Source organism: Anoplopoma fimbria, chromosome 4 (assembly GCF_027596085.1).
Source record: "Anoplopoma fimbria isolate UVic2021 breed Golden Eagle Sablefish chromosome 4, Afim_UVic_2022, whole genome shotgun sequence".
NCBI lineage: Eukaryota > Metazoa > Chordata > Actinopteri > Perciformes > Anoplopomatidae > Anoplopoma > Anoplopoma fimbria.
In genome coordinates, this window is record NC_072452.1 from 5,164,429 (window position 1) to 5,236,517 (window position 72,089).

At 43.7% G+C, this 72,089-nt stretch overlaps 1 protein-coding gene across 1 annotated transcript; it reads right to left on the reverse strand.

Moving 5' to 3' along the window:
- Positions 1-6,793: 6,793 nt before the first annotated feature.
- On the reverse strand, positions 6,794-56,365 carry LOC129090027 (storkhead-box protein 2-like). The gene is made up of 5 exons (XM_054597497.1): positions 56,320-56,365; positions 19,481-19,633; positions 11,096-11,632; positions 9,246-11,040; positions 6,794-7,320 (listed from the first exon to the last, which is right to left on the reverse strand). Exons 1-5 carry the CDS (start codon positions 56,351-56,353, stop codon positions 7,116-7,118), a joined length of 2,724 nt encoding a protein of 907 aa, XP_054453472.1. The 5' UTR covers positions 56,354-56,365; the 3' UTR covers positions 6,794-7,115.
- Between the last annotated feature and the right edge of the window lie 15,724 nt (positions 56,366-72,089).

Consider the following 72,089-nt stretch of genomic DNA (forward strand, 5'->3'; position numbering starts at 1 on the left):
CTACCCTGGAGTCTTTGTGCTTTCTCGCTTCGCAGGCTTCTATAAATCGTGGCTGTACCTGGACTGTGGTCGTGCCTCCTGCTACGGCCCTGCTGACACCGACTGCTACCACCATTATTATTACTAGTCACATTACTATTACTATTACCTGTACCATTAAGCATTTTAGCTTTACTTCCACCCTGAAGCCCTTTTTGCTTTCTCGCTCTGCAGGTTTCCATGAATCGTTGTGGTACCTGGACCGTAGTCGTGCCTCCTGCTGTGAGCCGGCTGACACCCACTGCTACTTCCATTATTATTATTAGTCACATTACTATTACTATTCCCTATATCATTATTATAATTCTACTATAGTCATTGCTGCATTATTATAAGTAGTCTTAATTTCTCGCTTCGTTACTCCGCTTACTACTGTGATTATATGAATCATTTATGTCATATACATTGAATGTGTTGTATCTGTTATGCTGTTCATTCTGTACACATGACATCTATTGCATTCTGTCCATCCTGGAGAAGGATCCCTCCTCTGTCGTTCTCCCAGAGGTTTCTTCCTTTTTTCTCCCTGTTAAAGGTTTTTTTTAGGGGAGTTTTTCCTGTGCCGATGTGAGGGAAGGACAGAGGATGTGAGGGTCTAAGGACAGAGGATGTGAGGGTCTAAGGACAGAGGATGTAAGGGTCTAAGGACAGAGGATGTGAGGGTCTAAGGACAGAGGATGTGAGGGTTTAAGGACAGAGGAGGTGAGGGTCTAAGGACAGAGGATGTGAGGGTCTAAGGACAGAGGATGTGAGGGTCTAAGGACAGAGGATGTGAGGGTCTAAGGACAGAGGATGTGAGGGTCTAAGGACAGAGGATGTGAGGGTCTAAGGACAGAGGATGTGAGGGTCTAAGGACAGAGGATGTGAGGGTCTAAGGACAGAGGATGTCTCATGTGTACAGATTGTAAAGCCCTCTGAGGCAAATTTGTAATTTGTGATTCTGGGCTATACAAAATAAACTGAATTGAATTGAACCTGCAGTGAAATCACACCCTAATAAGCAAGACGTTGTGATTGGCAGAAAAATGCTTATTTCAGTCAAATCCAGACCTGCAGTGAATTTGTTTCAGGCTGGGAATTGGGAGGGTCTTTGCTTACTTCTGGCCTCAGACGTCGAGGTTCCCAATGTTATTGTTCACAAGACGCCAAACTTTCAGAGTTTATGTTGAATGAGTCTCACATTACCTCCACTGAAGTTTTTTTTTTTTTTTTTTTAAAGTTCATTCCACGTCTATCTTCCTTTGTTGTAAAGCACTTTGTGCGGCAGTTCTTATATGAAAGGTGCTATACAAATATAGTTTATCATTATTGTGCTCATCATCACACTTTGTGACCCCAGTTGAATATAAAGCAAACACACACATTGTCCTGCAGTGGTGAGTGGTCAGAAAACAGATGATCACATGAAAACACACAGAACAGTGGCGTAACCAAACATTGTTATTTTATTATCTTAAAAAGTAACACAATCCCAATCGGGTATCACATACACTACAACAACGGTAACACCAGTACTACACATCAAAGGGACTTTCAGATATTATAGACATTTAAAAAAATCCCTCTTTTTATTGTTTAAATTATTTGACTAGGCATGACAGATAAACATCATTTACAGGTATGACATACCGTCACCATTAGAAACAATGTTATTGTTGAACCTCCATTTTTATAAACCACCGCCGATGTTAAGGGAAGACATTTCATGGACTGTCAGTGTAGAAAAGGGATGGAAGGTTACAGGACTGTGGCTGGAGGAGACGAGGGGGCTGATGGAGGGCCACTGGGCCGGACAGTAGCGGGGCGGGGTGGGGCAGTGCAATCGTCAGACATGAAGGATGGAACCCATGACCTCCACCATGCAGGGGACCACAGTCATTTGACTGGGGGGACAGGGACAAGAACCCCACTGAGGCTGTGGAACAGGAGCAAACCCCAGAGTTGTGGGGACAATAGAGATTAAACCTCAACTCCAGTATAGTGGCAAACCCAAGATTAGTGGTACAACAGGGACTGGAACCACTGGATTTGTAGGAACAGGGGAACCCTGTAAATGGTAAAGGTGGAACAGAGACTAGAACTTCACTGACAGAATCTGGAATCATCCCTCTCTGTCTCTGTGTGTTTCTGTAGTCATAGAATAGGGGATATGGCCAAACTATGTCAGAACAGCTGGCACTACTCTGTCGAGGTAGAACTGGGACTAGAATCCTACCGACATTAAGCAGGAAAAGTTTAAAGCACTCCTGTTGTTGGCTTTGTATTTTATTATAATATAATAATATAGTAATATTCAGTTTACTCCAGAATAAGTTCATAGAGGGACTAAAACCCTTCAGTAGTATTAGAACGCTGCTGACTTTGTAGACTACTGGCTACAATCCTAGACTATAAATGTCTTTCTATTGTGGAACAGAGATCAGAATCATAAAGTATTGATAGATTATTGACTATATCTGTAGAACACAAGCATCAGTCCATTAGGTAGAGAATATAAAGCAGGACCCTGGTGCAGAGGGTAACTGAACCCTTTACTTGTAGTGGTAAGACGTGAGGTTGTACTCCTGTGTAGTGGTAAGATTCAGAGTAAGGCCGAATGTTAAAGGGATGAAGAGGATTTTTAATGGAAGAGGTGTTTGTTCCATTTGTTCTGAGCACATGGCGGTAAAGAGTTCAAGTTCCAGTCTACCATTTCAGGGGTCCTGGTTCTCACAAACACAGTGTGTTCGCAGTGAGGGTTCTCGTCCTTGTTCCAACACAAATGACTCCCACTGGTCGGTCACGGTGCCCACAGAGCACAGACCAACAGTAGAGTCAGCTGTGACAGGTGCTGCTGGGCAGAGGGAACAGAGCCCCTCACATTGAGCCAGCACGATGAGATCTATGAAAAGAATGATGGTCCTACCATACAGCGGGCAAACCAGCTTGAGGTGAGAGTGACCAAGTATCCTGACACACAGCGTTCTTTAACTAAAAGCAGCTACACTTGTATCTTTTACTGAGGCACACTTAAAGGGCCAGTACGCTTCAAATGAAGTGCTTGTCAACAAACTCTACAGAATTTTTTTTTCACTCTCCAGTGTGAAAATGGAGAGCACCCTTCAGAACAGTTGGTCTCTAGCATTCTGAGCCCCTCAAGGCTAATATAAACGTTACACATACCTATGAGGGTCCATGTGACGAACATTTCATCTGCAGCATCTCAAGTCTGAGGGCGGTCATGCAACAAAACGCATGCGGTGAGGAAATGGAACCACGGTGGTGTGCATATCCTCACTGAATGGGACGCTCACTTCTTTGCCCCTCGTCACGGAGCTTCCATAGCTGTATGTCAGGATATTGTGTCACACGCCTGGTTGGGGAGAAGGCCAACTCTATTTGGGGTTTAAGTCCCTTACTGGGATCAGGGAAGAGGTTCACTCTGCACAGGAAGTCATGTACCACTAGAGGCCGTGAGGAGGAGGAGGAGGAGGAGGAGTGAGTTTGGGATGGGGGGGGTTGGCAGCTGAACCCCAATATCATGTATCATGTACCATTAGAAGAACCTTGTTAGTGAAGAAAGGGAAACAATAGGGAGTCCAGCACTTTGATGTGTAGTGTGTTAGTGTGTATATATGTGTGTATATGTGTGTGTGTGTGTGTGTGTGTGTGTGTGTGTGTGTGTGTGTGTGTGTGTGTGTGTGTGTGTGTGTGTGCAGACATTCACAGGCTAGAGGCTGATGACAGTGAGATAGTAGAAAGGACGGGCTGTGTTTTTGCTGCTGTGGAGGTAGTTGTAGAGGAGCCTATTGAACGACGACACTGGGATGACTGACAGCTCCCTGAGCCTATAGAGGGATGGGAAATGATTGGCCTATAGGACTGCAGGTTGGGTTTTTTTTCAAGATGGGTAAATCCAGCTCAGCTCAGGTCTTTGTTACAGTGAGGCCGACGCTTTTTGAGAGTGGTCTTACTTCCCGTGTCCCTGTGCCGTAGTCAGCGGTCGCCCCGTCCGTCTGTCCCGTCACCGTGTAATCACAGTCCTGACAGTCACCCACATGCTTCAGAGAGGGGACTCAATGGTCATCGCCAAAAGTATGCAGGTGAAACCTTTTACACAACTGTAAGCATCCATTTACTATATTCCAACTCTCTCATCACCCTTTTTATTATGACTATTATCACGGCCGTCACTGACCATAATACATCGTAGCACCAGGAGTGAGAGTGGCTCAGGGATTTGATTCAAACAGTTTGAAGAAGAACTCAAGTAGCCATGAACCTGACACAAATGTAAAGTCATGGTAAAGTTAGTGTGTGACTAAAGAAAATACTGAAAGCAAAAAACAAAGTCTCGTCCCTGCTTGTTGTGTTTAATACTGGTCCGAATGAGTTGTCTCAATCGCCTCATGTCTCACATTCTCCGTTGGACGCTCAGCCACCTCAAGCGCCAGTGCAGCTGCTCCTAATGAACGTGCACCTGGGCTGGCCTTTCACCAGCGGCAGCGTCTACTTTAGCTGATGCCAGCATTTCAATCTAAAACTCACAACCATCCACTGAAAACACACAGTGGTGTTTGGTTACAGGAAGTCAGCTAACAGCTTAGCAGTGAAACTCAACAGGGATGTGACTGTAGCCCCTCATGTCCACAGGAAGCAGCTGCTTCATGTCCTCAAGCAGCCCGCCTCCACACATTCATGTCGTTTGTCTCCACTGCACTGAAATAAAGGCGCTTCGTTTCTAATGCTGTTCAGCCGACATTTCCTACACATTTATCTATCCATCTTTCTGTTTCTGTGTCATGAAGGTTTATTGAGGTCCTGCTGTGACGTTTCCATGTAGCGCTGAGTGCCATACTGTCGGGCAGAAGCAAGGCCACAGCTTCATAAACAACGATGGTAATTCATAACCCCTCTACAGGTGAGTCATCAAATGGAACTGGTGTCCACCGTCTGACCACCTGAGGTTAAGAAAAGGGAATCGCGTGAGCGCTGTGGCTGTTCTATCTCTGCTCAGGTGTGCATGTGTTAGCTCACTGGTGACAGTCTGCAGAGGTGATCAAAATATATATTCATATAAATCATATGAATATAACAAGCGCCTACTGACGTCTGGACCATTCGTCCATGTCCGTATGTGTTTAGGTTCGGAGCACAATGAGCCTCTTCTCTTTCCTGCATAGCTAACGTGGCTAACGTTTCAACGGACGGCCATCGTGCTGCGGGCCTCATGTGAACACAGCAAGACGACAAAGTGAGCTGCTCAGCATAACCTACTTACATAAGGAACAATAAACTGATTCCCATGAATAGGACCAAAGTAACTAGATGAGTAGCCTACTTCTCCTTAATGTCAACGGTGATCTTATAGAAGTATGAAAGTTGTAGTTTATAAAATCATCTCCACAGAGCCTTGTGAACTCTGTGCTCCAAGTTTAACCATAACAATGGCCCCGTCATATGCAGCATCTCCTCCACCAGCCTGCTACCCATCACTAACATCCGTAAATCCCAGCTATGTCTATCAAAAGGAATGTTTAGTATTGTGACGGCCATAGTGGACATGTAATTATGTCATGTGAAATTAGCTACCTCAGCAGTCAGCATGAATACATTAACATGCAACAGCATGTGACTTCATCGGCAGGACCTCAATAGCTCACATCTAAACACCACTGTGAAGTGACTCTAAACACACAAGTAAACTACTTCTGCTATATGTACATAAAGACAAAGTCAATAACAAAATGCAGCATGTCATTAAATATTAATTTCATGTCAACTGTCAATAAATATAGGCATTTATACACTGTATATATATATATATATATATATAAACTCACTTATAATGTGTCAGGTTTGTGTATACTGTCACCTCTCTGATTTCTTTAATATTTCTCTCAAATAGTATTGTTTTCTGTCTGGTTGCTGCTGTGGTGTGAAGGTCCCCTCAGGAATCAATAATGTCTCATCTTGTGGCCTTAAGAGCAGTTCTGTGTTTTCTTAATTTGCACTGTTTTTGAGCTCTCAGGGCCACCGTACTCATCTTATCTGTTACGGCCTGTTGTGGGGAAAAGGAGCAGCCATGACGGAGCTGAAGCATGAGTTGCTTCCGATGGACATGAGGGGGTTAACGTTAAATGAGAGACAAGTGGAGGAAGATCCAGTGAAAACAGTGTTATCACAAGTCTCATCCCTGGAGCTGCACATCTAGCTGTCCACATATCTGACAGCAGCTGGAGGAGAGACTGGCCAAAAGGGTTCAGCCGGTTCAAAATGGGCATCATGGCATCCAACAGACACAAGAACTGCTCAGCTTCATTCTACAGAGAGTGCTCTAGTTAAACAGTCCTGGTTACAGGTTACTCGTTTTCACCGTCTAACCCCCTCACTTTAATGATGTGTGAATTTAGAGAAGAGCTAACGGAGACGAGTGAGTGGGAGCTGGATCGGTGACAATGTGTGTACCATCAGTAACAGCAGTCAGCAGAGCAGGCGCCTCTTCAGTGTGTAATACCAGCAGACACCGCTAGAGGGAGATGCGCTGATCTGGAGCAGCTGGAATGAGAGTGGAAATAACATGACCTGAGATTACAGATTATACAGACATAACCCACACACACACACACACACACACACACACACACACACACACACACACACACAAGCACACACACGCACACTAGAACCCACGTGATAGTGAAACAACACAACAGCAGTGTGTAAACTAGAGGCTGTAGAATGACATGGTCAGAGTCTGCCCAGTGGCCTGGTGTGTATATGTCTGTCTCTCTCTGTGTGTGTGTGTGTGTGTGTGTGTGTGTGTGTGTGTGTGTGTGTGTGTGTGTGTGTGTGTGTGTGTGTGTGTGTGTGTGTGTGTGAGCGACAGAGAGCCGTTTCCTGGTGGTCTTAATGTCTCTGTTTGTCTGTGTGTGTGTATGTGTGTGTGTTAATAGCTATAGTTCCACAGTGGGCCTGTGGCAGCTCCACTGATGTCAGTCTAAAGATGTAACAGTCCTTGGGGGCGGGACTTGTATTTTCAGGCCCCTCCCCGTTGGCTCCCGGCGCTCCGCCCAGCCCTTACAGTAGTTCTGCCCCTAGACGCTGGTGATTGACGCAAGGCAAGCGCTGGGCTTCTGGAGTTTCTCCGGCTGGGTGCCGGCAGGTTCTGGGATGGCGCGGAAGGAGAAGGGGGCGGCGGTGGCGGTGGTGATGCCGAGGTGGCCGGGGCTCAGTGCCAGGTTCTGCCGACGGTTGCTCTCCACTATGGAAGAGGTGTTCGACGCTAGGCTCTCCCTCGTTCTGCAGGAGGACAGGAACACAAAATGAGAAATGAGAAAACATCAACATCAAATGAGCTTGAGGCTCCCGCTGCTGTTGAGACAAACGAGAGGAAACAGACAACAGGACCACAGGCGCTGTATGACACATACTCACATCACAAAGGATAAGGATGACTTTGAGAGGATAAAGTCATCAATTCAAGCAAAAACGTAGAAATGAATACCCAAACAACCATACATCTAGTTCCATGATGTATGAGTCAATGTTAACAGCAGCTGGAGGGCATCTGTGGACCTGGTTTTCACTGAGACCAGGGCTCAGTCATGAGGATGTGAAGGGCAGCTAGTATCTACCTGCCCCACAGTCTGCTGTGCATTCTCTTATGTTATTAAACCGACTGATGGACACAGTCTCTAGATGAGACAGAGTTTAGAGAAGTGGCTGTAAACTGCTCCTCATCAGAGGTAGAAAAAACTGAAACCACTTTCTGATAAAGCGTTAATCTCCCCCAATAGTTAATGTTGTCTTCACCCCCGGTGATGAAGAGCAGCTCAAAGCTGCTTCCCCAAACTCTTCAGTGGGAAGGATCCTGAGGGGGAGGGACAGAGCATGCCGTCTCTAAGCGAGGGGGACGCAGAGACCCCGAGCTACCGGTCAGAGGACAGACCCCACACTGCAGTCTCCACAAGCCTATGGACGATCAGGAAACGCTAAAACATGCTAACTATTCTGACTGTATTCTTGAAGTACTTTATTCTAGAAATATCTCATTATGTTATGACCTAAGGAGATTTTTGGCCCTAATACTCTGATTATCAGGAGTGTGTCCTGGTCCTAGTTCAGTTTGACCACAGAGGGTCTCTCCTGATCACACAGCAGCAGTAGTGTAAGTTAATACACTTTAACATCCAGGATCAGAGACAACGTTCTTTATTCTGCACATGCTCTCTAAACACTTGTGTTGGATTAAAAAAATAGAATACATATCCAATGACGTCTTTACATTTTTGTATTTGTAAGATTGATATTAAGATTGATATTAGTGGCTTTTGTATTGGTATCAACAATCAAAGCTGCATCAATATGTAATTTCAGGGCTGACAACAATAACCACTTTTTTACCGTGATGTCAGCAGCTGCAGAGAAAAACTATATTATTAATATGGTTTGTTAAAGAAAATGGTAGGCTTGGGTTCAGATACCTGGTTTCATTTTTGGATCCAGAATCACTTATCTGACGTGTCATGTCTTAATTAGCAACGTCTGAACCTCAGAAGACTTCTTTTTTTCATGCCTCGATGCAATGACACAAAATGACAGTAATTCCAAAGTGTTCCAAGTTTACAGGTCACCTTACAGTTTACTATTGAGTGTGTGTTGGTCGAGAATGGTGAATAAGTGAATGCTTTTCAAACACAGCCTTGGAGTCTAAAGAAAGTATGAAGTCTCCTTTTAGACAAACCCTCATTGCAAGTTCTACTTTTTTGAGACCATAAAAGCTCAGTAAACCTGAAGGATCCAAAGAGCATGTGTGTGTGATCAACACAAAGACCCAGCAGTGCTTCTACTCCATGCTGTTTGTAATCAAAAAAGGAATTCTGATTCAATAAATGAATTCAAATTCAATAAAAACCCATTGAATGCTAACTAAGTTATAGGTGTGACATCCTATTTTAGATGGACTCACCCAGATACTGTCTGATGAAAAACTACTGACAATACTTTTTTTCACAACAGCACAATGAAGGACATGATTTATTCTTGCATTTGTCCCCTGCAGTCTCCTCTACTCTGGTCGGGTTAAAAACAACCAGCTTGTCTCTAAACTAAAGAGAAATGAATGAAACCGATTAGCTAACAATCCAACAATGCAAGCCTCCGCCTTAGAAAAATGGAAAATGAGAGTTGTGGTATGCATGCAGTACGTTAATACATGTTCTCACCGTGGTGAGTTGAATCCACTGTCAACAGTGACAGAGCTGGAGTCCATACTGTCAAGTCTAGCAGAGTGGGCTGACTGCTGGTTCTGACCGGGCTCTGGAAGGTTCTCTTTAGCACCAGGGAAGGTGAGGGTTCTTTCAAACCTCCTCTGTAGATCCCTCTCCTTCTCACGCTCCAACAGCCACTGCATGGTCCCTGCTCCACCTCCTCCCCTCACGGCAACACCTCCTCCGGCCTTTTCGTCCTCTCCTCGACTTTTGTTCCCTCCCTCCTCGAGTTCTTCGTCGTCCGAGACGTTGTAGTAGTCAAAGGAGGCCTCTGTGGCACCGGTAGTGGGTTCAATACCCTGTGGGGGAACGGACGGTGTGGCCACCAGAGGTTTGGGAGCATCGAAGGCCTCCTGGGAATCAAGTGCATCACAGGACGAGGACAGAGTGGAGGAGGCGAGGGCCTGGGGTTTTCTCAGGGAGCTGTAGCCGGGCAGAGGGAGGCTGGGAGGAGGTTTGAATAGTGTGTCTTTACTAAAGATCTCCTTACGTTTCTCCTGACCAGAGGAGGCACTGTGGGGAGGTCTTCCATTAGGAAGTGGGGGGTCAGGGACAGATAGGGCTATTGGAGGCAGGCTGCCACCCTTAGGTCCCACCTTTGACAAGTCCTCCTTACTTTCTAGAGGATGGGGTGTCTGTCTGTCCATTTGCCTGTCAGCGCTGCCTAGTTTTAATCCATCATGGCTACTTTTGCCTAGAGTTCCCAGAGGGTTAGCGGCTGTGAGAGCAGCCTCAGAGGAGCCAGCGCATTGGAAGTAATCATCAGGAGGGACGGCGCTGGGAAGTGGTTTGGGTGAGTATGCCGGCAGGCTGTCCCTGCTCTTACTCTTCTCTAAACTCCTGCCGCCATCCAACCCCAGAGAATCCACAGGCAGTTTGGCTGAAGGGGGAGTGGCGCGAGAGTAGTGAGAGGAGATCTGATTGGCTCGCAGGGTGCCATCGTCAGTATAGTAACGGCTCCGGTCGTCGTAATAATCAGGCGGTCCAATCATCCCGGCTCCAAGTGGTCCTTTGGAATTGTCCATGGACCTGGAGCGTTCCTTCGCCTTGTCGCTGCGCTCATGCCTGGACTTCCTCTCCTGGGTGTGGGAGTGTGAGCGGTGGACTTTGGAGTGGTGGGCTGACGGGCCATGGCTTGGCTCGGGGAAAGGCATTTCTGTGCGCCGCTTGGCAAGCTCTCCAGACACGTCCCACTCTGGTGTGACAGGCAGGTGGGAGGAGTCGAGGATGTTGGGGTTGCTATGTGCCAGGTGAAGGCGGGCCCGTTGGCGCTCCACGGCCAGGGCATGTTCCCTTGGCGACCGAGCCAGTGAGGACGAGTAGGCTCTGTAGTCCCTGTCGGCCAGCTCCAGGTGGGAGCCGTCACCAGGCTCGCCGCGGGGCGCTCTCGTCTTGCTATGGGAGCGGCTGAGTTTGGTTTGAGACTGCTTCCTGTGTCTACCCCCGCTTCTCCTGCTCCTGGAGCTCTGATTGGCTGACGACGCTTTACTCCTCTGCGCACGCTCCTCTTCTAGGCGCTTCATGACCGCTGTGTGCCGGGCGAGGTTCTCCACAGTGAGGTCAGGGTTGATTCGGCGGATGATCTCCATCTCCACATTGCGTGGCAGCTGGCTGGGCACCTCCTCGTCGCGGAGCGGCCACTCCTCGGGGGGGAACTGTGCAGAGAAGGTGGCCAGCTGTTTGGTCTTGTCCTTCTTAAAACTCAGACGGAACAGCTTCAAACCAAATTTCCGACTTCCTGTGCCACTTCCTCCACCCGCTTGTTTCTCTATCTCCCCAGTTCCCCCTCCTCCCCCCTCCCCCACCCCGGTGTTTGGTGAGCGTGTCCGTCTTGAAGGGGAACCCAAGGGTGCTGCGACTCTTTTCTGTGTTGCCTGCCGCTTGCTGAGGAGGTGTTTGTGGGGAGTGCGGTGACGAGTACGCCTCCCGGTGGTCCTTAGGAGATCGCCGCTGCAGGGTGGTGTGGTGGCTAGGGGGGTCGTCTCCACGGTAACTGTTGTTGTAAAAAGAATCACCTCCTCCACTGTGGTTTTGGCTGGACTTTGGGTGTGTTCGATCGCGCACGGCTCCAGAGGTGGACGGGGTGATGGTACCAGAAAGAGGGGAGGTGCACTGCGTCTGCTGATGCTGCTGTTGGTTCGGATGTTGCTGCTGTTGGTGTCGGTCGGCAGAACGTTCGTCTAAGTGGTACCACTTGGAGCTGGTTCGGATTAGGCTCGGAGTGATGAAGTAGGTCTGAGGGGTTACAATAAAATATCCTTCTGGTGTTGGGTAGATCTTCCGCTCACGGACCAGCATGCTCAGTGTGTGGTGCAGAACCTCCTCCGTTGGTGTGGGAACACCTGAACAAAATCAGAGACAAGAAGTAGTTACAGCAGATGTATTTCACACAGGTCCACATTAGATTCTCTTTTCATTAGGTTTCACTCCAAGGAATCACACTTTCTACGAAAAACAGTAACAGTAAAGAAACTATTCATCTTGCCCACATCAAGAGCCCCTTCAGGTCCTTCTTGGGTCTTTTTTAATCCCTTTTGTAGAACAAAAGTGTGGGAAAATGTTAAGGTGTTATATCATACTCATAAATGTATGAACTGCAGTTGCAGAAAACTCACTGCAGTTTGTAAAAACATTCAGATCCAGCCTCGACAGTAAGCGTTGCCAGGTTGCCACTGGTAACCATTTTAGGAAATTGGCAAACAATACATGGTCGTTGTTTACCAACAGTGGAAACCACTTTTTAACATATAGAAATCGGGGACAAACAGAAAAATAAATAAATCATTTATATTTGCTGCATTAGTGATATATAAATATTACTGTTGCAGTCAGAACCGAAACCAGATAACGCTGCACGTTACCCGCTGCATGTGTGTTGGCGGCATGTTTTCTTTCGTGCACATTATATGGACAGGAAATGATACTGAAAAGCATGTACCACGTACACATGACATATACGTGTCACATTTTCACTATCAAGAAGAATAAATATTGAAACAGGCCACCTGGGCAACTGGATGAAAAGTAACTGTTTTTTAAAGGTCTGATTAGAGCATCCATCTCTCCACAGACATTATTACGTAAAGGCCTCATTATGCTTCAAACATTGTGTGTGTTTCTAACTTTCTAACATTTTATGCAGTGATTGACCAGCTGTGTGGAGGTATGGAAGTATGCAGGATTATAACTTCTCCCTCAGCTCTCCCTTTTCATTCTTCACACCTTTTCATAAATACTCAACTTTTTAGTGACGTTTCCTCTATTCAGCTCCCCTTAATAATGACTATGAGAGATATCACTCCTCTGCCCAGTTATACTACAGCTCTACCTCACTAAAAGTATTTACCAGTTGGCATGTCAACCCACACATTTTAATTCCATATGCATTCAAAAAAACTCAATCCTTCTTCACCTGTGATGTAAAAAAAACCCTCTGATTTTCTTTTTAAGAATAAAAGAGAAAGCTGACATGGTCTGCTGAGACGGATGGAGCTACCCATGAAATGACTTTGAATGTTATCCAGTGAGGAACAAGGAATGGAACTGTAGTTGTGTCTTAAACTTTTCATTCATGTAGGAATGCTTTTTGTATGGGGGGACAGGAGGACTTGTCTGGGTGGGGAGGATGTGGGTTCAAGTGCAGCATGGACCACTCAGGGCGGAGTGTGGACTGGAAGCTTGAGAGCTCTGCACTGCCAAGGTGCCCTAGAGCAAGGCACTGAAACCCTGCTACATCACTCTAACATCCAACTGCATGTCCATGGGTCCTGTGTGTGTGTGTGTGTGTGTGTGTGTGTGTGTGTGTGTGTGTGTGTGTGTGTGTGTGTGTGTGTGTGTGTGTGTGTGTGTGTGTGTGAACATGACGGAGATGGACAGAAGCCGTCTTAGTGATGAAGTCATTTAAAGTGAAAATACAGCTTATCTTTTATTTGTTTGGTTTTCAGAGATGATGCTGGGCACTTCTTCACTCTCCTGCTCCCCGCTCTACCGTATGCATAGGATGTTTAAATCATTTAGGTTGTGTTGAATAAATAATCATCAAGTTCACAGAGGGCTGGTGTTGCTCCTCCTCCTCCTCTTTTTAAAGAGGCAAAATCTAAACAAGAGTAATTGTTTGAAATAAACCATTACACAATCTCAGTATCATTTATAATTATTAAATGTGATTTTTTGATTTTCTTTGGGGGAAAAATCCATTATTGATGACCTGATTAAAATGCTTCAATGGTGACACCTGCAGGGAAGGAAAGAAAGTGTTGGTGAGGGGCAGAGGAGGAAGGGCTCCTGCTGTCCTCCATCTTCAATCAATTTAAGTGATAGATTATTAACAGGGTCCAAATTTTGTTTCTTCAGACTCCAGTAGAACAATTAAGCACAAAACAGCATATAGTTTGACTGCTATGTGCGTCCATTGAAATGTAAAAAACACACTCACACACACAGACACAAGCTTCAACTGCTCATGTGTGATTTCTAAGCAGAGCCACTGTCAGCCTTCCTCCTCCTTTACAGTGGACGCCTTCATTTAGGTTACAAATGTCCAGACAGCCGCCCGCTTCAACCCTCCCATCTATTCTCTCTCTCTCATGCATCCTCTCTGCTTCTTTTCTTGTGTTCTCTCCTTCTTTCTCTTTCCTCCATTAACCCCGTCTATCTCTCCCTCTCTCTCTTCTCAGTCTCTCCTGCTCTCTCTCCCCCTCTGTCAGTCTCAAGGTATTACTGCCAGTTACATCATAGCCGCCTTTCAGCCCAGCCAGAATGATGCAACTCCATGCAGACAGACAGACTGTACACACACACAGACACACACACACACACACACACACACACACACACACACACACACACACACACACACACACACACACACACACACACACACACACACACAGAGACACAAACACACACACACAGAGACACACACACACACACACACACACACACACACACACACACACACACACACACACACACACACACACACACACACACACACACACACACACACACACACAGAGACACAAACACACACACACAGAGACACACACACACACACAGACACACACAACACACACACACACACACACACACACACACACACAGACACACACACACAGACACAAACACAGAGACACAGACACACACACAAACACACACACACACACACACACACACACACACACACACACACACACACACACACACACACACACACACACACACAGAGTGTCTGTCCATCCCCTTTCCTCTCCATCTTGTTGATAAGAAGGCCGAGCAGAGAGGAGGAGGTGGGTACAGAAGAGGTCTGTGTCTGAAAGCTGCTGCTCTGGATTCAGGACGGACTAATCTCCACATCGACACGCTCACACTTCCACAATGTAATAAACATCCAAATGTATGGTTCTACATATCACATTGCATCAGGGGAGAACTTGTACCAGGGCGTCTTCTACTGGTGATGAGAACAGTGCCGATGAGGGTTTCTTAGAGTTCCAGGTCCAGACTGGTTGGTACCTGAGAGCAGTTGGTGCACTGCACAGCTATAGATGTTATCTGCCAGTGAAGCTGAAAGTGAGTGCACCTGAAATGTTGTTCAAAATCTCTCATCTCAACTGTACGGCGGGTCAAAGTGGAAGCAGGAAGTGGGCGTGTGAACTGTGAGGGATGATTATAAAAGTCACTTCAGAGAATATTTATTCCGTTCTCATTGATTTTCTTATAAGTTTGATAAATGTCTGACCTCTTGTGCTGAGCCCTCTTCCCTCCATCCCAACATAGACGTTTTTACATATTCCCCTCATTTGAGCAACTTAATGACTGATTTGGTATTCCCTAGAGCTCACTGAGATACTTTCAGGTCAGCAACTTTGTACGGAGGCAAGCCTCTGGTTTCCCATCCATCCCCCCTCTGAGGATTCGACCTGGGAGGCTATGTTGGATCAGGTCCACTACTCTTCTGTCTGTTCCAGCCACAGGCTGATTCAGAGCAAAGCTATCCACAGGGCCCAGTGTGCCCCAGGTTCAGACCGGACACTTAGTTATTTATCTTTTACCATTATGACCCACTCATGTATAGAACCAGTGGTATGTTTGCACTTCCTGTTCTTATTGTGTTATGTTTTGTGTCTCATTGTTTTGTATTTGTATCTGATGAGAAAATTCATAAAATATAAAAAGATAACAACAACACAAAGGCCAAAATCGCACTGAATACTTATTTTCTTAATGTTAGCAAAGTCATTTAATGTCCAGTTGCAAATAATGATCTAGAATATCTGCATGTGTCAAATAGGGCTGACGATTGAAATGACTGATGATACTTGGAAGTATTGAGATTAAAATACTCCACTACTCTGAGGCTAAACTACACTAACATTTGGTTTCATTGGTTGTCCACTGTTTTAACAGTCTTACTTTATTACTAACACGAAACAGCTTTACTTTGGTACTCCAAAGTTGTAGAGAACCACAGCACCCATGCAGCCAGAGTGTACTTAGCAACCCAAATATTTTACGCATCCACATAATTAATAAAAATAATCCATAAAGTACTTCATACTTCATGTTGTCTTCAAGCTGATGTCCGTGTGGTCTGATTTATGTTGGACTCACTAGAAGAGCTTTAAAGATCTGCAATACGCACACAAAACATGAAGTATGATATTGCTCAGCACTATGCACAGGCTCACCACCGCTCTGCAGCGTCATCTTAGTTCTGGGGAGCAGAAAAATGTCCCCCTTCCCTAGAGGTGGAGGCATTATCAACTCACTGCTCTGCAGAGAGGCATATTGGATTCATATAGTTGAGCCTGAATGAGGAACTGAATTTCAGTTCTTTAGTAAAAGTGTCTCTAAACAACTGTATGTGTGTTTCTCAAGAGGAAACCTATAGTGCTATTTAGGAGGACTCCTAGTGGTCAGATAAGTTCTTTAGTAAATGTGGCCCCCGGTCTCTGCACAGGCTCTAGTTCCAAACCTGGCAACCTCACTGTGACAGCTAAACTTCAGGATGCCACTCTCTGTCTCTGCACCTGAGTCATTAAATTGCCTTGCCCCACTATAATCATAACCTGTCATTTGTACATGAGATGTTATTAGTATACAATAAGCATATTTTGCAAAATGTTGAAATATCCCTTTGAAGTAACCAAGAAAACACAGAATTGTGTTTACTGGGTGATCATTAATGAAGAAAGTAGTCGATTAAAGCAGAAAGCTGACTGGGTCACAGGAATGAGGGAACAGGTCGGATCTATTCAATGTCAGAGTATCACATCAGTGCAAATGAAGTCGATGAAATTTACCCATATGGGTGAAAATATCCTAAAAAATCTGTCTGAGGAGATGCCTGAGCCACAGATTGACACATTAAAAACTCATTGATAGACTGCATAGCAGCTGGGCAGACAGCTGTGTGTGTGTGTGTGTGTGTGTGTGTGTGTGTGTGTGTGTGTGTGTGTGTGTGTGTGTGTGTGTGTGTGTGTGTGTGTGTGTGTGTGTGTGTGTGTGTGTGTGTTGCCTGTCATTACATCATACAAGAGCAGTTGCTTTGGTGAGATGACGCAAGTTCTCTAAAGAGGGAAACCCATGCAATGTAAAAAGGAAGGAGTAGGTCCAGCATGGAACACGACACAAACCATTTACTGCCCAATCAAAAATGAGAAGAATCATTTCAGGAAAGGTAACGGGAAAAATCATTTTTATAAACCAATCAGTTGATTGGCCAATCAATTTGCAATAACTTTGAAAACGGATTTCTTGTTTGACTTATTTTTAGCTGCCTCTGGTTCTAGCTTCACAAATGTGAGGATGTGCTGCTTTTCTTTGTTTTACATCAATGTAAACTGAAAATATTTGGGTCTGAACTTATGGATAGAACAATATGTGAACTTGAGCCCTGGGAAACTGTAGTGTTTTTCAAAATACATTGAAAACAAAGGACATTAAAGACCCAATGAATGATTGATTGTTAAATACATCAGAAGATTTACCAATGATAATCCTAAACTAGACTCTGGTGAGGAGCATCTGGCATTAGATAAGATAAGATAAGATAATCCTTTATTAGTCCCGCAGCGGGGAAATGTACAGGATTTACAGCAGCATAGAGTAAAGTGCACACAAGAGACATAGTTAAAAAAAACAAGATCAAAACAAGTATTATAAATAAGTAAATATGCAATAAAAACAGTAAAGAATTCACAATAACTGAAATATTATATTTACAGACAGAATAACTATTATAACTATTATTGCACAGTGTATTTGTATTGCACAGGTTTTTAGTGTCATGTGGTCTACTGGGAGCAGAGCTGGTTGTGCAGCCTGACAGCAGCAGGAAGGAAGGACCTTTAACTTTAACTGACAAATACTAAGTCTTCTAAGGTCCCTGCATATTTCCTTCAGCTCAGCTTGTGTTCCGTTTTTTATGAGTTGTCAAAATAAGACTAAAAAAGCTGAGCAGGGTATTGCTTTTGTTCGTCCAACCTCGATAATTCCTTTCCACTCAGGGTTCCCACAGCAGATTTCAATTTCTGATCAATTTCATGGAATGGAAGTCAAATCAATCAGCCAACACTCGGTTGTAGGAACAGATCAGCCTCAATAGAGTGGTTGAAGAAATAGTTCAACATTTTGGGAAATTCTCTTTCTTTCCAAGAGTGGTATGTTCAGATTGATATCAGTCTCAAGGCTGTATGCTAAATACATAGCTGGAGTCTGATATGATTACACTAGCTTAGCATAAAAACTGGAAGCATGGGTAAACAGGTAGCTTGGCTATGTCTTTAGTGTCAATGCATTCACCATCACCTCAGAAGCCCACCAATTAACACAATGCATCCAATTGGTTTCCAAACAGGGGGTTGGGCTTGTCGCAACAGGTAAGAGGGCTGGAACTATTTCTGGCCAAACAACAGATTATTCATCTGTTCAGTACCTCTGTGCAGCGTCTGTTCTGGACGCCCAGCTGAGGTTGCCAGCCAATCACAGGGCCTAACGCTAACATTTTCACTAACCTCACCCTATCCTGCATGTTTCTGGAGAGAAGGAGGAAACTTTCTACTATCTACCACTTCAACCATCTGCCTCAGGACACTGCAACATCAATACTCCAACCCTATCATTAGTGGAGTACCTGCTAGACCTGCCGGGCCACAGCTGCTCGGGGTTACATTCTTCCGGGGATGAACTGGGACTGAAATCTAGTCTGGGACTTGGCGATGGAGACGCCTTTTTGTAGCACTAATACAGACAATCAGATTTCAACAAAAACGAGGATCAGTTGGCAGGGGCCACTCGATTCTGCCCTTAATATTGAAAGTATTACACTGGGAGGAGATTAATGCTTTTGTTCCACCAGTGCTATGCACGTGAGTTTACTAAGACCAGTTACTCCCATTAAATCCAGCAATCCCCAACTTCCTAGTGGAAAGGCAATGTTAGTACAAAAAGGATGCCTCTCCATTCTTCGTACTAGTCTGAAGCTCGTTTCGTCTTTACAACAAAACCTCAAATCATACTGCTGGGACAAAGCGACGGGTTCGGTGATGCACTCAGCAGAGAGAGTGATGAGTCAGCAGACGGTTGCCCTGTTCAAGCTAGTCATTGCACATGTTAAGTGATGGGTCGTTAGTTCCTGTAGTGGAAAAGGTCTGACCGAGGCCCTGCAGCGTTACATCCTTGGTTGTGCTTTGGAATGTGCACAACTGGCGGTGTTTTAAGGTGGAAACCGTCCTTGTACAAGTGCTGCACCTTCCTTGTTGCTGAACCAGCAGCCGTCCTGCTCAGGGTGCTTTTCATTCAGATAACGTGCTTCCTCGATTCTTTCACTTGTGACTTAACTTATGTATTAACTCTGCACACATTACATCATATTTGTCCTTAGTCTGTGTGAGGGCCCAAGGACTGAGGATGTCTTATGCTGTACTGATTGTAAAGCCCCCTTGTAATTTGTGATATTGGGCTTTACAAATAAGAACTGAATTGAACTGAAAATTGACTAATGTACCCCAGGAGAAATTGCCAGGTAAAAAGAAGAATGTGGTCTACTCACTTCCCAAGTTGACAACATGTGTTTTGACAAATTCTATTTAACAATTTTACTTTGAACCTTTAATTGTGCAGCAGTACACAGAGGCTGATGGATGGGGTTAGCTGTGGACTCATGTAGGTGTGTGAGCTGGTGTTACCTGGAAAACATGTCTGCAGGTGTTCAGTAAGGGCCTCCTGAGTGACAGGCTTGTGGGCGGAGTTCATAGCAGAGATAGCCAATAGCAATACCTCTCCCAAAGGGATGAATTGCGATTGGCTGATAGGGGACATACTGATGGGGGACACATCACCTGTGAAAAAACAGAAATCACAGAAATTAATCACTTTGAGGGATACTTGATAGCAATCTGCTTCAAACAGGACCTGTAGGACGTAAGGACACCATGCAGTCCATTGTCTCAGATCGACCTCTCGGACGCATTCAAAAATTAAACCCCTGGCTGTCCCGGTTGTCTGGCTGAGCACCCCATCTTTCTCTTTCCTCATTTCCTGTCATCTCTCTACTGTTAGTTATCCAAAAAATATTGTCCAATAAGGTGTTGGTCCGTCGGTCAACAATGTCTGACTTCTCCTCACTGTCTGTGCCTCTGTGTCTCAGCTCCAAGCCCACTGGTTCCCACTGAAGATGTAAATCGTTAGAATCAGATAAAAATACATAGTTTCATTTTTTTTACATGATTCAGTTATTTCCTAAAACATCTGGTCACTGTAGTTTTTATCAAACGTGACTCAAACAGGAGGAAGAAGCTCATTTGTTGAGGACTATTTTCAGCGGTGGATTAATCCACATTTGGTGCTCTAGTATTTTTGCAGAGGACAGTGTGTGTGAGATTGAGTTTAAATAAACCACAGCGTGTGTGTGGACCCCAGCCAAGGAGAATGTGTAGATACTGCATTACACCTGACAGATCTGATCACAATGTGAGCCCCTCCACCTCCATATATGGTCTGGCTGATTTAATCTCATTCCAGTCCAATGTATTCTGCAGCACATACACCTGGGTTAACACGTGGAAGCTTCTCAGATAAGATGGAGAGATGATATGGTAATACCAAGTGTCACTTTGCAGTTAAATGTCCAATTTTGTAAGAAAATCGCACTTGGCCACTATAAATATCAATGTCAGTGGAAAGGAAGATATTTGTGATGTGTGACTACCTTTTAGTTCAAGCTCGGAAGACCTTCTGAAGATTAGTTTAAATCTACAAAGAAAAGGCCCCCAAATATATTATGACTGACTTACTCTTAGTGCTGCAGTCAGAAAGCAGAACTTATAAAAGAAACAAGGTAAAGACAGAAGACAATACAATACAGCTGATTTATACAGATTCAAAAAAGGCCACCCATCGAATCCTGAAAGAACAAGCATTGTAGAGTGAAAAAGTCAATAGCGATCACAACCATTGAAACAACTTACAGTCAATCTGCAAGGAATGTATAGGAACAAGTTTGTGTGAAATGGTAGATGAGGGTAGGGAACAGACATTATAAACACCATCATTTATAGAGATATCTGGAGGTGAGTGAGGTGAACTTTATGATCTATCTTATTGTATTATACTCATATATTCTGCAACTTTGCTGACTTTTAAATTGACAAACATCATGTGTGTGATTCGTACCACAAGTCAAAAGGGATCAAAAATGTGTATCTCCTTATTGACTATCGTATACAGTACCAGTCAAAAGTGTGGACACACCTTCTCATTCAACTACTTTGAAGAACCTAAAATATAAAACATATTCTGGTTTGTTGAGCATTTGTTTGTTTACCACATAATTCCATATGTGTTCCTTCATAGTTTGTATGTCTTCAATATTAATCTACAATGTAGAAAAAAATAAAAATAAAGAAAAAACATTGAATGAGAAGGTGTTTCCAAACTTTTGACTGGTACTGTATATTTTTTCCAAAATAAGGAAGTAAGGTAGATATTAGTGATTGGTTCTCTTGCTAGGGGCCGCTTAACTACCAAAAGATTTAGTGTCTAAAAAAGGAATATACCGGTACAGAGACGGGTTTCAGAGACAGACGACCTACCAGACTGTGAAGACAGAAGAGGACAGAGCTCTGCTCGGCTTTGCTAGGGACGCTGACTAGCACCCTGCCACCTCCATACACTTACTGCACACAGCTGCAGGCCTCAACATGGAGAGGGTTCACAGGACAAACCCAGGACCCTACACACACAGTGGGGGGTCCCATATGTGTTCAGAAGAACAGCTGAGTAAGAGGCCATTTCCTGTTGCTTCTCATGGTGTTTCTACACTACAGGGGCCAGTATGTTCAGTCAAGGGATGGGACATGTCTACAGCATATGGTATATACGACAAGGTCCACACAGGACACCAGTACCACTGCTGCTACTATTAAACCTCTACTGTTAGCTCTACTTTAGCTGCTACTATTAAACCTCTACTGTTAGCTCTACTTTAGCTGCTACTATTAAACCTCTACTGTTAGCTCTACTTTAGCTGCTACTATTAAACCTCTACTGTTAGCTCTACTTTAGCTGCTACTATTAAACCTCTACTGTTAGCTCTACTTTAGCTGCTACTATTAAACCTCTACTGTTAACCTCTACTGTTAGCTGCTACTATTAAACCTCTACTGTTAGCTCTACTTTAGCTGCTACTATTAAACCTCTACTGTTAGCTTTACTTTAGCTGCTACTATTAAACCTCTACTGTTAGCTCTACTTTAGCTGCTACTATTAAACCTCTACTGTTAGCTCTACTTTAGCTGCTACTATTAAACCTCTACTGTTAGCTCTACTTTAGCTGCTACTTTACCTCTACTGTTAGCTCTACTTTAGCTGCTACTATTAAACCTCTACTGTTAGCTCTACTTTAGCTGCTACTATTAAACCTCTACTGTTAGCTCTACTTTAGAGGAGGAGGAGGGCGATCGACAAAAAACGGAGGACTTTCCTTTTCTTAATAATGCTTACTGTGTCCTGAACAACTTTTTGGAAGTTTACAAAGAAACTGTAAACGAACAGAAGTATAAATGCTCTCCAGTACGAGAGACTTCAGCCACCAGCAGAACTAAGAGTGTGTGAACAGACAACAACAAAACGATGAGGAAACCAGTGAGGGGCGTGTGTTGACCAAATTTATTGGTCTATAACCTATTAAACTTTGATTTGTACATGTTCATTTTACTCCACTAAATTTGTCCGTTTGAGAATATAGAGTAAGATTTTAGAGAAAGATCTTACGACTCAAGGCCGACCTTTATCTGTAACTAAACAACCAATCTACTTCCTGTTTACACCGGCACCCGTGTCCCCAGTGTACATCATGTGATAACCGTTGTCAGGCGTGTGAGTATGTTAATGGTTGTTAATGGTTGTATGGTAAAAAGAAAATCATTTCTAAAACGATGATGAAGCGCCCATGTGAACGTAGATTGTTTTCATCCTAAAACCCTGTTTCAAAACAGACACGGATTGGCTTGGATGTAGCCTGAACCACTGGTCTTTAACCGCTGGAGTTCTGGAGGAAGATAACTCGCAAATCCCGCAAATGACGGAACGGTCACATGTTCTCAGACCAAAACAAGCAGCCAGCATCTTGCACCATTTACATCCAGTGACATATAAATGGTGCAAGGAAAAAAGAGGCAAAAGCTAAGAGTTTGGTTGAGATTCTGGAGAGCTTTTATTTAAAAAGAAAAGCTGTATGTTATATTATATATTCTCAGGTATAGGTCTGTGACTTCATTGGTTGCTGATATCTGTTGCAAATATCAAACATGTTTCGGAAATTGTAATAAGATCAACTGGCACTGACTGGATATAAAAAGACTTAAGATTTAGAATCTACATATCACCAACTATATAATTATATCTGCCGAGTGGCAATGTCACAGGACCCAAACTGGAACCGACCCGTGTGGAGCAAAAGAAGAACTACAGATGAGACAGCAGTGTACGGGGACAGTTTTGTCCCTTTGCAGATAACTGCTACCCAGCATCTGCACAGAATTCATGATTGTGCCTCTTAATGATCCATGGGTGATTTGAGATAGCACTGATCGTATCAGGGCAGTGTCGTCGTTGGAGGCAAGGAAGAACTACAGAGTGCCACTTCAGCTCGGGTAGCTGACTGTGAACTTGCTATGTTTCCAACTGCAAAAAAGGCATCCCAAAATATTTAGTGAAGAGAATATTATGGCCGAGGATTTTTAAAGTGTACATTAAAGTGTTTTGGCCGGAGAGGGTGCTCCAGGTTGCAGCTGCAGCAGGGAGGTTATGGCCGACGTGGACCTTTAGAACCTGAGCCGCCGAGAGCAAACACCAACGAGTAATGAATGTAAGTGTGGGCAGTTTTTGTCGGATGCCGTCGCCGACAACCACCCCAGTAGAAAGCGAGCTATGCAAGAAAGTTTTCCTCCTCAGTGGGACAAAGGTGTGCTGGAGACCTTCTCCAGGTGCCAATGGACAAACTGGGAAAGACAACCGAGACCAGCATGGTGATTTTGGGGAGATTTCTGTCATTGTATTTTGATAATTTATTGGTCTGCTTCCAAAGAAGAGAGCAGCCGGCATATTTTCACATCTTAGATTGAGCTTTACGGATTTATTTGCTTGTTGTTGCAATAGTGGAAAGACTAACCAAGATGTTTTACGATGTGTTAAGAAGTCAATTAAACCCATCTCTGTTTGGTGTGAGAGAGAAACTGGAATTCAGAAGGTGTACGGTTGTATTTTTCCTGTTTAGCTGTAAGGATATTTGATTTCTTGACCTTTGGTGGGTTTAATATGTTTATTTACCAAACTAAAACAGCTTAAAGATGTTGCAAACTCGCCAAGCGCAATGCATCCTGGTACATGTAGGCACAGCTGGCCTGGCTCCTCTGCTTTCTCAGTAATCCACATAAAAGATAGCGAAAGTTCCTCTAAGACAGTCCATCCCAAAGTAGTTACCAAAACAAATGGATCTTGTTGAGTAAAATCTGTGGAGCGTCCCTTTAACTTCACAAAATTAGACCCAAGTTTAAAAAGAATGCTGAATAAGAATGCTAAATACTCTAAAGAAGTCCAACTACCACTACCACGACTGGTACTACAAGATCTGCTTGCTGTTGTAGCGCTATAACAAATGCTGCTGCTGCTGCTACATGTTACCACCACTGCCTTCCACCATGACTACTACTGCGTCCTTCCTCTCTGACTGCAGGTGAAGAATGCAGAGACTGACCAAAGTCACATAGCAGGCAGCTAGCTCACATACATGGAGGCAGAACACAGTGTGTCCTTACAAACACACGTCATCAGAGTGGAACATCCACTGTGGAGTTTTACTGTTGGTGTTCACAAGCTGCATCTGCATGACCATTCCTGATCCAGATCCACGGATGAAATCACTGAGTTTAAGGTAAAGAAGAGCCATTTTGTAGCAGCAGCCGTTAGCTTACAGCCCTGCTCCCTCCATTACTACTACACTGTCCAAAAACAGAGAGAGCGAGAGAGAGGGGAGACAGATGAGGAGAGAGTGAACTGTGATGCAGAGGAGAGGATGAAGAGGGGAGCAGCTGTGTGAGGGATGAGAGAATATGAATATATGTGATAGAGGGAGGATGAGGGAGCATTGATCGTCCATGTCTCTCTCACTGCAGTGGTAGTAAACAATCAGCCAGCCTCCTTTGTCCACAGCACTAAACCACACCCCCCTCCTTTTGTCATGCACTCCCTCCCTCACCCTCTCACCCGCTCTCTCACCCTCCATCTCTCTCTCTCTCTCCCTCCTTTTATTTCTCTTGCATTCTTTAAACCTCCAGTCTCATCCCTCCTTTAATATGCCTGCATCCATACTTCTATCACTCCTATATGTCTCTGTCTCTCTGTGTCTCCCTCTCTCCAGAGCTGTGACGCTATGCTGCTAATGCTACCTAGCAGCTGCTGCTAACAGGCTAGCCAATGAAACAGTGAGACAGGCAGGCAGTGAGACAGGCAGACAGTGAGACAGGCAGATTCAAACCTTGGCTGATAGTAATCCACTCCTTTTGTAAAAAAATATAGAATCCGGTTTAAAAGCCTTGTAGAGCTTCTGATGGAGCGCAGCTCTCTCTCTCTCTCTCTCACACACACACTAGCTCATCCTCCTCTCTCTCTCTCTCTCTCTCACACACTCTCTCTCTCTCTCTCTCACACACACTAGCTCATCCTCCTCTCTCTCTCTCTCTCACACACATTTTGCTCCTCCCCCTCCCCTCTCACACTCACAATCTCTCTCTCACACACACACACACACACATGCAGACCCCCCCCCCCCCTTACTCTTTTCCCACACACACACAAATGAGCATTCAGTCAAGGGCTTCCCACAATCCCTTGCGCCACACAAAGACAAGGGGGTGTGACCAATCACACACCGCCTCACTCTGCGCCCGTGCTTTTCCTCCCTCCCTCCCCGTGTGATGCCCACAGACATACAAGCTTGTGGGCGGGCTGCCAAGAGGGTCGCCATGACAACGCATCCCCAGTTGCTCTTTGTGGCTCTCCACACACACACACACACACACACACACACACACACACACACACACACACACACACACACACACACACACACACACACACACACACAGACATACACACAGTCTCTTCCCTTTCAAGATCTCTGTAGCAAGTCTCTGCTCTGCTACGTACATATCTGCTACACTCTGTGTGTGTGTGTGTGTGTGTGTGTGTGTGTGTGTGTGTGTGTGTGTGTGTGTGTGTGTGTGCGCACATGCTCTCTTAGCCGGTGTTGCAGTACTGCAGCTGGGTTCTGGTGTGACCCAGTTAGAACACTAAAGCTGGATGTAGGACACACACACACACACACACACACACTATGAAACGATTGCTTATATAAATATAGCAGTGGAGTTACAGTTATTATCATTACAAGGAACTTGAAGTAGTAGTTCTACACACATATATACTCACACACATGTATGTTTATATATACGTTATATGTTTATGTATACACATACATGTATATAAAGAGAGAGATGAGAGATGAGAGAGAGAGAAAAAGAGAGCGAGAGTGCTGCATGGATGACGCATTGTTGTATGCCAACCTCTGAAGTTAGCATAAACTGATTTTCTCAACAAAAATAAATTAGATTTTACAATTTGATTTTGGATTATTGCAAAAGCGCAAACATTTATGATACATACACATTTTGAGTGAGATAATCTGGAACAAAACATGGAAGAAAACGTAAAAAATATTTTAGGCTTGTGATAACAACAGACCTTTTTTCAGGCCTCTTATTCAATTCAATTTTATTTGTATAGTCCGATATCACAAATCATCTGCCTTCGAGGGCTTTACAATCTGTACAACATTCCGCAGTAAACTTTTAGTTTTTACATTTCTGTTTGTGTATAGATGAAACAAATGATTTACAACATGTTGAGCATTAGATATGTTGGAAGGTGCCAGGCTATCCCCCCATGCAGGCTTTGTAAGGGCCATTTGACCACTATAACAGAAGCAGAGGGTGCATCTCTACGCAGCCGGTGAATATGAGAGATAGAGAACGGCTGTGGGACAGAAGAGTGAAATGAGCAGATACAAAAGGGCTGGTAGAAGAACTCGTGGTGTATTGAGTGCTATTAGAAGGCAGGCAGCCAGACAGACATGTCTGTGGTAATGGGAGAGTGATTAGCATGTGAAAAGACGGCTCTGCGGATCAAGCTGGTTGGGACTTGTTGAACTGGGGTGGACCGCAGGGGTTAAACAGTTCACAAAAGAGAAAAAGAGGTGGAAAGGGGGGGGGGAAATGAAACTCCCGCTTTTCTTTTCAGGGGGCCCCTGATTTGCACCTCCCACAACTCCCATATTACGCTGCAACAGTTCAAATAGCAAGAAAAGCATTCAAATCTACAAACATTTACACAACAGTACAGCAAGAGAGCTTGTTAACACGGCCAGTGGTTCCTGGAATATGTGAAAATTCTACTTATGAATGTATTTTGGTCAGATGTAAGGGATGCAGCCTCTCACATAAGCACTGCACCTTGCTGATTCAGCATTGACGTCTGATGTTTACAACAGTTTGGACAAGCCCTGAGGCCGCTCAACAAAGAAATACAAAGAGGAACTCAAATATTCATTTTACTCATAGAGGTTTTTAATAAGACAGTAAAGTGTTAAATATCCACTGAGAGTTGTATTTACCTCTTGAGCACAATGAACCACAGTTATTGTTTCGGTACATGGATAACTTCCTGCCTTATAGAAAATGAAACTTTGCCAGTCTCCATCGTTAGCATGTAGCTTCTTTGCTAACTAGCTGTGGTTGCTTCTCTTTGAAAAAGGCAAACAAAATGCTTGTCAGACGGTGGAACAGGCATTCAGACTGAAAACTGTGGAAGACTAGAAGAGTCATAATGTTATTAATAGAGCAGACAATATATACGTATATATATATATATATATATACACATATATATATATATGTATATATGGCACACTACGTTGGATGCAGCGTGTGGGAGAAGTTTAGATAAACAAAAGCAAGACAAGCTAACAAATGCCATAACGAAGTGGATAGCTACTGCAGGCCGATTAGTATTGTGGAAGATGTCGGTCAAAGAAACGTTCTTAGGATCGCAACGAATGACGGCACGTATTGTGACAGTTTAACTGAGATGTGGTTTTGTCAGGGGTGCCAGCCAGGTTTCTCTCCTGGCATTTAAGATGCGTCAGTCACAGTTGCTTTTTATGTTAATAATTTTATCCTTTTCTCTTTTTATATACCCAACAACCATCACAAAGGCTGTACATCCAGTTTATATGTACACCCCACACATTGAATGACCCAATTTTACCCGAACAAGAACACAAACACACCAGTTTGGAGAATTTCACAATAGCACTATATTTAAGGTTTACACACACAAGACAAGAACCCTCAAAAAATCCCACAGTCCCCAAAACCCACACACAAAAAACCAATCAAACACAAAAACAAATGCACTCACGAAGTCAGTCAGTCTGTCAGTCAGTCAGTCTGATCCAGTCAGGTCAGTCAGTCTGATCCAGTCCGGGTTTCAGTCAGTCTGATCCAGTCCGGGTGGTGGTGCTCGAGGTGACGGCCGGTCTCCAGCTGGTCAGTGGATAGTGGGAAACAGGCAGGGGATCAGGCAGACGGAAACCAGAGGAAGCGGAGGCTAAACTGGTGGTCGGGGACAGAAGGCTGAGTCGTTGACCGGGGCACAGGCAAGGCAGGGAAGTCCAGACAGGCAGGGTCGGCAACGGGAAAACAGTCCACAGGAAATTGCTGGAAGGTCTAGCATGAATACAACAAACGATCTGGCTCTGGTGGTCTCCTCTATATGCGTTTCGCTCTCCTGTCATCTCTCTCGAGGTCCTGCTAACTGAATGACAGCTATACGTTCAGGCAGTCCAGGTTGAATTGCCGCGTAAAACTCTCAGCGAATCAGTGCGTAGTCCACAAAAGTGGGTGTTTCCCGGTGTAACCGGTGGTGAGATCTGGTATAACATCCAGGTTGTCACACTCCTTCCCCCCTGAGAGAAGCCTGAACGTAGGAAGGCTTTTCCGTGCCTTTCTGTGCAGAGGTTGTTTTCTTTTTAATAATGCTCTCCTCCTCCGTACATGAGGCAGGGAAACCAGGAAAATCCTCTTCGTCGCTTTCCTCTTCAAAGACTTGGAGGATCCGTCGACGCTGGTCCCTGTCCATCTCTTCAGCTGTGGGGTAGCATGCTTTGAGTTGGGCCACATTAACCACACGGAGGTCTTCTCCAGAGTCTTCCAGGACCACCTCAAAGTTTATAGGACCAACTTTCCTGGTCACCCGATATGGACCTTTCCATCGGGGTGCAAGTTTGGCCGAAAATAATTTATCTGCTTTTGAATAGGGGTGAGTACGAATCCAGACACGATCCTTATCTGAAAAACTTCCATCTCGTCTCCCTTTGTCGTAGTTCTGTTTTTGTCGGCGTTTGGCTTTTTCCAGGTTGCCAATAACAAGTTTTCTAAACTCTGCTAGCTGGTTAGCTGTAGCGTATGCAGGTGCATCAGGATCACATGGCTGTGGCCTTAGCTCAGTATCCAAAGGGCCTTTCAGAAGACGACCAAGGTTGAGCTCTGCAGGTGTTACTCCTGTGGACTCATGCACCGCTGAATTCAATGCAAAACGGAATTCAGGTAAGTATTTGTCCCAGCTTTTGTGTTTTTCCTCCACATATGAAGCAATCATGGCTTTTACATTGCGGTTAATCCTCTCTGTCAGGTTCGTTTGAGGATGGTAGGGGGAGGTCCTTTTCCGCTTGAGGTCCCACCGCCTGCAGGTTTCCTCAAAGACAGATGATACAAACTGAGGCCCCTGGTCTGAGAGGATGTAAGTTGGCACACCCCAGCGAGTCAGAACTTCTCTCGTCATAATCTGGGATACTGTCTTTGCTGTTGCTTTGCGAAGGGGAAACATTTCAACCCATCTTGTGTAATAGTCCACAAAGACAATGAGGTAGAGATTGCCATTGGAGCTTCGAGGAAAGGGTCCCATGAGGTCAACTCCTAGCATCTCCCAAGCCTCATGAACCACAGTTTGTTGCAGTTTCCCAGGAGGTTTCCGTGTCTCAGGTTTGTAGAGCTGGCAAACTTGGCAACATCGCACATGTTCTCTCACATCCATGCTCATCCTAGGCCAATGCACAAGGGCTTGCAACCTTTTATATGTTTTGTATCTCCCAAAATGGCCAGATAGGGGATCCTCATGATAATGGTGGAGAAGCTGTTGGCGGAGTGAAGAAGGAATGTATATCTGGTAGAGGGTTTTGTGAGGAAATTCCACCATTCTGTATACTTTATCCTCCAAAACAGTGAACTTTGTCGTAGGTTTTCCATCACTTCTCCTGTTTCTGTGATTTTTTCATACAGGCTCTGGATAACAGAATCCTCCTGCTGGGCCTTCCAAATGTCCTCATCTGTAATCTGGAGATTTTTAGAGGTGTCCCTCTTGGAGCGTAGCACAGCAGCACAAGTTGCAGGTTGGTGTTGTGGGTCATCCACGGGAGCTCTTGACAGAGCATCCGGCACTGTATTGTACTTTCCTTTACGGTATTGTACCGTAAAGGAGAATTCTTGGAGGCGGAGTGCCCACCGGATCAATCGAGTGCTGGGCTTTTGGGTTTTAAAAACCCAGACGAGAGATGAATGATCAGTCACCACTGTAAAGTGTCTTCCTTCCAAGTAATATCTCCATTTCTCCAGGGCCCAAACAACAGCGAGACATTCTTGCTCTGTAGTTGAGTAATTCCGCTCAGCCTGATTTAAAGTACGGCTGGCGAAGGCGAGGACCTGCTCGGCACCCAGGCCAGTCTGTTGAGCCAAGACGGCCCCCAAGCCGACGTCACTGGCATCAGTGTAAACAATGAACAGGAGGTTGAAGTCAGGATGACCCAGGATTGGTGGAGAAACCAGATGGTGTTTCAGGGCTTCAAATGCTGCTTGACATGAGGGGGTCCAAAGGAACTTGGCTCCTTTCCGTTTAAGGGCATTTAGGGGTTCCGTCAGCTGAGAGAATCCGGGCACGAAGCGATGGTACCATCCAGCCATCCCAAGAACCCTTTGAAGCTCTTTGATGTTCTGAGGGGCAGGGAAGTCCTGTACCGCCTTTGTCTTCTCAGCATCCACTTCCACCCCGTCAGAGGAAACAACATGGCCCAGAAATTTCAGAGAGGTTCGGAAGAACTGGCTCTTTTTCATATTCACGGTAAGGTTAGCCTCTCGTAGCCTGTCGAGAACTGCTTGTATATCATAACTGTGCTGTTCGTCTGTACCAGAATAGATGATGATGTCATCCAAATACACTAAGCAGATTTTTCCCCGTAGGTCCCCAAGGACTAGCTCCATCAGCCGTTGGAAGGTAGCTGGAGCATTCTTCAGTCCGAACGGCATTACCTTGAACTGGTACAGGCCAAAGGAACAGGTGAAGGCAGTTTTTTCTCTGCTGTTTTTATCCATTGGTACTTGCCAGTAACCACTATTGAGGTCCAAGGTACTGAACACCACAGATCCAGCCAATGATTCTAATATTTCCTGGATGTTTGGTAAGGGATAAGCATCCGTGTGAGTAGCTGTATTCAGTTTCCTGTAATCCACACAGAACCTTTGTTTTGTATCGTACTTTTTTCCACCAAGACAACTGGGGCAGCATACGGGGAGGTAGATGGCTCTATGATGTCCTTTTCTAACATGTCCTCCACATGCGCTTTAATCACCTGAAGCTTGGATGGTGACACATCTAAATAGGGCTTCTGTTTGATGGGAACAACAATGAGGAAAATTTTGTGTGTGAGAACACTAGTGCATCCCAGGGTTGCTGTGCAGACATCTGAATTTTCCTGTAGTTGACATAACAACCGATTTTTCCCAAAATCATCAAGGTGAGCATTGATGGTGGCAGCTTGAAGGAGGTCCGGGCATGGCGGCAGAGGAACCAGGTGCACAGGAGCTACAGCAGAAAAGAAAGCAAGCTGTGGTGGAAGACCAACATTTGACCTTGCCTCAGATTCTTTCAAGAACTGATACTGGTGCTTCTTGTTGGACTTAAACCAGTAACGGACAAAAACAAAGACATCGAACTGTAGCCCAGAAAAGAAAATGAAATCAAGTCCCACCACGGCAGGGAAAGCAAGACTTTGAGCAGGCAAGAACACAAGGTAATGTCACTGATTGGGACTGTAATGTGAGGTTCATTTCGCTCCATCCTAAAGGTTGTCTTCCTTCTCCATCTGCTAGATACAAAGGTCCTCTTGTCCAAGGCTTCATCACATCCTGCTGTCTTTTCATTCCTGTCCACACATTTTCATTTAGTAGAGTGTGAATGAACCAGTGTCAAGGATGGCGGTTCCTTTCCATGAACCAATGTTCAGTGGTACCATCAACTGACAGGGAAGCGGGCTTTCCAGTGGTAATGAGGAATTTACAGAGGCGTGTGCACCCAGGTAACTTGAGTGAGTGAGGGAACCAAGTGTAATGACCCTCGGAAATGTGGGAAGTTTTGGCAACTTGCTGATGTGGAGGTCTAGGAGAAGAAGCTGTGTTCGAGTTCCACTGTGGACAGGAAGCTGGTGCATGACTTCCCTTGCAGCGCCAACAGTACACTTGGGAGGGTCGATTATGACTGGGTTGGCTTGGTCGGCCAGGGTTTTCTCTGTTAGGAGACAGAGCAGCAGATTCAGAGGTAACAGGCTTGGATGGTTTCCTTAATAAATTCTTCCTCTGTTCATACTGCAGCTGGTTCTCCCGGTCTTTTTCCAGTTGCTGACCAAGGCGGACAAGTCCATCGACAGAGGTAACCCTGCTACTTCTCAGTTGGCTGGCCAGTTGGGGGTTAATGTTTTTCAAAATCAACTTTATAATCTCCTCCTCTTCAATATTTGCCTTCCAGCGCTTGCAAAGTGACTGGTACATGTAGGCAAAATCTCTGACGCTTTCACCTTCTCCCTGAACTCTATTGCGCACCCTCTCCGCCAGTTCATCTTCATAGTCTTCTGACAGGAAGGCAGCACGGAACTGGTCATGAAATTCCTTCCAAGTGTGGATTTTATGCCGGCCCACATCCCACCAATCTCTTGCAGTCCCGTGAAGCACATTACGCAGGGTGGCAATGAGCTCCTCATCTGTGAGTGGATTGAGAGCCAGGAAATCCTCACACCTTTCCAGGTACTGGAGGGGATCAGGTGCATCATTCAGTCTCCCAAATGTTGGAAATTGAAGTTTAACAGGACTCTTTCCCAGGAACCTGCTCTTTCCTTCCCCATGGATGGTGAATCCTCCAGGTGATCCCAAATTGCCCTCTGGTATACCAGGCTGTATGGTGGATTGTAATCTGTGCCGGCTTGATGAAAGTAGGGGGTTTGAACACTTGCCTGGCCAAAGGTGGTGGTAACTTTAGCTGTTGTTATTTCCTCTGACAGGGTATGTATTGTGTTTTTGCAGTGGAAGAGCTCCTCCTGTAGGTGAGTTACAGCATCAGTCATTGGGGCAAGAGTAGAATGAAGATCATTCAGCAGGTCAGTATGATAGTGATTTAATCTCCATCCAAGGCATGTATTGAACTGTGTTTGCAGATATTCAAGCTGTTTATCCATATGTTTGACAACTTCTTTTTGTTGTTCGTGGAAGAGGTCTTTTAGTGCTTGGGAGACTTGTTCAGTATGAGTTGTGATTTCTTTTGTCATTTGTTCCATGTTTTCTTTTAGCTTCTTCTGGTGGTGATGTTGGTCCTCAACAATTTTTTGAAGCTGGTGTTGAATCCCAGAGCCAGAAGCATCTTCTTCCAAGGCAGAAATTGCAGGTTGAGGTCCTCCATTTATTTTGCTGTCTGATTGAACAAACTCAGCGAAATCGGTCAGGTCCATGTCCAATAGAGAGTATGATGTGGGAGGTAACTCCTGGGCAACCGCTGGATTTGACAGAGGAGACTTCACTGCTCCTCCTTCCATTTCACCCAACCAAGTCTCTGAGTTAGCAGCCATTTTGTTTCCTTTGCTCCAACAATAAAAGTTTTATCTTTGCAACTGGTGCGGGTTTCTTTATTTGTTTTGTCATTCAATGTTACTTTCTTTAGGTCCCATCTGGGGTGCCACTTTTTTATGTGACAGTTTAACTGAGATGTGGTTTTGTCAGGGGTGCCAGCCAGGTTTCTCTCCTGGCATTTAAGATGCGTCAGTCACAGTTGCTTTTTATGTTAATAATTTTATCCTTTTCTCTTTTTATATACCCAACAACCATCACAAAGGCTGTACATCCAGTTTATATGTACACCCCACACATTGAATGACCCAATTTTACCCGAACAAGAACACAAACACACCAGTTTGGAGAATTTCACAATAGCACCATATTTAAGGTTTACACACACAAGACAAGAACCCTCAAAAAATCCCACAGTCCCCAAAACCCACACACAAAAAACCAATCAAACACAAAAACAAATGCACTCACGAAGTCAGTCAGTCTGTCAGTCAGTCAGTCTGATCCAGTCAGTCAGTCTGATCCAGTCTGGGTGTTCGTCAGTCAGTCTGATCCAGTCCGGGTTTTCGCGGTGGTGCTCGAGGTCTCCAGCTGGTCAGTGGATAGTGGGAAACAGGCAGGGGATCAGGCAGACGGAAACCAGAGGAAGCGGAGGCTAAACTGGTGGTCGGGGACAGAAGGCTGAGTCGTTGACCGGGGCACAGGCAAGGCAGGGAAGTCCAGACAGGCAGGGTCGGCAACGGGAAAACAGTCCACAGGAAATTGCTGGAAGGTCTAGCATGAATACAACAAACGATCTGGCTCTGGTGGTCTCCTCTATATGCGTTTCGCTCTCCTGTCATCTCTCTCGAGGTCCTGCTAACTGAATGACAGCTATACGTTCAGGCAGTCCAGGTTGAATTGCCGCGTAAAACTCTCAGCGAATCAGTGCGTAGTCCACAAAAGTGGGTGTTTCCCGGTGTAACCGGTGGTGAGATCTGGTATAACATCCAGGTTGTCACAGTATGAGCCTCCCTCAAGACGTATGAGCCTCCCTCAAGACGTATGAGCCTCCCTCAATGAGCCTCCCTCAAGACGTATGAGCCTCCCTCAAGACGTATGAGCCTCCCTCAAGAAGTATGAGCCTCCCTCAAGACGCATTAGCCTCCCTCAAGACGTATGAGCCTCCCTCAAGAAGTATGAGCCTCCCTCAAGACGCATTAGCCTCCCTGAAGACGTATGAGCCTCCCTCAAGAAGTATGAGCCTCCCTCAAGACGTATGAGCCTCCCTCAAAATGCACCAAGAAGAATACACGAGTTGTATGAAAAGGAGAGGACTACAAAAGCGAAAAAAAAGAAAACTAATAAATGTTAACCTGCTGTGGCTCGGAAGGTGCCTGTTATAATGTTATGATCGTGGCTCTGGACTCTGAGGGTAACTTGTTTTTCTATAACAAACTAGATAAATCGTTAATGCCCTGGCAGTGGCAAATAGCTTTGGTTTTATATTTGATTTGATTACATTAATGTTTAAATTGAGATTTACAAGAAATATTTTAACTGCTACTGTGTAAAGGGAATACTGCTGTTAAAAAGCACCTTTTTAATCGCGATAATTTTTTTTTATCGTTGCCCAGCACTAACATATATATATATATCTACCTACATATATACATATATATATACAAAAAAACGAAATGGATAAATATTGAATAAAAAATATAAATACTATAAATACTAAATCAGTATCCAATGCGATAGAAAATCATAAAATGATCGTAAAACTCAACACTGTATAGCATGCCTCTTGAAATGCTTCAAACTGGTCCATGTGCCAGCAACAAATACACAAATTCAGAAGATTTGAGGGTGCAAACGTATTTTGCAAAAAGCACGCAACTTTCAGTGACAATTTGTTCTCTGGGATGAAATCTGTAGAACAAATTCATATGTCTTAGCATTGACCAAAGTGGTGAACGCACTGATTGACCATACCTAGAGCCATGCTGTTGGCAGGGGCACATCGCATGACCCAGTTTATTTGAAGCACAACAAGGCCTTTTGAGCTACAGATCAAATATGACACAAACTGTATCCCTTACAGTCCCATTTCAGAAACCTGACTATTTGTTTGGATACCACCAGATGAAGGCGACCATGTTAGAGATTCACATCAGAAAGCTGCTTTTCTCTCAGCAGTCCACATCTGATGAGTCAGACTGACATCTGATTGGTCAACATGAACAAGACTCAACCTAATCCTCAGACAAGAGATGCTACGCTGCTGCTGGAACAGCAGTGTGTATTAAGGACAGAGGTAGGTGTAGAGGTGCAACAACTGGTTTGATTGTGTGTTGAATAAATGTATGACAACGGTACATTCTTGTCACATTATGAAGTTTTGTGAATTGAATAAAAAAGTAACATAAAATATTGTGTTCAAAGCAAATCCACAGTTATATATCAAACTCAAACACATGCACAAAGCTGTGTGCCTTCACTAAAGAGTCACGTGACTGTCCTCTCAGTCAAGATGTGTTGACAACACAGACAAAAAAAAGGGATGCTGGTGCCTGTATTCAGGAGGAGAACGGCCAGGAACTCTGTGACCATCAAAACAAACCAGATCAGAAGGATTCAGCCCAGGGTAGATCAAACAGCAGTTCAGTGAACACAACAGTAGAAACTGTCTTTAGGATGTTGGAGGACGGTTATCCCTGGTTGATCAGTCTTACAGCTGAAGCATATGTTTAGCACTTCAATTATCAAAGGATGAGTTCTTTGAAGGTACAACCCTCTTGTAATGGACTTGTTCCAGTCTCAACTTGATCTACATGAGTCCCTGAATAGATCCACAGAAATTATTATGTAGCTCAAGATGATGACTGGGATTTAACTTGTACAACCATGATCTCAATGGATGCTGGCATCATAATCCAAGGGTGCAAGTGTTTTTATTATTTCCTCACTTGAAATGGGAGTCACTCTGGTCTGCCATGTTGAAGGCCTATCAAAGCTCTCATTAGTGCTCTGAGGAGTGAGGAGGGATCGCTAAGGAGCCATGAGCGAGGATACACAAGAGCAACGGTTAAAAAAGTTAAAAAAGAGGCGAAGCAGCTTAAAATCTACCATGTGGACAATTTGAAGTAGATGGCTGAGAAACAGCACAAGTGTAAGTGCCTGATAATTAATGCTATTTTACCCTTAGATATAGAATGTGAGGTTTATGCAACAGGTGTTTGTGTTTATTTTATCCATAACTATGGTAACTGTGGCTCACAATGTAGAGTGGGTCATCTCTCAATCAGAAGAACGGAGGTCCATGTCCATGTGTCCTTGGGCAAGACACTTAACCCCGAGTTGCTCCCGAAGGCTGTGCCATCGGTGTATGAATGGGTGTGAATGATTAGATAGATCCTGAGGGGCAGGTGGCACCTTGCATGGTAGCCCCTGTCATCAGTCTATGAATGGGTGTGAATGGGCACATTTGACACATTTTATGTTCAGCGGCTCATTTCAAGAACCAAACTGTCACTGATGAAGGGTAAACCATAGATTAACCATCACTAATTGATCTGCATGTAATGTGAATGTGACATGGCTCAAGGTACTTCTTTACTGACACGTGTGAAATATGTCTCATTTACCAGAGATGGAAGAAGACAAAATAAATGATCAAACACCGATCTGGAAATGACCACCTCTCCACAGGAAAAAAGACATACAGCCAAGAAGGCCTGGAGGGTCAGTTAACTGTTTAACATCTGTCTTGACAACGCAATTTAGCTATATTGTGTGTTAATCACTGCAATGTCGCACTATCACCATTGTCCATGTACCACTGTTTGTGTGCTGTAATTATTATGTATGTCGCTTATAGTACTTAATCACACAGAGGCTCTTCCCCTCACACATGTAAGACTCTCTTGAATCAAATGGCATATAGGAAAATAATGCTGTGCTAAACCAAACCCATAGCAAACTTTCACCTCAGTTACTTACTACAAAGTTTCATCAACCATGGTCAAAATAATCACTATGGCAACGACGGCGCCTGCAGACGTGGCTGCTGGTGGCACTTTTAGACTGCGCCACATTTATTACAAAAATACACTCATCAACATCTGAAAACAAAGTATGAGGAACGGATTAAGTGCAGCGTATCTTGAGAAACTGGTTCTTCAGCCCCTCAAAAACAACATCCCAGCCAGCCTGGACCCTCACCAGTTTGCTCGCTGAGCCAACAGATTCACAGAAACCATCTCCACTGCTCTCCACTCAGCCATCAGTCATCTTAAATATATCTTTAAAGATATCTCCCCCATGAAACTTATTGTTAAACCCAGCACCCTGGGCTTATGTACCGCATTCTGCAATGGGTAATTAGACTTCCTCACAAACAGACCCCAAGCAGTTCGGATTGGCAGCCAAACCTACTCCACTGCAGTGTTGAACACCGAAGCCTCCCAAGGCTGTCGCCCAGAATATCGTTGGTACCCATCTACTGCGCATTAGTGAAATTGGTGACAAGAGGTGCCTGCAAAGGGCCCAAAGAATATTAAAAGACAATATGAATCCTACCCACAGCCTGTTCACCCTGCTGCCATTTGGCAAGAGACACAGAAGTCCACCAGACTTTAGAACAGCTTCTTTCCTCAGGCTGTGAGACTCCTTATATCATCCTTATATTACCCTCCACAAATACTATTGGTTTGTTTTTTTGTGTAGTAAAAAATGGGACCACAAACTGCATTTTGTTGCACAATCATGTTGTACAATGACTTTAAATAACTGTCTAATAAGGTGAAAACAATGCCAGATTAGGATATGCTGGGAACAAAGTGGAGTTATGACAACTTGTCAGAGGATATTGGCAAAAGAAAAAGAGACTAAAATAACCCTGATCTCCACCAAGTCTTCAACATGCCAAAGCCACCTTGGGAGCCACCATCACCCAAAATGAAGTATTCTGTAGAGAGTGGGTAACCACTCGTTAATACATCTATAGTCATTGATGGATTGATGTATATAACATCTAACGTGAGGCTAAAGGAAATATTAACCTTGCCTCACCTGAGGGAAGATATGGAGTCTATTTTCATACTGATTTTCTTCAGGACTCTGTTGTCAAGGACGGAGCCAGGATACCCTTTGAGGGTGTTATTGAAGAATCCCTTCTCATCATATTAGCCTGCAATTGTATGGATGGTATGAGCTTTCGGGCCACCCTCATCCAATGCAACAACGGTGGGCAGTTTTATGACCTCCTGAGGAGGGGTTTACCTTGCATGGTAGCTGGATTCTTGTAATGTCACATGATCACGCAAGAATTGCGGGATCACATATCACACAAAAATCCACCTGGTCAGGCTTCAAGTAATGCGTATGTCTTAGGTAAGCCAGTAAACAGACCAATCAGCTTCCTGTGAGGAGCTACTGGCAGCTACGGGTCTGGTTTAGTTGTGTTTTCAGACGACATGAAAACTGGCGGCTCCAGTAATGCTGCTGCGATAGCATTACTTATATCAGAACTGGAGAGTATTTCTTCATTAAAGGAGAAGAAAAGAACGGCACCGAAAGGCTTTTCTACATGACTGGCATCGGCAAAAGTCGATTGACATGGATCATCCTAACACCTGCCAAATATTTTTTGCAAGTGCCTGCCCTTTCCCAAACGGTTTACAATGATAGCTTCTCAGGTGGTTCTATGTAACAAACCATCGGGCCGGTCAGGTTACGGAAGGGCTGCAATTTTCCTCCACTAGAGTGTGCACTATGCTGCAGACTTAGGAACTTGAAAGGCCCGGGACGCCTCACTGTAAGCTAAGCCGTGTGCCAACCAGTAGATGGTGATTAATAAATGCCCCTCATGTGAGCAGCCTTGTGTGTTCTTCGATGGCAGGATCCTCAAAAGGGCCTCCATGAACTGTCGCTCCAGCCTGCAAACCACCAAGAGGTTCTTCACAATATCAAAGAACTCAGAAAGGACTGGCACAAGTGGATTGAGCGGTTCATGTGTCGGTTCAGTGTACAACTCTAGTAAACACCTGATAGCATGCCGCACTTTTGAGCCTTGAAGGCTCCTGCTCTTGCTGGAGCATGTTATATTTCTCATTTGTATCAACCACTGAGTTTAGACATATCGTCCTATCCTTGTAGAGATTAAATCTTCTGTCTATGTGACACTCATATTGGCCTGGTACCTTCTGTGTCTAAACAGAGTCTGCAGGTGACGGGACTATTGTTTGTGAACATAACCGTAAAGACAAAGCTGGCTGCTTTCAGCGTATCCAGACGTTGCTTCACGTGACCCTTCATTGGAAAAATAAGTCTAATTTCTCTTAAAACTTATGTCCTCGTTTCCTCCCTCCTCTTTTGGTTTGTGAGGATGGGGACTTAGACGCTAGGAAAAGACGCGAGTGAGGGAAATGTGGATGCAATTTAAGAGGCTTGGCATGTTTATCATGAGATGTGGTAGGGCTAGCTAGTGAGCCGATGGGCTGTGAGAGAGCTACAGCGTATGTGAGAGGAAAGGGGGGACTCAGGGGGAAAGGCCGGCTTTGCCGAGGCGTTTCTGAAGCGACCACGCTCGTTAGCGATGCGTTTCGGTGTGATCAGCCCCTAAATGTGTCCTGGTTTTATTTCCGGTTGCAGTGTATGGGAAAGACATCCACTGACAGAGAGTCAACATGGACCAAGCTGTTGCCTAGCAACAATATTCCTTTGAAATGTGCTGAAATGGAGCGTTACAGAATGCAGGTATATTCAGACAGTGTGAGAAATACAATGTGTTTTTTAACTATTAAAGCATGAAAACATGGTCTAGTAGAAAACCAAAATAAAGTATGATCTTGAAAAAGAGCATGATATGTCCCCTTAAGCCATCTAACACACCCAAATGCTCCACGAGCCTGGTGAATGCAGCATCACACGCCCAGACTACACTCCCCAAAGACACATGGTATGCAGCTGCTTTACGACAGCTTGTGACACCAAGTCACAGAGGAGTCTCATTCCAAAGTCATGGATCAGATAGACTTCAAATTCAGTTCACCCAAACCACAAAAAATATTCTCACTTGAGACTGGAGAATACAATCCATCAGTCAGCTGATTACCACCTCATCCATATCACATGTGCTGCTTTGTACACATTAGACGTTTTTTGTGCATAAAAATAGCATGAAGAATACTGAATGAGCGGTTTTGAATGCACCCCCTCCTTCAGTCACTCTGTTGTTACTAGAGTGGTCTTATTGCCGTATTATGCAATATATATCGTTATTGAGAGATATTATATTGTGATAGAAGATTTTGGACATATTGTCCAACCTTTAGTCCAGTTTCCTAACGTAATAGTTCACTTTAAACAATGTGTTACAATGATGCGCATCAGAGGGGATTTAAAAGTGGCTGAAAAAATAAGTTACGCCGAGTACCCTTCACTACACCACTGCTTTGATGACAAGCAATACATTACCTAAATCTGGATAGAAAAGTTTGACTCACCCGTCAACATCACAAACAAAACTGATCAACTGAGTAAATGTCCAGATGAACCTGAACAAAAAGCAAAAAGCTAATTTGTAAAGTCTCTGGTGGTGAAGTATGCCGGCATCTTTGAGCCAGACAGAACATTTTACTGCAAAGCATGTACAACATATGACATGTATGCATGTCACATTGGGATTATTAATCTGACATATAACTGCATAACATCATACAGTAATTACTCAAAATATAAGGTGACGAAAAATGGCAACCATTTTTTCAGCTTCTAAATGTTAGTGTTAAGGCCTGTCATTTATCTTTATTACTAAAATCATGGTCAGACTAAGGCCCTGTCTACACAACTGCGTTTTCATTTTATGCGTTAAACGCATATCTTTTGCTGCGTTTGCACCGAGCGTCCACACTATAGTGGAGTTTTAGGGCTAGTTTGAAAACGCTCCCGAGGATGGATAAGTTTGACAACACCGGGTTTTCCTGATAGTATGGATGGCGGAAAATGAAACAGTTTGGAAAAATTGACGTAGGCACCCACGTTCGCTACTTGATTGGGTCTTAGGAGATACGACATGTCCTTCCCTGATTCGTCACGCCTTTACCACGTGACCCTTTCCTGAAGAAAACAAACAACAGCCTTGATTACCGATCGACTACCAGGTTAATTCAACATGGATAACTGATTACAGTCGTTGTTGACCTTGTTGTCTTTGCTAGCAGCTGTTGTGCAGGTAAATGCTGCATTTTATAATCCTACTGCTGCCGACAAGCAACCAATGTACTTCCTGTTTACACCGGCACCCACGTGCTCAGGGTACGTGAATAGTCATGTCATATTTGTTTTCAGGGGAGCAAGTCTGGACGCAAATTATTTGGAAAACGTTGCTGAAACACATGTGTGGACGGAGATCGTTTTAGTGTAGACAGGGCCTCATAACTCTGTCAGAGGCATTCTCTTACTACTATGTGTGTGTGTGTATGTGTGATAGACAGGGACAGAGAGAGTGGACTGAAATAGCCTCAGCCGCTGCAGGCCCAGGACTGCAGGGGCCCAGCCCTTCTAAACCAGGCCAGGGCTTTGGTCCATCTGATTGGTCAAGAGCCAGGAGAGTGTATGGGTGTGTGTGTGTGTGTGTGTGTGTGTGTGTGTGTGTGTGTGTGTGTGTGTGTGTGTGTGTGTGTGTGTGTGTGTGTGTGAAAGGAGAGAGGATGCCAATTGTGAGAATGGATGTGAGTGTGTCAAAGAGAAAAAAAACAGGGCATGATGGTGAGTGAAAAATACATTTAGTGCCTCTGTGTGTGTGTGTGTGTGTGTGTGTGTGTGTGTGTGTGTGTGTGTGTGTAGCTGCCCTGAGCATAACTCAGCAGACAGAGAAGAGGAGGAGCTACGATCACATTACAGGAGAGGAGCCTCCATTACATCAGCTTGTGTGTGTGTGTGTGTGTGTGTGTGTGTGTGTGTGTGTGTGTGTGTGTGTGTGTGTGTGTGTGTGTGTGTGTACGTCCGGCTGCAGCTCAGCGAGGGTTAAAGAGTTCACAATCTCAGCATGTGCAGCTTTACATGCTTCCAGAGCATTTCAGGGAGGAGAGGAACTGTATGTCAGAGGTAAACAAACACAATAATGGGCTGATATTTAATGTGTGAGCAGGATCATTTGAATTATTGATGACATACAGATTTAGGTATCTACATTGAGCATAAACTGTACAACATGGAGAATGACATGGATCCTTAGAATAATCCAATCATAACATTAATAATCATTGTGAGCACTACACTGAAGAACCTGTTTAATAGAAATGTGAATATAGAGTGATATCAATAATACATTTCAACAGTTGGAGCCTCAATATGAATTTATCAAAGATCCAGCATTGTTTGACACGATATTGTAAGAAATCAAAGATTAACAGCAGTCTCTGAGACTCTCTGAGTCAGCGGTGATCCAAATGTAGGGTGATGAGATGTCTTTTATTAGAGTTACAGGGAGTAACTTTTAACTGGTTATGACACCGTCAAAGTTTAATACAGATCCAGCAGAGACCAGTCCACCGTGGAAAGATCAAGATCCAGCAGAGACCAGTCCACCCTGGACAGACCCAGACCCAGCAGAGACCAGTCCACCCTGGACAGACCCAGACCCAGCAGAGACCAGTCCACCCTGGACAGACGCAGATCTGGCTTCCCTGCAGCCTTCAACCTGCAGTTGGAGCTCCGGAGGGAGGAGGAGAGCTCAGCTCCCGGCAGCAGCAGTAGTGTCTCCTCCTCATCCTCCTCCTCCTCCATGAGCAGAGCTTCTCCTCTCTGCTCCTCCAGTCCGGCTGGGAGCCAAAACCGACACCACGCTACTGGAGACTTAGGCCGTCTTGCTGGACCCCCTGGAGGGAAGGGAGGCACAGGAGAACCTGAACCAGGACTGAGTGAGGCAGACTGTCAGACCCTGCTGCTGTATAATGAGAGGTTTTCTAAAGGGACACGGGTTTCTTTAAAAACTCCCTCTTTGGTCCACTGGGACCGCCAAAATCAACACCAAATGAAAGTTACTCTGAGTAACTACACAAGGAAAAAGGGCTGCTTTATATACAGAGATCACTGTGGTGTGAGGACATTTATACACTTCAAAAGACTTAAAAAACTACTTTTCAAGAGGCAACCAACCGTTTATGAAATGAAAGGCTCTAAAATATAGAGACTTTATAACAGATGTATCCAAAAGGTGTTTAAAATGAGAGTCAATATGATCTGAGGGACACATGGAATGGGCACATGGCCACTGTGTCCCAGTGTCTACTAGGAATGGTAAATGGTAAATGGACTGTACTTGTATAGCGCTTTTCTAGTCTTCCGACCACTCAAAGCGCTTTTACATTACTAATCATTCACCCATTCACACCCATTCATACACTGATGACAGGAGCTACCATGCAAGGTGCCACCTGACCATCAGGACCCTAACTAACATTCATACACATACATACACCGCAGGAACAGCCTGCGGGAGCAATTTGGGGTTAAGTGTCTTGCCCAAGGACACATCGACATGGACTGCCGGAGCCAGGGATCGAACTGCCGATCCTCTGATTGGAGGACGACCCTGCTCTCCACTGAGCCACAGCCGCCCAGGAAGAGGTCAAAGGTCATGGACCAGGACTAAACTTCAGGGCTACCGAAACAGTTTGAGGAATCTACAACTGGCCCAGCCTGACAGAGAACATGAAATGTCTCTGCTGCTGCAGCATCAGTGTCAACGTGTCAGCACGTGGGAGTGAATACGATGACCAACACAAATGCTAAGTGGAACAGATCATACAGCAAAGAGAAATTCTCCGATCTGCAGAGATGAGAAAAAGGAACAGAAGGATGACAGGAGTAAAGGATTGATGATGGAGTGGACTCCCACACACAGACACAGTGAAGTGAGGCCGTTAGCCATCGCACACTGAACAGCAGCTAACTCTACCATAAGAACTGAGCCTCATTCATTGCTTCCTTAAACCCAATAACGCAGTTTTTACAAACATTCTGACATTCACTGATGTTTTTTCTACTACAGGAATGTTCCATCAGCATGGGCACAGAATCATTCCCATACACACGTGTTTAAATCATTTGATTAAAGTAATCAAGTAGTCCGCTAACAGTGTTCATTTAAGGTCTTCTCATATATGACAACATATGAAAAGAAGAAATGATCATTTATATTTATACATTTATATGATACTAGACAATGAAAGCCTACAGTTTATTTCAAGGCCTGTTAATTATGTAGAAACACTGAAAGCAGTTAGAAGCCTATTTGCACTGCTGATGTTACTGTATCTGTAAACAGCACAATAACGTTTTAGGCTATAGCTACATTTTATTTACAATACTTTACTGCATTATTGTATATTTGAATATTTATACACAGGACAGTAATTGAAAGTGTAGATGAACAACATTTGAAACATCAATACATCTCAGTTAATATGGAAGCCGTCTGCTCCATTAGTTTATATTCATATAACAAATATACTAATGTCAATAAGATTGTAACCATCCATTCTCTGTAACCCTGTTTTTACTTAGATAGTAAAAAGAAATAGCATTTCATTTTACAATCAACACTTGAAATGATGAGGGCACTTGCAAATGACAAGGTAGTACAAAATGTAAACCATACTTTGGTGTTTCCCTTTTCTCACCTGATTACTTAAGATTTATTAAACTTTTTTTTTCTTTTTTACAAAATGCACCAAAACACTGGCAAAGAGGAAGACCTTGGGTAGATAATGAGAATAAATATGAAACAGTGCTAACCACTGCACCACCATGAAGCCCTACGCTAGATGGTAATCTGCACGACAAATAAAGAAAAAGCAGCTAATAGTATATCATTTATTTATTACTATACGTTTATAGTAATTCATTTGACGATGAAAACTTGATCATTATAAGAGATTTCCACTGTATTTTACAAACATCATGGTCTATTAAAATAGATTAACACCACACTAATACTTCAACACTGAACTGGCAGTAGCATCCCAAACATCTTGTGTTATGTTATATCCAATACTGACACTACTAAACATGACGGCTCATCGGATGTTCACTTCCTGCTAAAGTACCTCCACTTCAGAACTATTCAAGGTTTTTTTTATGTCCCATGCTCAAATTATTTTTGGGATGAGTTTTTCATTTCTGTGTGTGCTCATGGCCCTGCAGTCTCACAGCATTCTATTGGAATTGGAAGGGTGTTTATCTGCTAATTAGAATCAACTTGCACACGCCTTCAACTAACGAGGATTCTTCATTATAAGAACACAGGTTTAAACAATTCTGCCATTTAAGATGACGTCATGATTCTGATGCATACCTGCTCCTCTGCAGAGGAAGGGCTTAACTGTAGCTTTCTGACAGGCAGCTGGAGGTAGCAGGAGGAGGGGGGGGTTGGTAATCACTACAGATGGTATTTATGCCAGCCTGAGATCTGATCACAGCACCTCCAGATGTGGTCTGGAGAACCCAATCACATGGAGCCAAGCTAACCCAGCTAGGACTAATGGCTGTCCTAATAATAACACTGATTACTTCAGAGGCAAAGCAGACAACAATAACTGGTGGAGATGGATCCAAAGTTAAAATATCAAAATAATATAAAACATAAATCAGAGAAAACAGCAGTCATGTTTAAGCAGAAACATTAATTGGGATTATAGATTTTTGGAGAAATTTAAATCCCAATGAAAGAAATACACATACTACTCAAAAGCCCATAATAAATATTTAAGACAGGATTATTTGTTTATGTATAAGTCAAAGGCAGAAAAAGTAAAACAATGGTCTATTGGTGAAATACAATGCCTATAAAAAGTATTCACCCCCTGGGATGTTTTCCCCTTTTGTTGCTTTTATACATGAAATCATGGTCAACATAATTTGGCTTTTTTGACAAGAATTTGCAAAAAATAACTCTTTAATATCAAAGTGAAAACAGATTTTTACAAAATAATGTCAATTAATTAAAAATATATAAGGAAAAGTAAATGACTGCATAAATATTCACCCCCTTCAGATCAGTATTTAGTAGATGCACCTTTGGATGCATCCCAGCACTGAGTGTGTGGATATGTCTCAATCAGGCTGCCACATCTGGACACTGCAATTTTTCTCCATTCTTCGTTGCAGAACAGCTGAAGCTCTGTCAGGTTGCTCGGGGATCGGGCGTGAACAGCTCTTTAAATCCAGCCACAAATTCTCGATTAGACTGAGATCTGGGCTTTGACTTGGCCACTCCAGAACATTCAGCTTGTTGTCTTTGAACCATTCCTGTGTGGCTTTTGCTGTATGCTTGGGGTCGTTGTCTTGCTGGAAAATAAATCTTCTCCCAAGTCGTAGTTCTCTTGCAGACGGAGTCAGATTATCCTCCAGGATACTGCAATATTTTCCTGCATTCATGTTCCCCTCTACCTTTACAAGCCTTCCAGGGCTGCTGAGAAGCCTCCAGAGCATGATGCTGCCACCACCATGCTTCACGGTGGAGATGGTGTGTTTGTGCTGATGTGCAGTGTTTGGTGTTCGCCAAACATAGTGTCTAGTCTGATGACCAAAAAGCTCACTTTTGGTCTCATCAGACCACAGAGCCTTCTTCCATTGACCTTGGAGTCTCCCACATGCCTTTGGGCTAATTCCAGGCGAGATTTTGAGCTTTTTTCAGCAGTGGCGTTCTCTTTGCCACTCTCCCATACAGCTTAGACTGGTGAAGAACCCGGGCAACAGTTGTTCTATGTACAGTCTCTCCCATCTGAGCCACTGAAGCTTTAACTCCTTCAGAGTGGTCGTAGGTGTCTTGGTGGCCTCCCTCACCAGTCTGCTCCTTGCCCGGTCACTCAGTTTGTGAGGACGGCCAGCTCTAGGCAGATTTAATCAAGTGCCATACTACTTCCATTTCTTAATGATGGACTTAACTGAACTCTGTGGGATGTCCAGTGAGTTGGAAATCTTTCTGTAGCCATCTCCTGACTTATACTTTTCAATGATCTTTTCTCTGAGTCGCTTGGAGTGTTATTTTGTCTTCATGTTGCAATTGTAGCAGGAATACTGATGAACCAGAGACTGGACCTCCCAGACACAGGTGTTTTTATACTACAATCACTTGACACACATCAACTGCACTCAGGTGATCTCCATTTCACTAATTGTGACACTGCTGGCATCAACCAGCTGGACCTCTGTTGAATTAGGTCAGTCACTTTAAAGGGGGTTAATATTTATGCAAACACTTATTTGACACTATATATTTTTAATTAATTGACATTAGTTTGTAAAAATCTGTTTTCACTTTGACATGAAAGAAGCTTTTTTTGCAAATTCTTGTCAAAAAAGCCAAATTATATTGACCATGATTTCATGTATAAAAGCAACCAAAGGGGAAAACATCCAAGAGGGGTGAATACTTTTTATAGGCATTGTATATACATCAGATCATGCCATAATATCTAAGGAGCTAACATTGGCATAGAAAAATGCAACCAGTATAAAAACTATTTCTAAACAACATTGAATTAAAAAAGAAAATAGCAACAGTAAAACAATACGTCGAGGCGAATGATAATAATAATTATAATTATATAATAAGTCCAAACTTTAATGGTTTTGGGGGAGCTAAAGCATTCATTAGAGGGGAGATGATAAAAAAAGGAAGGAATAACTTGAAAACATGAAAAAAGGATCAGACGAACAAATACCTAAAAAAAGGACAGATCAACCAGATATGGAACTTCATGAAAGGGCAATTACTTTTTCCAAGCAAAAGTACCACGACAGTGGACCAAGGGCCCAGAAGATGCTAGCATGGAGCTTATGAAGACAGAAGAACGAAGCTAGTATATAAGTTAAAGAACTACCAAAAAAATGAAATAAAATGTGTAATATATTTTTAAACTGAAAATCTCTTGGCGCTCATGTCAGACATATTAACATAACAACAAGCACCTAATGAGGGGATTTCATCTTGGTACAGCAAATGGAGGGCTAGATATGTATGTGTTCACAATGTATCCAAACAAAGTTATGAAGCAGTATCCTCCATTTGTAGACTTTTCTTCTTTAGTTGATCTTACAACTGTTTACACTCTTTAGATCATCTGTTCTCCAGGGCTCTGGCCTCGTGCAGGACATTTTGATCCCAGCAGCCTCCACCTGTGGCTCTCAACCACGGACTAAATTCTGTGACACTGCAGTGCCATAACCAACACAAGAACCATAGAAGTATGAAATAAAATGTGCCCTTCTTTATGCAATCACTTGGATGTTTGCACTGTGACACGGCCTCACTGTACGCACCGCGCTATAGAACAATGCTACAGCGACAACACACGCTACAATTTACTAACACACAATGAGAACAAGGAAAACACAAGGGCAAACACTCAACTGAGGGGAATGGAAAGAGACTAAAAGTATTAGAAACATTATCCCTTCCCTCTTTCTTCAAATAAGACCAATGCTCAATATAAAATCCTCAGTCGCTCTCTCTTGAAATCTTCTTCATCACCTCCAAACATGACAAACTTAACTCTTTTGGAACAAAACCGCTCTGTCTCTGCTCTCGATACAGACACTCTTTTTGAGAATCAAATACAAGTTTGGATTACGCACACATCCAGAGTAGTATACAAACCAACTGATCCCATGCCAAATGTTGTTGCCAGAGTCCACACTACAGAGAGGAGTTCATGTAACCTCAAGTCAGTCACAGGGGGAACATGGGGAAGATCTGACAGACAGCTCAGAGCACATGCTGCTTTTCCTTATTAGTATGTTTATAATAACTGTTTTTGATGATGAAATCATAAATACCACCTCTTCTGTAGATCGACCAACTGACAAACTGATTAATCGTTTCAGCTCTTGTAGTCGACACATTTACCGTCACGGTAACAGATCTGACACTCATGGTTGATAGAGCAGCTGGTTAGCTGAAAACTGTCAAGGAGCACATGGTAGAGTTGATCTGCACAATGCACATACACACAGGTCTCCATACACTATGCAAAATACTAGTACACAAGCCCAGACCTGGACCCCACCCAGACTGTACATGCAGCAGTGGATCACCACGGCAACAACAGCTACACACATCCTTTTTAGAGTTCATATGTCTATGGTTGTTGTTTTGGCATGTCATGGATTTGCGTTACCAATAAAACAGCACTATTACTATTACTAAATATTATGAATTGGTAATGTGTCCTGGTCGTAATATTACCAGCTCTATGAAGAGGCCTTATGTCATGTGATCATTCAGCGAGAGCCTTCAGAGGGATGTGCCAGGCCATATGTGAACAGCCCTACAAACTAAACGAGTTCAAGCTAAACGGCACCATTTAAATCAAATGCAGTTTGAAGAGCTATACATGATAAAATGCAAATTTCCCCGCTGCGGGACTAATAAAGGATTATCTTATCTTATCTTATCTTAAAAAACACTCAAACAAAAAGGAAGTGAACAATGGCTAGCTCCAGTCTTTATGCCTTTATGCTAAGCTAGGCTCTGTAGTAACACACAGACGAGAGGCTGACATCACTCTGAACATCTCACTCACAAACATAAAGAGAATACGCGTTGTTTCCAAAATGTTGAACTGCACAACACAACCAGATTGCTTTACTCTGTAAAATCTAAATTGGTGTGTTAACTTGGATTAGCTGAATCATTGTTAAATGACAGCCCAGTTCCAGGAACAGCTGGGTTTGGACTTTCTAACCAGTATGCAGATCTACTAACAACAGAGGACAGCCAGAGGACCAGCAGGTCCTTCAACTCTCCCCGTCCAAACAGAGGTTCATTGTTGAGTGTGCATGAATAAGACCCAGCAGCTTCAGGATGCACGGAGTCTCTCCTGCTGAGAGTTGCTGGTTCTATTCCAAGAAGCCTTCATGAGGTTACTATGGAACCAGAGGAAGTTCTGGGAGCATGCCGCTCAGCTCGGCGTGAAACCAGTAACTGTTACATCCCTGATCATGACATTCAAGAGTGGCCTCTCAATATTTAATAACTGTTATAGTTGTCCAGTTGGGACAATATAACCAGAGCTGAAATAGTTAGTCATTGAATATACAGCGGGTAAAATAAGTATTGAACACGTCACCATTTTTCTCAGTAAATATATTTCTAAAGGTGCTATTGATATGAAATTTTCACCAGATGTCGGTAGAAAACCAAACAAATAAGTTCAGAAATTAAGTTATGTGTAATAAAATGGAATGACACAGGGAAAAAGTATTGAACACATGAAGAAAGGGAGGTGCAAAAAGGCATGGAAAGCCAAGACACCAGCTGAAATCTATCAGTAATTAGAAAGCAATCCTGCCCCTTGTCAGTGCAAATTAATATCAGCTGGTTCAGTCCCAACTGATGGCCTATAAGAAGGTGTCTCATTACCAAGGTGTCACACAAGAAACATCTCATGATGGGTAAAAGCAAAGAGCTCTCTCAAGACCTTCACAACCTTATTGTTGCAAAACATACTGATGGCATTGGTTACGGAAGGATTTCTAAACTTCTGAATGTTCCAGTGAGCTCTGTTGGAGCCATAATCCGGAAGTGGAAAGAACATCATTTCACCATAAACCGGCCACGACCAGGTGCTCCTCGCAAGATTTCCGACAGAGGAGTGAAAAGAATTATCAGAAGAGTTGTCCAAGAGCCAAGGACCACTTGTGCAGATCTTCAGAAAGACCTGGAATTATCAGGTACAATTGTTTCAAAGAAAACAATAAGTAATGCACTCAACCGCCGTGGCCTGTATGCACGCTCACCACGCAAGACTCCATTGCTGAAGAAAAAGCATGTTGAAGCTCGTTTAAAGTTTGCTGCACAACATTTAGACAAGCCTGTGAAATACCGGGAGAATATAGTCTGGTCAGATGAGACCAACATTGAACTCTTTGGATGCCATAATACACACCATGTTTGGAGGTCAAATGGCACTGCACATCACCCCAAAAACACCATACCAACAGTGAAGTTTGGAGGTGGGAACATCATGGTGTGGGGCTGTTTTTCAGCATACGGCACTGGCAAACTTCATATCATTGAAGGAAGGATGAATGGAAAAATGTACCGAGACATTCTTGATAAAAATCTGCTGCCATCTAGCAGGATGATGAAGATGAAACGAGGGTGGACATTTCAGCAAGACAATGATCCCAAACACACAGCCAAGGAAACTCTCCATTGGTTTCAGAGAAAGAAAATAAAGCTGCTAGAATGGCCCAGCCAATCACCTGACTTGAATCCAATAGAAAATCTATGGAAAGAACTAAAGATCAGAGTTCATAGAAGAGGCCCACGGAACCTTCAAGATCTGAAGACTGTTTGTGTGGAAGAATGGGCCAAAATCACACCTGAGCAATGCATGCCACTAGTTTCTCCATACAGGAGGCGTCTTGAAGCTGTCATTACCAACAAAGGCTTTTGTACCAAGTTTTAAATCAATTTCAGTAAGCGTGTTCAATACTTTTTCCCTGTGTCATTCCATTTTATTACACATAACTTAATTTCTGAACTTATTCGTTTGGTTTTCTTTGTATGGATGGATTACTTGGGTTGTTGCCGACATCTGGTGAACATTTCATGTGAATAGCACCTTTAGAAATATATTTACTGGGAGAAATGGTGACGTGTTCAATACTTATTTTACCTGCTGTAATCAGCAACTATTTGTTAATCTTCTCATCTTTTCATACATATTTTTGGCAACGGGGCTCATAATTTCATAAATTTCCCCAGAGTTCCTTTCTTAGTCTTAAATTAAATTACATTAAATATATTTGAGTTTTGGAGTTGAAATACATGAACTGGGGCTTTGGGACATTGAGATGTGATTTAGATTCAATTCAATTCAAATCAATTCAGTTTATTTTGTATAGCCCAGAATCACAAATTACAAATTAGCCTCAGAGGGCTTTACAATCTGTGCACATGAGACATCCTCTGTCCTTAGACCCTCACATCCTCTGTCCTTAGACCCTCACATCCTCTGTCCTTAGACCCTCACATCCTCTGTCCTTAGACCCTCACATCCTCTGTCCTTAGACCCTCACATCCTCTGTCCTTAGACCCTCACATCCTCTGTCCTTAGACCCTCACCTCTCCTCAGTCCCTCACATCCTCTGTCCTTAGACCCTCACATCCTCCTCTGTCCTTAGACCCTCCATCCTCTGTCCTTAGACCCTCACCCTCTGTCCTTAGACCCTCACATCCTCTGTCCTTAGACCCTCACATCCTCTGTCCTTAGACCCTCACATCCTCTGTCCTTACACCCTCACATCCTCTGTCCTTAGACCCTCACATCCTCTGTCCTTCCCTCACATCGGCACAGGAAAAACTCCCCTAAAAACCCCTTTAACAGGGAGAAAAAAGGAAGAAACCTCTGGGAGAGCGACAGAGGAGGGATCCTTCTCCCAGGATGGACAGAATGCAAGTTGCAATTTGGACAGAATGCAAGAATTGCTTTAAAGATCATGAACTTAAACAATAAGATGACATTCGCTACATCAACAACAGCTGGCTGAAGATCATTTTAGCTGGCTTACTGACAGACACTGAATGTTATTTCACTTCCTATAGCTTTAGACATTAATAATAAGGTGAGTTGTAGGCGAATTAAAAACACAGCTCTTTAATTTAATAATGTGAGCTAAATATGATTATTGGTTACACTCTATTCTAGGTGTTGAATACTCAGTGGCAGGGTTGGAAATTCACTTTTTTTGTATGCCTGCCACCATAGCTGTTGGTTTCTAAAATCGAACCAATAGCATAGACTAATATTTGACTTTATCCAATAAATGAGTAGTCAGTATCAGTAATGTATCCTCAATAAATGAGTATCAGTAATGTATCCTCAATAAATGAGTATCAGTAATGTATCCTCAATAAATGAGTATCAGTAATGTATCTTCGGATAACCTCCAGTGAAAAGAAGGGAAAACATGTAGGTGTTGCTCTGCAGTGCTGCAGTGATAAACAGGGTCAATGATGATGAACGCGGTCAATAGAATCAAAGTGCAGAACCACAGCAGTATCAAATATCATTTAATGAAATGATATACACCTTCTTTATTTACTCTATGTGTTTGAGTTTTCACCATTTTGGCTATGAATTATAGAAATGTCTCAATCAGCACACAAACAATAATACTATAATAATAATAATACACTTTAATTATGCTAGACATTAGTGTTGGTTGAGCCCATAGGTTCCACTGTATAACCCAAACAACATATATTCTTTGGTTGTGTTTGAATTGGACCAGGTGAGTGTTGAACAGTGTAATGCTAACTCTATTTTAGGAACAGTGGGCAGTACCAGGATATTCCTCTCTCACTCCATCACCTTCTCCTTTCCTTTTCCTCTCAGTCTCCAGCCAAGCCAAGCTCTGTTTGACAGTCCTTTCATTTTTGTAAGTAAACACATGTAACATGTTGCTTTTCAGAGGGTACTGTTCATTAGGTTTTAGTCCTATTTTGTTTAAATCAACACTTGTACTGTCAGCACCACCCATACAAATGGGTCTGTTGTGTTTCTTTACTGTACTCTTCACTGTACTCTGCTGTGTTTCCTTTACTGTTTCCCGTGCATTTCTTTACTGTACTCTTCTGCAGGGTTTCTTTACTGTACTCTGGTGTGTTTCTTCCTCTGTTGTTTCTTTACTCTTTTCTGTCTTCTCCTGTGTTTCTTTACTGCATTTGACTGCTCTTCTGTACTGTACTCTTTCTTGTACCCTGATGTGTTTCTTAACTATTCTCTGATGCCTTTCTCTCATTGACTGTGTTTCTCTACTGTTCTCTGAGTTATGTCCCCCTGACCCTGCTGTTGTTGCAATGTTGCTCTCCTTTACAACAGCTGGGCTCTTTAGTGCAGAATTTCACTGCACAAGATTGAACATTACAGTGTGTGAAAGTGAATATATCTGTGCGTAGTGGTGCATGACAAACACACAGATATCACATGGATTTGCTTATCTCCAACTTTCTTATTAGCAAAGGTCAGTGTACAAAACACTCAGGGAGCAGCTTCTACCAACTAAGATTGACTGAACAAAATGAAACTTGTGGTCTGGTTTGTGTGATCTCTGAAGAAAGTGTCTGCCAGAGATCTTTTGTGAGGGAAGAAGCTCCTCTCCGTCACAATGCTGAACATCACTGTGTTTTTATGGTTTCAACACCAACAGAGTGACACATCCTCCTCTAGATGATCCTTTTCTTTTACCATATCAATATTTGAAGCAAACAAACTGAAAGTGTTTCAGTATTAGGATACAGTTACTTGTATAATATAACAATATGTTTTATAAGATTTAGAAGTCTACAGCGGTTATGTGTCACATACAAATTTGATCAACCTTATACATTGCAAATATTGATCATATCTGACTCAGCAGATACCCAAAGTTCAACGACTCGACACAATTTGGGGCCAAAAAAAAACATGTTAGTTCCAGTTTCCAGTTCATTCAGGTCCCAATGATCCAGGAGTCACCAAAATGACAACACACAGAAACGTATCAGTAGCCATAGTCTGTTAGTCTGAAAGGTACATGCACTCATGAATCACTTGCTCATTGTTTTCAGTGAGCAGCAAACGTAAAGTAACACCACACATCACCTGCATTCCAGTCAAGGTAACCAGAATGTGTAGTGAACTGGCACAAATGGTGGTGGAAAGAGTTACAATACCTTTACCATGGAAACCATTCCGTATCCATGGCAACAACCATAATCCGGTCCCTGAGACAAGTAGCTTGCTGTGAACACGGAAGTAGGGCACTTCTGAGCTATCTTTTCCTTTTTTTTGTTTTTACTACGATACCGATGCAGAATCAGTAATCATGTTTGGCATCAAAAGGACATATTAAAGCACAATCACCAGTTCATTTGATCTCTCACTGAGAGCACTGCCCACACTCAGTTTGAAACATTCACACCTGCCCAATACAGCCACTGTCTGACCTGATGGTCACTGAGCAGCTCCACAACAGCAGTTGGGGTATAGTGCCTTGCTCATGGGCACCTCAGTGGTGGTAGTGTTGAATTCAGGGTTTTGCTATTCAAAGTAAGTATATTTCAGACACTGCTGGACAGATTTGACTATTTAAAAAAAAAATCTGTCTCTGAGTTCCCTTACTTTATGCAAAATAAACCCTAAATCACTGGAGTATCCTTATATATATTAATTTCACATACTATACTGACACGTTCAGGGCTATGAACCTTAACAAAGAGGCCTTTAAGTGTATTCATATGTAAATATTGTGTATACAATGGTAAAGTGAGCGCTCTAAACAGACTTAAACTTGTGAAAACAATGATGTAATGCAGCCAGTGTCAGAGCATCTAAACAGCACATGACCAGCTTCCCACAGCGTGGCCCAGTAAAACCACAGTAAAGCCATTCTCTAACAGTGCTTCCATCTGTGTGGCTGTACAGTACCTTTGTGTATGTAAGCTGGCGGACTCTGACACATATACTGTGGAGGGCAGTGGTTCCTCTTGCTGTGTTTGTGGATCCTGTAGTCCTTCTCACTGCGAGAGCGCCGGCTCCTGTGAGGCTCTACGGAGGCTGCCGGCGGCAGCAGGCGCTCTAACAGCTCGGAGCTGGGCCACGGCCGCCGGAGCGTGTGGCTGCTTGTCTTCTTCATCTTCACCACGCTGGGTGGCAGACAGATAATCTATCTACGAGTCAAAATAGTATTTTTCCACAAGCAAACACTTTGGAATATTTAAGCCTGGTAACTGGTTGACCCAAGGCTGCAAGTCCGCAGTGCCTCACGTAAATTCCATCCTGGAAAGTTAGTGGCAGTAAATCCACTGATGAAAAATCAAATAATCACCATGTCCCACGTTTGCCAGACTTTCTCATGGTCATGTTACTGTCCCCTCCAGCTGCATACACATCCTCCCTCCTCCTGCTGCCTTCCTCCTCCGGTCACACCAAATCCACGATGGAATGACGGCTCCACTGTCAGCTAATGCTTCTGCTGTGATGTCTGAATATATACACACACACACACACACACACACACACACACACACACACACACACACACACACACACACACACACACACAACAACAACACACACTGAGGAGTCTACACTGCTCCAGTGGCTAGCAGTTAGCCTAGCCTGGTGCCTTTGCTCGGTGTCAGACTCGTTTGGTCCAAGCTTTAGTAGAAGCAGAAGCAATGAGGGGATGGTACTTTTGAGTTGGTCAAAGGGGGGGGGGGGGGGGGGGAGCAGTTAAAAAACAAGCCTGGATCCCTGTCAGACAGACAAAAGCCTAAGCAGCGAGGGGAGGGAAAGAAGAAAAGAGGGAGTGAGGGAGGGGGCGCTAATACAAAAGAAAGAGAGAGGAAAGAGGCGGCTCAGCCAGCAGAAGGAGGAGAGGGAGCGCCAAAATCTCCATGGGAAGAGAAGACACACTCCTCCCTTCTACCTCCATCCATCCACGACCGTTCCACCAGGACTCCGATCACACACACCAGTAGCTGATCCTCTGGGGAAAAAACTGTGTGTATGCGTGAGAGAGAGAGAGAGAGACATTGTGCCACGGCCGAGCACAGGGATGATGGAAGATGGGCAAAAGGGAGAAATCCACAAAGAACAACATTTAGTGGGGGGGGGGAAGGGTTAATCCAGAGCAGAGCGCCGCTGATTCTGCTTCTCCTTTGTCTTCTCCTTCGTCCGTTCGCTCCTCTCTCTTTCTGCCTGCTGCTCTCCTGTCTCTGCTCTCACTGCCGCTCACCGTGTTGTTGTTGGAGAGCAGGGAGAGGGGGAGAGGGAGAGAGGGGGGAGAGGGGGAGAGGGAGGGGGAGGGGGAGGAGGCAGAGGGAGGGGAGGGCGAGAATCGTGTCAGTCAACCCACACAACACACACACACACACACACACACGCTCCCTTCTGTTGCTAAAGCTTAGCGGTGACACCCCTCCATAGAAAACACTCCCCTACACACTGATATCCTCCAGCAGAATGCTACTCACTGAGCACCTTTTTGTGTTTCTGAAAGGACCAGCAAAGATGTGTGTGTCTGTGTGTGTGTGTGTTTTCAGTCTTCTAGTTGGAGGGAAGCCAAGTCCACAAGCCAGCCAATCAGCATTGAGCTCTGAGGTTGACTCTTTAGTTAGCAGCACACTGACCAAATGCTGCAACACACAGCAACAGAGGCAACAGACAGCGTTCAGTTAGCATTGTGCAGCCGACACACTGCCAAGTGAGTCCGGCTGCCGTCTCACTCCGTTTTACACAAAAACAGCATCACACACACACACACAAACAGAGCAAGGGCTCATTGTTTTCTTCTATTTTCCTCATTACAAATGATACATTTTGCTTTTTCTTCATAATCTCATTATTACTCAATGCTTTGGAAGTATTGTCCTTCTTACGTTCATGTCAATAAAACATGTCAATTTGAATTGAATCAAGCTCACAGAACTACCAACCAACTCTGGTCGGGCTAGGAAAACAATAGATCCACAGTCTGTTTCATTTCAATGGCGTAACCCAGTACCAATGTTGTTCTCCACTACTGGAGATGTAATGTTAATAACACCAAAAGAAAGCTGCAAAATCAGACTTTTCTTCGTATTTTCCTGTTTGGCCAGAAAGTTAGCTTAAGTGTTAATTATGTTTCATACTGCATTTCAATGGAGTAAGAGCCTGCAAACAGTGCCCCTCTTTCTACCTAATCTTCTACCAAATTGTGATATCAAGAATCAGAATCAAATTGAATCCTAGGATTCCCAAAGATGTCCAGCCCTGATCTATCATGGAACCATGCGGACAGAACAAACTGAAACTGAATCTGAAACTGCATGAAACATTAAATTCAGGAGAAAAGACGGATTTATCAATGGAATCACATCGTGATGAAATCATATATCGTGACACACATTTACCTCGTCTTTATGATCAGAGAATCTGGTTATTTTGCACTAAACTTAAGAAATGAGAATAGAAATGAGAAAAATAAAAGTATTTAACTCATACAAAATTAAAGAAAACCACGTGTTTATTTCATATTGAGGTTTATCTATTGAATTACCAGAACACATTCTTTATTGCGATATACATTGTTATCGAGATATGAAATGACCTATATCGTCATAGAAGATTCTGGCCATAATGGCCCAGTCCTAAACTTCACTGTGCTACATGTAGTTGGAAAGTAAAGTGTATGCTATTGACCGTCATTGAATGCGGTTTATGGCTGCTCCATCACATTGTTCTTGTCCAGGTTTGGAGGAACAGGAACGTTTTAAGTTTGAAAATAAGTAGGTACCTTTTGTGGTTTCTTGTATGGAAATGTGAGGTATCTGAAGGAACAGCCGCACATTACAGGGCAGTATGCTGTGTGTCCCCAAGCTGATCTCCTCTAATGGAGAGGATTTGACGAATAGCACAAGGGATTGGTTAAAAGAATATTGCAAATACCAATTGAGAGTTGTGTTACTTTTGTGTAGTTGGATTTTGTTGAATTTAACCCATTTCTGATGACTGTTGCCATGGGAGATGTGATTCATTTCCTAATCCAATTCATTAGTGTATCTCACTAAACTATCTATATTTTTTTCAGATTTTAGAGCCTCGACTTTAATGATTGACTGCTTGCCTCGGGCAAGTAAACTCTGTGTTTGGGCAAGTGGAATCCTTCATGAAGTTGTTGGATCGGGTTAGCGGAAAATAAATGTGATCTTTATCAGGGATGCCAATCGTTGGCTCCACTGAGAACGGCATAAACGCTCCCTTGTTGCCGATCCCTAATAATGCTACAGTGTGAAAAACAAATCCGTCTGTAAATGGGCAGGAGGGCTAGTCAGGGTTAGCTGTTTGCAGCTGGTGGGCAGAACAGACCTACTTGCTGCACAACCAACTCCCAAAAAACTGACTATATACTGTAAATCTCTGCAATACAACAATTATTCTGTCTGTATATATAATCTTTTTTTACTTACTTTAATATTCTTTACTGTGTTAATACTTATTTATAATATTTTTTGATCTTGTTTTTTACGATGTCTCTAGTTTGCACTGTCCTCTCTGCTGCTGTCATCCTGCTAATCTCCCCGCTGCGGGACTAATAAAGGTTATCTTATCTTAAATAACGGGGCTAACAGCTAACGTTATCACATAAATGATGCAAATAACCACTAGAGATGACAATCACAAAGTAAAAGTTTAGATTTTAAATGTTTGACGTTCCGTTTGTCCAATTGTCCAATTCTCAGTTGATTTCATTTATTTCTAAATAGGCCTGTATATTCCATTTTGGACAAAGTAGGTTTGGCTATCAGGCCAGCAAAACCGCTCAGCCACTTGCCCGAAGAAATAAAAATGTATTAGCGTGGATGAAGCCTAACCTAGTTTACAGTTTTCACAGTATTGTTTAAAGCCCCCCTTGGGTGGAGCTGTAACCTCCTGTTAAATACAATGGGGCTCATTTGACCCCCTCCTACATCTGGTGGATGTTGTGCACAACATGTCTATAGCCCTTTAAGAAATTATATCGTAAATGATCTCAATTGTTTATATCTGTTGTTTTTTTCTGGAGCAGAGGAGCCAAATTAAACGAGAAACCACACTACAGCACACATCACATAGATCCCTTAAATGAACCATCTGCAGTTTTTTTACCACAACGGAGACTATGTAAAGTAATGTTGTCATTTCTCTTTTTGTTGATATGGAGTGCTCCGGACACACACACAGATGTATAACCAAGGAGGTGAAACACGACACACTCTCTGTGCCAGCTGTAGTGGGCTGTGTGATCAAATGTTCAAATGTTAGTGCATGATAGTCATGCTATTCCACTGACGGACAGCTGGTGGCAGCAGCCAAACCTTTCAATGTTCCTGCAAAATGCACGGAAGTAGACCAATCAATCATGTATGTGATCAATGTAGGTTTCAAAATAATTAGAATTAAACTAACGGACAGTGTAAATGTTGGTAAGGGAATGTGTTTAATGTGTTAGTCAGGGGAAAAAGAGAAAGCATTAGCTGATTAGATTACCTGCTAAATATTTCTATTGGTTCGGCACAATAGCGATACCAAGCTTAAGTTTATCATAAGAGTTTGCAAAGAGACAATGACTATGACAGAAAACAAGTAGAAACGGTGACAAATAACAAGTAGGTTTCCTCAGACACATGCAGACTGATGCTGCTCTACAGCAGTGTGAGCAGAGAAACAGGCAGACACACACAACATTTTGATTTATTTCGTCAACGTTACATCAATTCTTCTTTTGTGGGTATTTATAAGGTACTTTGATGTGATGCTATTTGATGATTTGACCAGTGTTCACAGAGCAGTGAGGAAGTACAGAGGTTCACATTTTACTGTGAACTGCTGTCACCTAGTGGACTGACAGGGTTACAGCATTAAACAGGACTTAAAGGCACCATCTTCAGGTTACAGAATCATGGTCACACATAAAGTGATTCATTAAGAGATAACCAAAAACACAACCTGTGTCTTGACACACAGGCACATGTCAATAAATGTAGACTGTAGCTCAAAGCAAGTAAATTCCTACAAGACTGTAGAGTAAAAAGTTTGAGGAGCAGCTGTTGGGTCTGTACTAACCCTATGCCAACATCACAAAAGGTCTACTGGGGCTTTGTCCCTTACTCGCTCACCCTACAATACCTCTCCCAGCTCTGCTTTCTTAGCTGGTTTGATAGAGCCAGAGCAGAAGAAAGTCAATTCACAGTTGGGCTGTTGTTGTTGCAGCTGTTATGGTTTTGCTTTGGTGACACTAAAAACCCTCTCCTGTCAGCACACACAGCTTTTATTTCAAATGAAATGAATTAAACGGTTACACAAAATAGGAGTCAGACAAAGTACAGAGGAGAGAGAAAGATGGCACGAGTTAAAGGGCCAGAAAACTCCACGCCTGCAGGCCCACACAGCTGGCATCCCACCACACACACACACAACACACACACAGATCTGTGAGTGGTAACAGTCATTTCCTCCTGATGAAAGGCTCGGCTCAATTACCTTCAAAATTCATTTCATCTGTCTGTACACGATCAGGTAGGTGTGTGTGTGTGTGTGTGTGTGTGTGTGTGTGTGTGTGTGTGTGTGTGTGTGTGTGTGTGTGTGTGTGTGTGTGTGTGTGTGAGGGAATCTACAGAGACACAGAGAAAGGTGTGCAGTAACCACATAGTTGTTGAAACTAGATCCTCTGACTAATAGCAGCTCCACTGTTCTCTGCAGCACGTCTAGGCCTAGCTGTTTGAGTGCCCCTGAGCCAAACACAGACACCCTGACAGACTGACGGGCTCCTCTTAGTACTGCTGAGGAGAGCTGTACAGGGCAGAAGACCATGCACAAAGGAGAGGGGAGTAGGTAAGGATACGTCTGGAATTATTCTATATTGCTCTTATGGTCAACAAATCCCATGGGAAAAGCCTCAAGCCTCTGAGCCACGGACCTCCAACCATTTAGAACTCCAGAGCGTCGTCAAGTCCAAAAATCCACATTAAATCTAAAAAAGATAGATTTAATCATTTCGAAAATTCACATATTCATCAAACGAAATGTTCTGCTTCAATCCATATTTGTTGGAGTTTAACCTTTCAAAAACAGAATTTTCACTGCGGTCAGATAACTGCTCTCCTGCACACAAAGGGACGCAGCACTGAACAGTTACATTTATTTAAGGAAGTTGAAATCATTCAATTCTATAAATCACCATTCAAACTGAGGAAAGGAGATATTTGTTGAATTTGACTAAAACAGTGGATGGGATTAGGATGGCAGACTTCACCTTGGATGCTGATGCACAGTGAATAGTGAAGGGTTATTATTCCTCATGTCCCGGGCTATCTGGGATGTTTGAGCTGATACACAGTGTAAGAATTAAAAAACAAATGCTGCATTGGAATACTGAGCTGGACATTGATTACCGTGGCAACGGCCAAAGCTTCGGGTCAGCCTAGTTAAGAGTCACACATGCTCACGCACACACACGACTTTCAGTAAATAATCAAGTGCATATGTAAGTGCATTTTGTCCTCATGACCATTTTTACCCCTTAAGAGTGTGTATGTGTGTGTGTGTGTTTGTGTGTGTGTGTGTGTGTGTTTGTACATGCCTGTGGTGGTGGGGAGAATAAGACCTTTATTTATGGAACTCCTGTCTTTCTTCTCTTTAATCAGAGCAGAAAACCCCAGCCCACACACACTCTCTCTGACTCACACACACACACACACACACACACACACACACACACACACACACACACACACACACACACACACACACACACACACACACACACACACACACACACACACACACACACACACACTGCAGGCTGAGGAAGAAGTGTTTCGCTATGAAGGAGACAGCTCCCTCTATCAATACAACAGTTAAAGGGTATATGCACATTTTAAAGTACAAATTTAAGGAATAAAACTACCTTTTTAATGGCTCTAAAAAGAAAAAACAATTATTACTATTACTGCTGGCATGCGGTAAAAGAAAATCAACAAACCAGACTACAGTATAAGTGTTATTGAGTTTTACTGAATTTGAATAACAGAAATATTAAGTGTGCAACTTTAATTTTCCTCTTATTTAAGAAACTAAAACATCCTGGTGGTAACCCATTCCAAAGTAAAACAATGTCATCCTGCATTTACCATCAAATAAACATGAGAACGGACTTTGATGCAATGAAAAACTGTGACAAAGATGGTAAGAATATTTTTTAAATATCAGCTTTAAAATGTGGATGAACAGTTCATTTTATCACAAGGATATTTGGATGTTTGTGGGAGTGTTTGTACCCAACTCTAGCATTGCTAGATTTTGCAACGCAACATTTGTAGTGATCAGGATCCAAACAGGCACGTTTGGAAAGGCACTAGTTATTCTGAAATAGAATGAGTTCAGAACTACCAGGACTCTTTCTAGAGTTGGCCCAACTGAGCAATCAGGGGAAAGGGGTCTTAGTCAGAGAGGTGACCAAGAACCCAGTGACAGATTCTCCACACATCCTGTGGGGTTATGCTAAAGATTAGCTCCAGTGAGTCATCGAGATATGATTTCAGGCCTGAAAAAATCTTTTTTTAATGTTTTACTTGAAGTGAATCAATCTCTTTCCCACCCACAGTAGTGCATGGCCAATGCTGGTGGAAATGGTTTCGGTCATGTGCATTTTCTGTCTTTTCACATAATCCCATTTTTATTCAACAAAGCTTTTAAAGTCCAAAACGGAACACATCAGCAATTCAGCAGGACTGATAGTTGAACAGGGCTGTCATGAAAACCATTTGTGTGGCTTGAAAGCTTCAGAGTTGGGACGTTAATAATCTACCGTTTATCCGTTAACAGACGATGAGAATCTTGACAGATTAATGCCATCAGCTAAAAGAAAAGAAACTGCTCATCATCGGTTTGGTTGTTTGGTTCTCACATCAGCAACAGGCACAACATACTGCCTACAAACAAACGGTGAATGGACTGTACTTGTTTCGCGCCTTTCTAGTCTTCCAACCAATCAGAGCGCTTCAACACTACATGTGATCATTCACCCATTCACATCCATTCACACTGATGACAGGGGCTACCATGCAAGGTGCCACCTGCCCTTTAGGACTAATCATTCACACCCATTCATTCACCGTAGGCACAGGCTTTGGGAGCAACTGGGTGTGAAGTGTCTTGCCCAAGGACACATCAACATTGGTGCCGAGGATCAAACCACCAGTTTTCTGGTTTAAATAAAGCTCTACCTCTGAGCCACAGCCGCCCCAATGAAATGACTACAGCCTCATCAGCTCTACACCAGTGGCTTCAAAATAAGAAAAAGCAAAGAGTTTCACACCTTCACTTTTCAGTTCACATGTCTGCTGACTACACAAAATGGTAGGCAACATAAAGATTCACGCATCAGACGGACCAAGTCCTCAGAAGTCTCCTGTTGCTCAACCGATAGCAGGTTCAACATGACAGCTTCAGAGGATGTAAAGAAGGGTCTACTGTTACATTCTAACACATAAAGCAAAAACATCGGGGTATATTTGCCTATTTATTTCATTTAGAACAAAAGTATTGAAATTGTGGATACCGTTGTTTGTTAGCTTCCCCATAATCAGGGAACCATAATGGTGAAAAGTGTTGAGGAGGGTTGGTATCACACCATGGGTCAGATGTGAGGGCCCCTAGCTCCTGAATGGTTGTCATTTACACCGTGTTAGAACACTCTCATATAGGTTTAATAAATATTTTCAAATCGAAAAGAGTCAGGTTAAGAAAAGGATTGGTTTCTGACGCCCCTTGATCTAAACATGTACAGAAAAGGCTCAAAAGTACACTGTAAGAAAAAACTATTTGGTTACAGTTTACATCCCAACAATGACTGATAACCAAGATGTCCTATCAGATGATGAATGTGGACCATACCACTGGAACCCTGAGTCAGATTAGGAATGAGCCTCAACAGAGACACAGAGACAGAGACAGAGAGACACAGAGACAGAGAGACACAGACAGAGAGACACAGAGACAGAGACACAGAGAGACACACAGACACAGAGACAGAGAGACACAGACACAGAGAGACAGAGAGACACAGAGACAGAGACAGAGACAGAGACACAGACAGAGACACACAGACACAGAGACAGAGACACAGAGACACAGACAGAGACACAGAGACAGAGAGACACAGAGACAGACAGAGAGACAGACAGAGACAGAGACACAGAGACAGACAGAGAGACAGAGACATAGACACAGACAGAGACAGAGACAGAGAGACAGAGACAGAGACACAGAGACACAGACAGAGACTATGAGGATGGCATGGTGTCTCTGCTGAATGGAGATGGTGGTGTCTCCTCGTGTCCGCAGAGGCTCCATACTCTGTTATCTGTTAACCTGAGCAGACCGGCTGTGGAGGCCTTACCGAGGTATTTGATGGTGAAGCCCCGGGGCGGGTTGAGGGACCTCCGCATCCATCCCTCCCTCAGCACCTCCAGGTGGTCCTCCTTCCCCTGGATCAGCAGCACATGCTCGTCTATCCAGCCCAGGAAGAAGGTTTCGGACACGGCCTCGGTAATCCTCTGGTTCCACACGTGTTGCTGGCTGTTTTCTGCTTTGAAATCGGCAAATATCTCGTAGCCGGTGTGGTGTCTGGGCACCGCGTCGCTCTCCGACACCCCGGCCGCCCCCCGCCTCCCCGGCCCCGGCCGCCCCGAGCCGGGACAGCACTATGGCCAGGGAGTGCGGCGCGATCTGCAGGAAGGACTCCATGGTGGCCTCCTAGCGGACTATGGAGCACAGCGTCCGGGGAGCATTTCTGTCTGGGACGCGGTGGACGCGGGGACGCTCCATGTGAGCTGGCAGGGTGTGTGGCCGAGCCTCCTCCGGCTCCATGAGGCTAGCTGCTAGCTCCCCAGCCTCACATGGACCCGGTCCTCCGGTCCTCCGGTCCTCCGGCTGTGAGCCCTCGGAGTGCTGGCCCTGGAGCGTGTTAATGCATGCGCCCGGGCAGCAGATGCGGACAGCCCCCTCCCGCCTGGTCGCCGGGTAGCAGCCGGTGTCGCGGGGCTCTGCGTCGTGTTTGTCGTCTGCACGGTTAACGGGAGGGTAGACTGCTCCAGTCGCCGGTGAACGTTGTCCTGTCCCGCGCCTGACACGCTTCGGTACGGGGCGCGAGGACACAGCTGGATGCAGGACCGCCTCATCCAGGTACAGTGATGGCAGGCAGCGTCACGGAGCTGCGTAACGGGGCTGCGTAACGGAGCTGCGTAACGGGGCTGCGTAAAGGAGCTGCGTAACGGGGCTGCGTAACGGAGCTGCGTAACGGAGCTGCGTGGGGCTGCGTAACGGAGCTGCGTAACGGGGCTGCGTCACGGAGCTGCGTAACGGGGCTGCGTAAAGGAGCTGCGTAACGGGGCTGCGTCACGGAGCTGCGTAACGGGGCTGCGTAACGGAGCTGCGTCACGGGGCTGCGTAACGGAGGCTGCGTAACGCTGCGTAACGGGCTGCGTAACGGGGCTGCGTAAAGGCTGCGTAACGGGGCTGCGTAACGGGCTGCGTAACGGCTGCGTAAAGGAGCTGCGTAACGGAGCTGCGTAACGGAGCTGCGTAACGGAGCTGCGTAACTGCGTAACGGAGCTGCGTAACGGGGCTGCGTAACGGAGCTGCGTAACGGGCTGCGTAAAGGAGCTGCGTAACGGGGCTGCGTAACGGAGCTGCGTAACGGCTAAAGGGGCTGCGTAACGGGCTGCGTAACGGAGCTGCGTAAAGGGGCTGCGTAACGGGCTGCGTAACGGCTGCGTAAAGGAGCTGCGTAACGGGGCTGCGTAAAGGAGCTGCGTAACGGGGCTGCGTAAAGGAGCTGCGTAACGGAGCTGCGTAACGGGGCTGCGTAAAGGCGCTGCGTAACGGGGCTGCGTAAAGGAGCTGCGTAACAGGGCTGCGTAAAGGAGCTGCGTAACGGAGCTGCGTAACGGAGCTGCGTAACGGGGCTGCGTAAAGGAGCTGCGTAACGGGGCTGCGTAAAGGAGCTGCGTCACGGGGCTGCGTAAAGGAGCTGCGTAACGGGCTGCGTCACGGGGCTGCGTAAAGGAGCTGCGTAACGGGGCTGCGTAACGGGGCTGCGTAACGGGCTGCGTAACGGGCTGCGTAACGGGGCTGCGTAACGGAGCTGCGTAACGGGCTGCGTAACGGGCTGCGTAACGGGGCTGCGTAAAGGAGCTGCGTAACGGGGCTGCGTAACGGAGCTGCGTAACGGGGCTGCGTAACGGAGCTGCGTAACGGGCTGCGTAAAGGCGCTGCGTAACGGGGCTGCGTAAAGGCGCTGCGTCACGGAGCTGCGTCACGGAGCTGCGTAAAGGCAGCTTATATATATATATAGTGGAAATATATATGTTCCACTATATATTATTCTAATAGCTACTCTGTTCTTCCCCTCTTCTATCACTAAAATGGAATGTTAAATGGTGACCCAGGTGTGTGGCGCTGTAATCTGATACCCCATACATGTATATACAGTAGGTGTAACATGTTGAGACAGTAGTCATTTTTACCATTACCATTACTTACTATAACCATTTGTGTCTTTACATTTCATATTTAGCTATTTTCTCCACTACATTCACATAATTCTTACAGAGGGCTAACAGAAAAGGCTAATGTATGTGTGTCATACTATTCCTGGCCCACCATGAAAACTCTCTCTCTGCTCCGATAGAAAAAAGGACTACTTTCAGCTGGCAACATATCAGGCTACTATACCAATAAACTGTACCGTATGGGCTTCACAGACAGTAACATATGCTCACACTGACCTTTCATAAGAGATGAGAACTCCAAACCATGTGGAGCTGCACTTATGTACATGCGTCTTATATTGAAGGTCCTCAGCAAAATCTTCATAATTAACTGGAAAGACAGAACCAAACTATCCATAAGTCATTGGCTCACCTTTCTGACAGACCATGCATTTATCAAGGAACTTAAAAGCTTAAGAAAATAATGCATACAATGAGACAAAACACAAGCAAGTGAAACAAATGGGCAGTATTTTGAAAAGAAACGCAGCAAAGAGAGAAAACACAACCAAATACAGAAACAAACTGCAAAGAGATAAAACACAACCAAATACAGAAACAAACTGCAAAGAGATAAAACACAACCAAATACAGAAACAAACTGCAAAGAGAGAAAACACAACCAAATACAGAAACAAACTGCAAAGAGAGAAAACACAACCAAATACAGAAACAAACTGCAAAGAGATAAAACACAACCAAATACAGAAACAAACTGCAAAGAGATAAAACACACCTAAAAAAAGAAACTACGGAAGGCTAGCAAGAAAAATAAATCCTGTGATCCATTTTTTAAGTCTGATCTTAGTTGTTCTCTTTCCCGTGATTATGGTTTAAGAGCAGTTGCCAGGTGTTTGTTTTTATTTTTTTGCCACGTTAATATACGTAATATTCATCTATTTATCTTTAAGTGTTGAAATATTCATTTCATCCACCAGAGGCTGAAGTGAACTGAACAAACAGCCATTGATAAACGCACAAATACATACAGTACAATATACATTTATCCCTGAAACAGACCACAAAAACAGTGGATACAGAAAATGGATGGATATTGTGTTACAGGTATAATCCTTTTTGAAATACTTAAAGGTACTATATGAAACAATTTACATGTATTAATCACTTTGTGTTGCCAGTGTTTGAAGCCCTTCACGTTTTTAGTTTTTAGGTTACGTCACAATCCGCTCAAACTATACGTTTCAGGATCCATCCACAATTATGAAGGTAAGATCTCTACGCGTTATGTTAGCCCTTAACATGTTTGTGCACTAGCCAAAGCTACTGATATAGCTGACGTCATGTGTCTGGTATTTTATGTCTGATATTTGTCGATAACTGTTGTTTTGTCACCTCTTTTACACAAACGTTCTGTGTTCCTTGTTATAGTACAATGATATCAATGGGGATTTCCCTTCAATTTTATCTTCTAACGGTTACTTGTGACAGAGTGGCGTTATATGAGTTTTTTAAATATTCATTGAAAAGCATTTTCCATCGGTGCCCCGTCGTTTCCCCAACAGTCCCCGGCTCTTTGCCCCCCAGCTTGTTTGCTGTGCAGCCTCTCAACCTAAGCACCCCATCGTTCTCTCATTTCTTGTTCTTCAAATGTTTCTTATTAGGGCCCGAGCAGTGACGTAGTCAGAGCGGAGGACCTATTGTTCTTCAAATGTTTCAGGACCGGTGAAAATTTTGATATTTTCAAGGTCTCCCATTTGGATATGACAAAATGGCTCGCTAGCGCCCTCTACAAATATTTGTTTAAAAAAATCCATTCGGACACCGTAAGTCCAATTGACTTGAAATTTCACACACATATGCACCTGCATGAGCTCTACAAAAAATAATCTTGGAACCCTAAGCTCCGCCTGCCGAAATTTTCCGCCATTTTGAATTTTTGGAAAAACACATTTTTGAGTGACAAGACGTGATCAGCTATTCCTGAACGTGACCTTAGACGGCACAACTTTGATAGTCATCATGCCATGGTAAAGTTAAGATTATCACCGGAAACTGACAGTGTCCAGTATTGTTTTGTCTTTATGATTATTAAACTGTTAACATCTCAGATGTTTCATTTGGTCTGTTTCAATACATCAGGTTAATAAAATTGGCGAAACAAGCTTTGTAACGTTAGCTAGCTAACAGCATAGCCGGCAAAGTTACAGTAAGCCAGCTCTGGCTCAAGTAGCTGTAGTAACGTTAGCTACGTTAGTAGAGTTAATGGCCAGTTACAGTGTGAAGATGTTACGTTACCTAACTGTGTTTATTTTATGCTATTATAGTGCCGACTGTAGAACCAGAAGTAACGCCACCACGTTCAAAGGGAGTGGAGACCTGGAGTTGTGTGTCTCTAAGACGTTGAAGATGTGAGTCAGTAAAATCCTCTCTCACTGTTCGCTCTCGTTCTCTATTTCACTGTCATGTAGTTCATGCAGTTCACATTTGTGTGAACTGCATGAAAATGTGTGTGTAATTATTGATTTTTCTTTCAAACATGCAGTACCTCCTTATCTGTATAAATGATTAAGGAAAAGTAATACACCTCAGCAATATTGTATTGTATCTGAATTCTTGTGTTTTCTACTTTTTTTTGTTGTTATGGGGAATTAAATGCAAAACTAGCTTATTGTAAATAAACGGTAATATGCTGGTATATACTGTAAAATTACGGTAAAACCCAGTTATTCTACTAGCATTCTACTACTGTTAAAATAAATTACAGTAGCTGCATCCTAAAATAACAGTAAATTACTGTCTCTACAGCCAGTATTTTACCGTTATTTTATGGTGAAACTGTTAAGAGTGTAGTCTTTAAAAAACAATTTTATAGAAAATCAGATAATTGAAAGAACTCAACATAGCAATATATCATAATTTCTGCCCTAAACATACTCATGTCTACTGGGCTGGAGAGGGCCATGCTCCAGGATGAAGTTCATGTAGGCTATCTGTGGCACAGAGTGAATCAGACAGCAAGCTGGGTTCAGTATCAGGCACGTTACAGTACGTTTGGTCTGGGGGTGAGGTTCTCCACCAGGAACCAGAAGGCATGCACCTCCGTGCAACACATAGTCTCACAGCTGGGGCCATGTGCTGGCTTTTCCCACACAAGCACACCTATCAAAAAAAAGTAAGCAGAAACTACTGATGCTGATACAAGGAGATACATGAAAGCAAACTTTTCCATCTGTGTGAACCCAGCATATGTATATATGAACAAACATGTACAACCCCTTCAGTGTTAGAAACTAGCATTGATCTCCATATGTTATTAATGTGATCACTGAACAAGTCACGACATGTAGATGGATACAGAAACAGCCAAAAGAGATTAAACAAAGTAGTTCAAAAAAGAATGTCAGAAAGCAAACTGATGGATAAACCATTGCTTCCGTCTGATGTCTTTGCCAGACTATCACAGGGCACATAGAGGCTACATCCACCCCAATAAGTTATGTTAAAAGCCAGGGTTTAAGACAAAAAAGATTGTCCACTCTGGCGTTTCAGCATTGTTTGCAAAAGGATTTTTGTCCTTACTAGCAAGCCTGAAAAACATTATCACATGACTATTTACGCACGCTGGTCATGTGGGTGTAAACAGGAAGTAGATTATAGTAGTCTTTAATGAAAGGTACTGCTTGATACTTAAGAACTTCCTCTAAAAACTTCCTCTATTAACTTAAACAGACAAATTTTGTTTAAAATTTTAGAAGTTTTATTTTTCTAACTTAGTTACAAGGCTGCAGCTCTGCCTCTCTCTCTCTCTCTCTCTCTCTCTCACATATACATCAAATTTACTTAAAAATAAACACGTACAAATCAAAGTTTTTCTAGATTATGGGTCATTACATTAGGTTGTTGTCTGTTCTCACACTAGTAGCTCTGCTGGTGGCTGATTACCCTCTCGTACTGGAAAGCATTTATGCTTTTGTTCCTTTATTGTGAACTTCACAATAGTTGTGCAGAACAAAATAAGCATTTATGAAAAAAGGAAAGTCCTTCGTTTTGTATCCATCGCCTCCTCAACTTCAAATGTCTGCTCCGTAGGGCGGATATCACCGCTGGACACCCCACTCACTAATTGCTCCAATACCATCTCTCTCCTACGCATGTCGGCAG

Bases quoted from the DNA above. Each gene is read 5' to 3' on its own strand.
- LOC129090027 (XM_054597497.1), bottom strand. From the start codon at position 56,353: ATGTGTCAGAGTCCGCCAGCTTACATACACAAAG. The intron at 11,633-19,480 runs GTAACACCAGCT...GATTTTGTTCAG, and splicing joins CCTGCAGACATGTTTTCCAG to GTGTTCCCACACCAACGGAG. The intron at 7,321-9,245 runs GTGAGAACATGT...GTCCTCCTGCAG, and splicing joins AGTGGATTCAACTCACCACG to AACGAGGGAGAGCCTAGCGT.